The following is a 63,767-nucleotide window of genomic DNA, read 5'->3' on the forward strand; positions in this document are numbered from 1 at the left end:
TTGATTTCTATATGATCGGACTGCTTTCATTGTTTTGGTAATCTTTCGTAGGTTTTATTGAAAAAATCAAGATTTAAAAAAATGAGCCCTTTTGAATAATTAATTTTTAATCTTTCTTCTAACTTCTGAATGAATAATTTTTTGAGTGTATTTTTTTTGAAAAGACAGAATTATTATCTACAACTTTGTCGAAGACGTCACACCAATCAAACGAACCGAAGTGCTTTTTTTTATTTTATACTCATTTTTCACAATATTATGAACCACCCTATGCCGAATAAATGAACCACCCTAATGAAACATAACGTATTCGATGCGTGTATAGTGTATATCATTATACAAGCTATTTCGAGAGACTAGTGATCAATTTCAAAAGATAAATTCTAAACATTTTTAACTCCGCCTTCCACAATTGAAAAAACGACTAAGTCCCAGAGAGTAATTTTTTGCAAAAAATTTTTTTTTTCAGATGACACCAATTCTCGACGTTTTATGCGTTTTTAAGTCATTTGGCATCAAAAAAAAATTTCGAAAACCGAAATTTAGCCCGTACCCCGCCCCCCGCCCTTGGGTGATTTTTCGGTTTTCAAAAAAGCCAAACTTCAATCGCTTTGCGCCACCCCATTTTAAGTCCGATTGAGCTGAAATTTTGCACAGGGTGTTTTTTCGAGCAGGTTAACATTTTGTATAGGGTTTTTTTTTTAAATTCGAGATGACCATTTTGGCTGGCACCCTATTACGTATGTGCTTTTATATGTTTAGCTGTTAGTTCTTACACGTTTAATCCACTATGATTTTTTCAATGTGTGTACGTAACATTTGAATTATCTTTTTGACAACTTTGTTTTTGCAACTTGCAAGACTCGATGTATTTTGTCAAAGTGTATGTTGCTAGAATTTAGTTTTGCGGAGCTTACTGACGTAAGCAGAGTTGTCAACAGCATAGTTTGCGTAGTACAGAATTCTGCCAGTGAGTAATCCGTTGCGAGTGTTTTTTTATTATTAAAGCACATTCGTATGAATTTCAACAAGATGTTTTTTCCTTTCGATAATAATAGTATGCATATTTACACGACTGATACGAGTTAAGCGTACGCTCAGAAGTAAACTGCGGCCTATTGCATTTTAACTTATCTAACATGACATGCACTTATATATCAATCATAATAGATCTTTATTGTTAATTCATTTCACAAATTTATTGTTCTATAGCAGCTGATTGCACTCCACAGTAACCAAAGATGTGTTCCGAAACAGAGGTCGAATTCTATGTTCGGCGTTCAACCCGCATCATGTGTTGATTGGTTATTCCTAGCACAATGGACGCTTGGAATTTCAGATCATTCAATGCCAATGCCGTTGTAAATTTGTATTGCATAGTTAGTTTCGTTAGCACTATCTTCAGCGATATCCAGGCGTATCTCATTCCGATGCAGTTTCGAATCCCCGCACTAAATGGAATGTATGCGTAAGGGTGTCCTTGGGAGCACCGTTCCGGGAGGAAATTATCTGGATCAAATTCATCCGAACGCTCTCCCCAAATCGTTTTGTCTCGATGCAGTTTTATGATGGGTATAGCTATCTCCGCTCCAGCCGGTATGGTCCACTCGCCGATCTGCAGTTCCTGCTCACAATGCTTTCCAAGTATGGCTACTACCGGTATAAGTCGCAGTGATTCCTTGATGCCCATTTCTAGATACTCTAACGAGGCAAGGTCCTCGGTAGTAATGTAACCGTCTTGAGGAACCACTTCTATGACTTCCTGATAAACCCGATCTTGCACTTTGCATAGCCATCATGAGTAGGGTTGGCGCAATAGCAAAGGACGTTGTGTCATTACTGGCGAATAGGAAAGTATCGATATTGTCCATCAATATGTCTTCACCGATTTCATGTGTTCCAGTCGTCATCTTTTCCAACCGCTCGATTAGTATTTCTTTATGATTGGGAACGTCTTCTGACTGGTCTATCTTTTGTGTAGATTTTATTGATTGACGTTGGTCGTAAACCTGCAGAAAATGTTCATCGGTTTAACTCAGAAAGTTACTATCATTTTTACCTCATACGAAAGATCTTTTAGTTTCCGTATGTAGTTCTGTTCCTTTTTAGAGTTACTTGTAAACTGGTAGGTGAACTCCAGATACATCCAAGGTTTATATATTCTACTGCACATCAACAAAAACATTCTGTAAAAATAAGTACCACTGAATATTATATGATTTGAAGATCATCGAATGACTGTATCACTTTGCTGAGTTGTCCGCGAACTGCTCTTGATAGTCGCGATCATCAACACGCACGTTAGCTCCGAGCAAAGTTAGTAGCGTTGAGGATAATGTATAAGTACTCGCCTGCGGTAGCATATCAAACGCTCCCTGGTCTACGAATGTATCCAGGGTCTGCACTAATTTATCTGCTCGTTCGTTGAAAATGGGCACGAATTTATTAATAATCGTTGAAGAAAAACTAGTATTTAGCCGTTTGCGTAACAATCGCCATAGCTCTGGCCCAGAACTCAACAGGCCTTTTTCAAATCGGATGAATTTGTAATAGTATGATCGCTTAACACAGCTTGGAGAATTGCAAATCACTGCTATGTGTTCTGGTCGATCACAGAAGACAATTAGTGCAGGTCCTAGCCACGCTCGAGCCGGTGTTTCGATTGTGTGCAAATGCTGCAGCAAGAAGTCGAACAATTCGTGTGGCCTAAGGCGGATGCCCAGATGTACACTTCCAATTAGAGGCCAATCGAACGGCCCAGGTATTTTTGCAGCTAGTTCGTATAGGCGTTTTCGCGAACGACGAAATGTGAAATAATTAACGCTGGCGAAAAATATTAAACAAATAAGCAACAAATCGAACATGGCGCGTGCGAATGGCAATCGAATAGCAGAGTGAAAGCCGTACTGAAAGCTTCTATTATAAACTGACTCGCTTTTATAACTGAGCGTTTAAAAGATTCAGTTGTTCTTGAAACCTTTTCCTAGGGTTCCGGGTGTAGGTTTGAAAACTTTATTTTGTTTTTGTTATATGTATGTGATTAGAATGGGTTAGTTGAGAATAATTATGCGATTTTTTTTATTTTAAATTTACATGGAGTACATATTCACCACCGCAGCAGAACATCGAAACCCACCCTAGGTGCTACGATGAAATGATTCAGGAAAGTTGAAAGAGTTGTTTATTATATTCTTACGGGAACAAATAGAATGATTCGTATCAGTCATTTGACGTGCGTCGTGAGCGAGGACTTTCACCGAAAAGGGGTGTGTTGGAGAGTGATGTAAGTTTGCACTTCGGTAGATGATCAGATATATAGTTAGATTAGGATAAAAATCTGTTGTTATCTGGTTGTAAAACATCATCTGATTCGTCGCTCGATTCCAAGTACATTTCCGTCACTAATTTTCAATACCATGCACATTAGAGTGGCCATTTTTGTAACATCATGCGAATTCGATGAGCGCCGGGCGGAAAACGTTTCCTTTTTACTCCAAAAATAAGCCATGAAAATTTGAAGTTGATCCGAGTTCATTAAATGGACCCACAAAACGCTTATATTTAAAAAATAATAGATTCTCATAAGAACTGTTGTTTTTAACTCTTTTTGGAATTTTCGCCTTAGTTTCTTAAAATAGTTGTATATTTTGCGACGAAATACTCTTCAATTATAAAATCATGTCGTTAGGGACATTCACATATTTCGTAACGCTAAATTATAGCAATTCTGAACACCTCCCACCCATAAATAACGCAATTTTGCATGGGGGCCTCGCGCAATGGAACTCTTCGTTGAATATCCCCTTCTACTTAGTACGTAATGAATGAATGACCTCTCATATTCGTTAGAGGTTTTGAAACTGCCATTCAGTGATTATATCCTCAATCGTACTTCATTGCTGCAACTGCGTAAAGTGAACCGCCACAATCGGATTGGTGAAGCAAAATTATTAAAATTATTAAGAACTTTTTGTATGGATTTGATGTTATTTTGAATATTATTATTATTATTATTATTTTCTATGAAACAGTTCAGCACTAGTGATCTGAATGCACTACGATGGCGAATTTTATCAAATACGGTCGGTAGATCTCCTGTTGATCGAATAGCAATTCTCAGAGTTTTGATGAAAGTGCAAAGTTCTTGGGTGCGCTCAAAATAGATTCAAGCTACGGCAAAAATATCGCCTAAGAAGTTCATAATACGCTAGTGGATCGAAATATTTCGGAAAAGTTTCGAAAATTAAAAAATATTACTTGTCCTCTTCATTTCTATGAACTTTTATGCAAAATATATTACATGGCAAGAGCATCGGACTTCAAACACTTGTCTTTAACCGTTTTACAAGAGCATCAAACGAAATCAACTCATTCACAGCCAATCAAGTCACTCACAGCTTCAATGATCCAAAAGTTCTGATCATTGACCATAAATTGCATTCAAGACATGTCCCTGTTGGTAGTCAAACTTCACATTCAAGTGTTTTTCGGATGTACGACTGCTGGCTAATGTATTTATCAAGTTATGAATTTTCTACGTGATTCTTTCGCTTATGCCGAAATTGATAGTCGTCTCAGACGCTGTAACTGAAAAGATGAAGAATCGCTTGTGGTATTTAAGCTTGAATATAAACAAAAAATGATCAGGCAAATAAAAGCGAATGGTCCTTAAGGTGAAACGGTGTTGAAGCCAATAACAGCCAATTTTGAGCCACCACTTCGTATTTTTAGAAGCACAGGACTCGGAAATAAATAATGCACTCCCTGTGAAAACGCTATTTTATGTTTGCTTCACCACAGCAAACATAAAACAGCCTTTTCACAGATGACGCATTACTTGTTACCGAGTCTTGTGCCTTTGAAAATTCTAAGTGGTGGCCCGAAGGCGGCCATTTTTGGTTTGAATACCGTTTGGCCTTAAATAGCTGATGTCGAATGTATGTTATTAATCCCATCTCGTTTTATACAAAACCAATGCTTTCTTTTCGAATTTTGAACTTAATATTGATTTTTTCGACCGTGACCCAGCCGAATAGAAAAATAATGAGGAATAGCACACTTTATTCAAAAATCATTCGCTTTAAACGACGCCAGAGAACATGGTGTTAAATTCATGAAAAATTCTAACTGTGTTCCAACACATAATTAAGACGAACTTCAGTTTATATTGCATGTAGTTGGTTCATACCGTAAAAATACCCACCTCATTCAAAATCCGATCTTTTTAACAAACATCAAAAGTTTTAAATTTTTTTTAACATAAATTAGGACAATAATATAACGGTTTTATAAAAATACAAGTGTATTTGAATACGTTTATCAAGAGATATATGTTAAAAAAAGAAAAAACTCCGTACAATTTTCATGTAAATCGATTTCTAAAATATAAGCGCTTTGTGGGTCCATTAAATATACTCCAATCAACTTCAAATTTTCGTGGCTTATTGTAGAGGTCAAAAGGAAACTTTTTCAGCCCGGTGCTCATTAAGATCGATAGTTTAAAAAACGGCCATATAAAATATGGCCACTCTAATGCACATTTTTAACTGCAAATCAGCTAGTTTCAAATTTGTTGTGAAACGATAATCCCACAGCAAATGAACCAGCATTATTTTTATGAGTTGCCAGCTGTATCGCACTTCAACGCAGTTTCTTATCCCTGCCATGAACAGAATATGACAATAGGGATGTCTCTGGGCTACTTTTTCCGGTAGAAAATTTTCCGGATCAAATTGATCCGCTCGTGATCCCCAGTGATTCGAATCTCGGTGTATTTTAAATATTGGAATTGCAATGTTTGCTTCAGCTGGAATAGTAACGTTCTACAATCGAATGTCGCCCGTAACTCGTCGACCCACCAACGGTCCAACGGGAAAAAGTCGCATAGATTCTCGAATCACACATTCCATATAGGTCAGTCGAGAAAGCGTCCTTGGATTGAGAACGTTATTCTCACAAGGATTTGGGCACACTGATTTTATTTCCCGATAAACGCGATCCTGAACCTCTTGATGAATAGCAAGCATTAGAATGGCGACGGAGATTGTGGTGGCTGATGTTTCGCTTCCCGCAAAAATAATCGTTACAATGTGATCTTGGATGCAATTTTTGGCTCCGGTTACAGACGCTAGTCGGATAACTCGGTCGATGAATTTTGTCGATGTTGTATCTGGCGTTTTCTGATGCTGGCGGTAAAGTAGTTCAGAGTGTATTCGGTTCGGCAGTTGCTTTAATGTTCGAAACAGAGCGGTTTCCACCCGAAAACTGGATGTCAATTTGTATAGCATATCGGGGTGTTTGAGAGGGTTGAATATTCTGTCGTTAATTACTGAAGTAAGCCTGCGATTTAAGAAACAAAATGTGTTAGTGTTTTTCCATAATTTAATACATTCTTGTTACTTGTTTATACTGCCAATGTAAAAACGCATCCATTTCATCATTCAGATCTATTTCATATTCGAACATTGTCGCTGTAAATAAAAAATCACAAAACATGTTACTTTTACTTCGAAAGGTACTAATAAGGTTATTATTTAGTGTATACAACTTAACTTTACTGCTCTGCTTATGATTGTTATTTAATCTACATTTGTTTGAAATAGCGAGTTCGCAGAGGTCAAACTAATACAAAACGGTTGAACCTGCCCATGTCAAAGTATTTTTTCTTTTGAAATGTTTTTTCAACGTCACATTCAGATGGTGCAAAACTAGGTTGATTTACCGCTATCTCGGAAAGCTTCTTTGAGCTTTCTATAAGAACGATGAAAGGAATTTAATGATCCACAGTTTACAATTACAACTCTTTAGCTGTAGTGAAGACTAATTAATATAAATCTTCACAAGCAACAGGGATCTTTTAGGGATTCACCTAAAGGAAAACCTAAAGGAAAACTTTTCCACTAAGTACTGGATGTCCACTCTGCCTTTTCCCACGAACTTTTCCAATTCGTCACACAGCTGTTTGCACTTAACCGCAAATGTGGGTAAATATCCATCGATAACTTTAGGACCGAATGAAGGCATCAGTATCTTTCGTTTTTTTCCAAAGTTTTCCGGGATCAGCAAATAGAGCTTGATCTACGTGGAAAAAGCGGTACGGTTCCAGCTTACCTAAACAGTGCTCCGAGTTGAGTACAATTTTCAGATCCTCAGGTCGATCAATCGTGATTACCAGAAGCGGACCGAGCCAAAATTTGGCCGGAGACGGATATTTTTCTGCAATCGCCAGTAGTGCAGTTGCAAGTTCCGTTTCTGATTTACCAAAAAAATGCACAATTCCTCCGATTAGTGGTAGAAATCCGGGTGGGCCTGGTATGCGTGATGCTGCGCTTATAAGTTTACGATTCAACCAAAAAAACTGCAGAATGTAAGCGAAAAATGTGAAAGCAACGATTGTCACTAGGACAGCAAGCATCTCGTGACTTCTTTCCCGGTACTAGTCGTAGTGAAACGTTTGGATAATGTTGACATAATGTCTAACGAATGGTGATCGCTTTCGTTTATATTAGAAGAGGTAAATTGGTTGCTCGTGCTGTTCCATGACCTTTCCATTGAATGAATCAATAATGCTTGCATGTTATACGTGAAACAATTGCTTGACGTTCAATTGAAATAAGTGTTTGGTTTGTTTTACCCCAAGCATGCGATCAACCAATTCGATTAAAATTGTGAGTATTTGCGTAAATGGTATAAAACCTGTATTCGGAAAAACGCACCAAACAGAAGTGTTTGCCAACAATTTATTTTAAGTCGTATTTTTAACTTTTAGGGAATAAATTGATTCATATGGATTGTGTTTCGGCATAATTACTGTATTAAATTTTCTTTCCATCGCGGAAAGCCCACACTTTTCCCTTAAGACCCCTCATTACATATTGTGCAATAGTGGAGCCGACCTTTTTGGTTACTTTCATTCATTCTTTCTTCAACTCTAACTCGTTCTTGAACACCTTAGACGATTTTCAAACTTTGGCCTTCATTATGGCCCAAAATCTACCACCGGACGAATCTCTGGTGAATTTTGGGGGTTGGTGATTTTTGTACAATAATAAAACGTTATTGTCTTTTTATCAATCCGGCCAAAATAACGTCTTGTCTCCGTGGGACCGCAGAAAGGGCAACAGACGCTTCTGGAGGCACTCGGTGCCGTAAATTTCGCTGTTGATGGTACCCGTTTTGATGTAGGTACGGTTAATTCAATTTATCGCATTGGCATATGGCCTGCCAGAGCAGGTATTTTTTTATTACGCTTAAAATAATCCAACGCCTTCCGGGCCTTCACAGGGTCAGCTGTCTTCGATTTTCTACCACTTCCAGCCCGCCGCTCGGTCGTCTGGAAGTTCATAAACGATTTTACCACCCGAGACATTAGTTGTATGTACCAGTTGACTTCCGATCCATCTCATGGTGGCAGTCGGATTTTTCATGACGCGGCGCACAGTGCGTTGAGCAATAAACAAAAATCGTTTTCCTTTTTTTTATTTGGATGCAACAAGTACCCCGAAGTGTTTAAAGATACCTCCTAGGTTGTAAACAAGTATTGGTGAGCTTTGGGAAGCATCACAAATACTATTAGGGACCATTCATTAATGATGTCACGCGTTTAGGGGGGGGAGGGGGTTTCAATTATTGTGACATTTTGTGACATATGGGGGAGGTGGGTTAGCTTGAGTGTAACATCACATTTCAACCAAAAAAAAAAAAATAAATAAAAAAGTCATATACCTAACCACAGAGATCAACTCAGAACTATTTATAATATTTGCATCATTCATTTATAGTTCTACGATCCCCTTTTTTGCTTAAGATTTGCTTTAGATAAAATAAATGACAATTTTTTTCTCCCAAAAAAAGCACAATGTTCTTTAATTCCGTTTCACCGTGCATGTTCATTCATGAATGACAGCGCAATTTCATTAATTTTTAGTGTCTCTCAATCCAATCAATACAAAAATTGTGACAAAACGTAAATAAAAATGCTTGGTTATTGTAACATGTGGAGAATATTTGGATTGCGAATTGATTGAAGAAGAGGAACTAAATATTGATGGTTTTTCAAAAATCAGCAATGATGCTGCAGTTAATGTCTCGGCTTTCTATGTCGTCGATATGCGACTCCATCAGCAGCATCCTTGAACTGAGAACTAAACGCCTTTTCTAGTTATCTTCTATAATCTTCTTTTCCTTTTAGTTTCAGTTTTTCTTTCAGTAAAATCGTTCTTATTAAGAAAAAATACATTCCTAACAAATTTCTCGATTTCAATCAATTATCACCAAAGAAGGGGGAGGGGGATATAAAAACGTGACGTAATCAGGGGGGGGGGTCAAGGAAGTTGTGACAACTTGTGACAAGGGGGAGGGGGGGAGTTATTTTTTTCCAAATTTTGCGTGGCATCATTAATGGATCGTCCCTTACAAGCATAGCAAGCGTCAGTGTCCAAAGCAATCATTAGTTTCACATTTCGTGCTAAATTGTCGCTCATTTTCTAAACGTTGGAAAAACTTAAGTATGTAATTCTAAAAAAATGAAATAGAAAATAACAATCAAGGTTAGTGTAATATATTTCATTGATAGAGCAACTTAGTTTCGATTGCGATTTCGATTGTATGAGTAATTGGTTTGATGAGTTGGTAAAGGTATTAATTCTTAAAAAAAGGCGAACTCAAACTTTCGTTTTTTTTTCCTTAGTGCTATATTTCGATTCGGAACTCGACCTTCTGTTCATTATACACAGACTTCGCAGCCAACTGTTAAGTGTACAGGACAATTGCGGGGTTAGCGCTACGAGCCTACCTCCACTAACAGTCTCTCCCGAGCCGAGCCTCGAACTTACGACAACTGGCTCGTACCTCGAGACCAGCTGGGAGAGTCGTCGTCGACTTTCGTTAGCGTTTTAAAAATAGTTCCACCGAGTTCCTCTCTAAAACATACATTAGAAGTTTGCTTGAAGTGTCCTCTACAAAATATATAGGAATTAGGTGCAACTTCCTGCAACTTTGCGAGATTTTTTGTTTTTCGTAGGTCGATCGCTCGTGAACCGGCAGATTTTCGAGACGTGGGTTAACTGCGATGTAAGCAAAAGAATGTCATGTGTATTTCGATACTCGATATTGCCTCTACCAGAAGACACAGTTGAGCAGGTTTAAGGAAATTTGCACATATTTTCTGCTGTATATTGTTCGAAATTAAACTAGAAGTGGGAGAAATGTCAGAGAATAAAAAAACATTTCATGAGAAAACATGAAATTTGGTTGGAGTCGCCGTTTGCTCTTCTGAATACAACAAAATTTCTTCTCGTAGACGTCCTCAGAAACTTATTGAAAGCTGCTCAAACAGAACTTAGTTAGCCCTATTGCAGATCTTCTAAATATTTTAAATAACATGAGCTATTAAAAATAAATATGTGCAAACTTTGAATGTATGGCAAGTTATAGGTTTCCTAGCCGCGACATCAACTTTAGAGAGTTAGAATACAACTTTTCATCGTTGTGCTGGTGCGCATTATGTTTTGTTGTCTGTTCTGTGTCAATTTCAGCCTCACATATAGGCTACCCGACACGCACGGCTTCGATTTGCTGTCATTTGTTGCGACGTTGTATTGAAATTGTTTGCGAGAGGTGAGAGACCTGACGACATCATCTGGCGGTTGAAATCCCACGGATTGAAGCAGAATTTCATCTATACCACCATCCGTCGGTACCGGGCGACGGGCTCAGCCTAGGACGATCAAGGTGGTGAGGGAGCGGGTTCAAAGAAAAATAAACCCCTCGACCGGGAGACTAGGGCTGACCTGGATGTTCCGATCGGCACTGCCCACGCTATCATGACGAACAAACGCAAGGTTCACGGGGTAACGGAGACTACAACGAAGAAGAAGAGGTTGAACAGAGTCAAACTGATAACTGCAGATAGACATCCCAGCCGAGTTCCAAATTTGTGTAGTTTTTAGTACTTGCAATACTTAACCAGAGAGCGCTACGGCGTCGCTACCTCGTACATTTGCGAAAAAATATTTGTAGTATTAAGGTCACTATGCGGCGTTATTGTGATTTATACAACACATTTCTCTTTAAAAATATACGCGAAGTTTTCGATCAATGAGTTCTTGCTTGAACGTCTGTCTGTGCTGATACTTTCGCGGCACGCAGGTCGGGAATTTGTATTTTTTGATGGGAAACTCTTTGCCATGCAACAGCCGCACAATGTTCAAAATGATCGGCTGCAGCGTCGACCTTGGCTAGAATTCCTCATTACCACATAAACATCCTGCGGTTCCGGAGCGCCACGTCGCTGATGGTTCGGGCGAGGGAAGTGGTCTTAATCGTGAAAAACCGGGTACTATAAGACTGAGGTTTCGGAGAATGTTGCGGCCCCGGCACTTCGGGACCTCTACGGGAAGGATCACTAGGTCTATCAACAGTACGGTACACCGGCTAAGACGGCGAATATCGTCCGGAAGAATTTGACGGATTTTGTCAATAAGACATTGTGGCCTCCTAGCTCCCCGGACCTCAATCCCTGGACTTTTGTTTATGGTCGTACATTCTGGTCAAGCAGAGCGAACAAAAGGTGAGCACTATGGATCAACTTAAGAAGCTCTTTTCCAAGATCTAAGACGAGATGCCGATGGACCAGTACGTGCTACGTGCGATTTTATCTAGAAACGTCCCAAGCTCGTCATACAGCACAGAGGGGGATACGAAAAACGTGAAACAATAATGTCGAACCGCCTTAAAACGGCACTAGACATTGCCCTGGACTGGTGCGCTCAGGAGGGACTGAACATAAATCTCTCTAAAACTGTTATTGTACCCTTCACTAACCGGAGGATGCACACACTCTCTCCTCCTTCACTGAATGGCATTCTTTTTTTATTTCAGGTAGAGGGAGAAATTTCTGCCAAACATCTGAGGGACATGGGCATAGCCAGAATTTCGAAAAAGGGGGGGGGGGGGGCAATTTCTTCAGAATTTTAGAAGTAAAAATTTTTATTTTTTTTAACACTAAATTAAACTAAACTGTGATTTAATTAACACTAAATCTACCGTAGAAAGATAACAATAACAACGTCGTTAACAAAAAACCATCTTCTATTTATCCTCTGCAAATCGCTTCAGCGCTAATTCAGTAAATTTTCCACGATTGTTGTTAACCATCTGCCGATGAACACTCAGCAAGCAGAGAGCACTCAACCATTGTTGATCTCAGCTAGGTTTGCACCCGACGTAATGTGCTGAACGAGAGCTCAATGGTGTTGGTTTACATGGTGAAGCAAGTGCAATTTTAATTGCTTTCTCAGTCGCAGGGAAGAACGAACGGGCTTCAGCAAGCAAGTCTATAAGATCCCGGTCTTCCAAGTTCTTACCGTCTGCTCTCATGCTGTTGCAATGATGATACCAGACTTCCATCTCTCCACCAAATTTGTTAACTTTATAAAAAATTACGAATGTTCCAGTTTTGCACTTTAACTCTTCCAACGACATGCTTATTACGTTAGCAGGATGCAGCGAGGACAACGCGTAGGCAAGTGCACTATCTTCACTGAACCGTGTTTCCAGTGAGGTTATTAGAGAATCAAGGTAAGGAATTGTCACAGCTCGCTTCCAATACTCCAAGCTAGTTGGTGCAGGTGGATTTGCCTGGTACTTTTGACGCTGCAATGTCCTTAGTGGATCAACTGAAAAACCTGTGCAATTCCACGTAACATAGGCCAAGCATTTCAATCAATTATTTTTGAAAAATGTCGTTTTGTGCTAACGTATGCGTTGAAAAAATGGATTTTTTCGGATGGTGGTTAAAAAATTACTAAGACCGATAATTAGGTTTGATAAATTTCCTATTGAAGGTAATTATGCTAGCTTACGTGCAGAAAAAATCTACGATCTTGAATGCAGAATTTCGGCAGTTAACCGGATCGTTCGCCATGGCGGACAAAAACATGCGTGTAGGCATGTTTTTAAATTCGTTTTTCATTTTATTCATCAATTCCTCCTCAAATTTCGCGACTAAATTGTTGGAGTAGATCTTACGCTTCAGGCTTGCCAGAAATCCTCGACGAGACGCAACTTGGGGACGTTGGGCTGGTTCACCAACTTGGGTACCACATCGATTTAGCCGTTCCATCTCCTCAAACGATCGCCTCGAATAGTGAGCCGACTCCAGATCCGGCCAAAACACCGTGTCTTCGACTTTGTTTTTTTTTGGTGAACGACGCTACTTCCGGCAGGCATTTCGTACTATAAACTCCCCCGTTCTCGGCCAGTCCGGAGCGAAAGAAGAGCAGCTTTGACATCCCCTTAGTGATTACTTCTTTCGTGTGGGAAGTAAAATACAAAGTGCCCTACCAGTCGTTGCCATCCAGGATGAGACAGGTCTCGTCGTCCATCACCACCGCCACGTCGTGAATTGCCGGGAAAATCGGTTTGACGATCTTATTCTGGCGCTGCCGCTGCGTCATTGCTTGCAACTCCGAGACTAGTAAACGGGACTGCTTCCTAACATGTATGTCCATGTTCGCCAAGCACTGCCAGGTTGCACCGACCTCCAGGCCAAACGCAGCGATGTAGCCACTTTTCCCTAGGTCTTCCTCTTTAGCATTCTTTGGAGCTTCTTGTCGCTCAGGGTCGTCGGCCGTCCGGAACCAGGCTTTCTTTCAATGCCCTGATTGTTGTCCAATAGTGCCAAGATGTTGTAGATGCCGGAACGGGCGTATCCGGTGTCCACGAATTGCCGCACGATGTCTGTTTACGACGTTGCGTGGGTACCGTGATTTAAACGGGCAAATCAATTTTTTTCTGATAGCTCATCGGTTAATACGATTGATGCTGCGTGCGTAATTTCGTCAGTGTGTGTACAGGTAAACCCATGAAAAATTGGCAGTTTTTGTCCATTTTTTAGCGCAAACGTTATTAGAGTAATTGAAAAAAAAAAAACTGCACCAATGCTAGAAATTAGGGGGGGGGGGGCAAGCCCCCCCCTGCCCCCTGGCTACGCCTATGCTGAGAGACCAACCTCAGGTAGTGTGGGGTTTGACCCACTAAAAACCCTCCAGTCTCCAGCCCATAATACTCCCCGGGACGATCGCTAGGTATTGTTCCGCTGAGCGGCTTGTATGCTCTGTGCAACATCCTGGCTCTATCAAGTCTCCTAGCTAACTAACCTGGAGTCTGGCAGTTAGCTAACACTGGCGTGTCGGTGGTCAACCTGTCGTCTGCTTTGGAACTATAGGACTATTTGAGAGGCGGCTGTACGAACCGCTCTTCAGATGTTCGGGTCTTCACACATCCTCCGAAATTGGTTGTCCGGAGTAGTGCCTGGCCCGCTCCCTACCATCATGTCGCTTCGCGCACGCGCAAAACGAGGTCTTACGAAGAAGACATTCTCAGCAGTCTCTCCCGCACTCGGGACGCATGCCCGAACCTGTGTAGATACTGCCGGAAGCAGCCATGACCTGACAGGACCTGTGTCAGGTGAAAGTTAACTTTTCCATGGCGCCTTCTGACTCATTCGGATGCCATCGTAATAAGTTGGTGCGTTCATCTTCGAGGAATTGGGCCATTCCTGCTGGCATCTGATCATTAAGAATGATTTTCTGGTATCTCGTATACCCCTTGTGTCATGTTGGTCGAAGCATTCTACGTCCTCCCTTATGACAATGCTGATAGGCATCTTGCCGGACAGGACGCAAATTGCGTCGTATGACACTGTACGAAACGCAGTCGCAACTCTCAGGCACATGATCCTGTAAATACTTTCCAGTCTATCACGATAACTGTTAGTACCTAGCGCTTTGGACCAAACTGGACCCCCATGTGTTGCAATAGTCGTTGAAGCTCTCTTGCAGGCATAGTTGACGTGACTTTTAAATGTGAGCTTATCGTCAACTATAATCTTGCGTATACAGTGCACGGCCGTCAACTCGGTCGGCGCGCCGTAAATCTCTAGCGTTATGTCGTCTGCAAACCCGACGATCACAGGAAACTTGAGTTTCAACACCTCGTCATACATGACATTTCACCAAACTCCACCGGGCTCCTAAGCGCAAGCGCTGTGGAGCCTCAACTGGTGCTATTGAACGCATTTTCCACGTCAAGCGTGACGATTCCGCAATAGCGTATGCCCCATCTCTTGCGTTGGAGTGCTACCTCCGCCGTCTTGACGGAGAGGATAGCATTCAGCGTGAAAATGACCTTCTGTAAACAAGTTAAATACCTGGGTATTATTTTGGACAAAAAGCTAAATTGGACGACCCAAATTGACAACGCAGTCAAAAAAGCTACAACGGAAATTTAGGCTTGCAGCACACTATTTGCCAAAACCTGGGGATTGAAACTACAATTGGCCAAAGGTGAATGAAGTGACAGCCCAAGCAAAGCCCAATAGAGTTCAACCTGACTGACCTGTCTCTCCGTTACCAGTGCCATGCGCATCACACCAACGGCACCTTACGGGGCCATGCTCTGCCTACTGCGTCTACATCTTTATATAGAAAAGAGGTAGAGCTTGGTGCATAAAGGCTTTAACAAAATAAAACAATCTTCGAGAGCGATCAGATTGGTCTTCTTCGCATTCTAAGGAAGTTTTATTTCACACCCTTGGTCGCCACAGTTTCTGCATGGCGGTTCAGAACAATCTAGACGTTTCATATAGGGCGATTAAAAGCAATCGCTATATGTAAAGCAGGGAAGGTACTGCACTTCCGTCAGGCATCATCTACTTTTATACAGATGGTTCGAAAAAAGGATCCAACACTGGCTCCGGAGTTTACGAGCCCGGTGTTTAGGAAACTATTCCAAAGGGTATAATGGCACATCGTTTCTCAAGTAGAAATGTGCGCAATACTCATCTGCGCCAAAATATATCTTAAACGCAATTACAGGCATGCGAAAATCGGCATCTTTTCGGTCAGCCAAGTTGCATTATTGGCACTTAAGTCCTCTAAATGTGCGTCTAAATTAGTTTGAGAGTGCAACGTAGCACTACGGGAGTTATCCCGATAGAACCAAGTTCTATTGTACTGGGTACCTGGACTCGCAGACTACCTGGCAAGACAAGGATCAAGACAGCAAATTATTGGCCCTGAACTATTTCTGGGTAATTCATAATCTGCCGTCAAGCGCGAACTTAACACAGTTATTAAACAGTTTATCCCTCCAATACCTGCAATAACCAGGAGGCCTCTTGGTCTCAAGCGTGGCGAACTACGTCTCTACACGGGAGTTATTACCGGACACTACCTTGTTTTTTACCTCCTAATGAACATCTGTATTGTATCATACTATAACTGCCATTTCTACAACCTTGAAGTTGAAACGTCAGTGTGAAGCCCTTACGACTGCTAGGTATTTTTTCTTCGGACGTTACATTCTAACTCCACATGAGGTATGGAATTCCAATCCCAAAAAGGTCGTTTGTCTCTTTTACAATGCGATATCGAATTGGGGCACAGCATTACTACCAGCCAACGCTGCTCCATCAATGAGTACGGGTACTTCGTAATCTGATAGCAGAAAGCCAGAACCAAGTTTTTTTTGTTCTATTTTGGGCCCCAAACAATCCTAAATATATCGGAAGTCGATTGGTTTTGTCTTCGCTTGGCGCATTGCATTTCAAAATTATATGGAGATTTGTATGGAAAAACCAACTTTTTTGCATTTTCCATTCTAAAGAGCTCAAAATGGCTCAAACTATAGGTTTCATAACTTCAAATGGTAGGTTTTTTGATGCTCAACAACTTGACCGAAGACACTAAAGAGCTAGGGTGTCCCAAAAAAATACTAGAGCTGTTCAAAGTTGAGTATGTTGAAATTTATGTTGCAAATCATTTTTTCTGCCAACACTGCCAGTGTACCGGCATCAGCCAGATTTCCATCAGAAGTAACCTCTGAAACACGGTGTAGATCTTTTCTACGCCTAGAATATTGACCTAAATTTGTTTGCTTGATTCAGCTGAGTGTAAAAACTCGTAACGACAGGTTACTACTGATGGGAATCCTACTGACGCCGTTACATTGGTAATGTTGGCAGAACACAAGATTTTCTGCATTTAAATCGACATACTCAATTTTGAAGAGCTATAGTTCTTCTTAGCGAGTTCTTCAGTGTCCTCTGCAAAGTTGTTTGGCATCTTAAATATTATACTTTAACATAATGTAGTGCATTATTAGAGCATTATTGGATTAAATGCAAATAAGTAGGTTTTCCCATATAAATTTTCATACAAATTTGAAATGCAATGCGCCAAGCGGAGACAAAACCAATCGACTTCAGGATTGTTTAGGGCCCCAAATGGAATCAAGAAAACTTGGTTCTGAAAAATCGATCACTTTTCCCCACACTACTGTGTATAGCCATCGCGGCCAGTCGCAAAAGATAATAATCAACAAGACGATCGCAGTCGCTCTATTAGTCCCAATGCCGTTTAGTCATACGAAAAAAGGGGGTATGCTCCCAGCATACCTGTCGTAAAGGTTCTCAACGAACATTGTCAACCACAATGTGAAACAAATTTAAGTTGAACATAACGCTTTATTCATGTGCATATGATTACAAATATTTTAGAGCCAGAACAGTTTGTTTGATTGGTGTGACGTCTTCTGGAAAGTTGTAGGCAACTGTTGTCCTTCCTAAAAATATATACCGTTACATTTTTTCCCTTAAGCATAGCCTAAACAGTTGCACAAATTCGTAGTTGGTGCCAGCAACAATCCTCTTTTTATGAGGACAAGTAACCCCCGTTCCTTGATAGCGACATGAAACTTGGGATCCAATTACATGTTACTCCACAAGTATTGAATGTCTCCAGAAATTTGCCACCGTTCTGGCTACGTCCTTGCAACTGTTGGGATTGGAAAAGAAATGTGAGTCCAACATTTACCTGAGAGAACCACATAGAACTCTACGTGCCCTCTTAAATGTCACATAATATGGGAAGTGTTAGTGGGTAAAAAAAACTCAGGGAAACTTTTAAAAGATGTTTCAGGAAATTGCTCTTGACTGCAACTAATGTACATTGTGTAAGGGATTCTCGACTCATCAGTCTGCACGCATTGGAAAAACGTAGTCGCTACTGATTCTCCAACTTTTCGACAATTTATTCTGATTTGTATGAATTTTGGATGTATCGCATATTGACGATTTGTTAAATCAATGTTCAAAAGTTCGTTCGTTCAGTTCATTTACATTGCAGGTTCTCGGAAATAGAGAAAAAATAACCCCTCCATTCTCCCTAAACAACGCACTAAGATACAGCAATTCAATTCAGTCAATGTCACTGAAAAACATGCCTTGTTGCTGGAAAACCTCTTTTCAAATTTACATCGGATAGAAGTTTTCAAGTTTACAGACAACCAGTTCATTCCCAATGCTTGAAAGATAAAGCCTATAACCTTCCTGGGGAAAATAAGTAAGCATGCACAGTTTTGCATTATTCAATGGCGTAGCTTTGGCGTGATGCTCCTACATTGTACAGACATTCACCTTGGTCTGTCATCTGTGAGAAAATTTTCTGGCAACGGTATTTCTTACTTCAGTACAAAATTTTGCCTTTATTTCAAACCGTCACTTAGAAATAAAAATACTAGTAAATAGTGATCAATTAGTCTATGATGGCTTCAAAATGGAACTGTTGGGTACAAATCTGACAACTCATCTGCTTAAACCAATCCACCAATAGTAATAAGAAAGAAATGAATTTTCTTTGAATGATAATGATGTAATGATTGAGATCTAATTAACTTGAACGCCAATACTAATAGCCGGTGTGGTTTTCCGTGAACGACCTTACCGCGGTGGGCAATTTCAAAAATATTTTATTTCTCTTAAACCCTTGAAGGCAAATAAAAAACTAATCACGTTTCTCGATACTAATCAGGCAGCCATTGAGCATTTTTAAAAGAACTGAATATTTAATATTAATAGAATCCATAGTTAGCGAAGTTTTGAGCTGGTATCTACGGATTATGTGTACGATCATGATTTTCATGAATACCCACGCATATCGAATGCCTAAACAATTTCGGGGGCCGGCACTGAATGGAATATATGCGTAAGGATGGCGTTTCGCTGCCTTCTCCGGTAGAAAGTTATCAGGATCGAACAGATGTGCATTCGGACCCCAGATTGTCGGGTCTCTCTGGACCTGGTAGATTGCTCCTATAATCACAGAGTTTGCCGGGATAGTGTTACGATCTGTGATAGAAGATATGTTTTAAATCCATATCATGAGTAATACACTCAACTTACCATTTAGTTTTATATCGTGAGTTGAAACCCGGGCTACTATTGGAGCAACTGGGAACAATCGCATTGTTTCCTTACATACTAGTTCAGTGTACGTCAGTTTTGCAATGTCATCAAGTGACACAGATTGATCTTTATCCGGACAGGTCTCCATAACTTCTTGATAAACTTTTTCTTGTACTTCGGGATGCATAGCCAGCATCAACAATATGCTAGCCATCGTGGTTGCGGTGGTGTCACTTCCAGCGAATAAAATTGTGTCTAAATGCTGAGCAATATCTTCTTTCGTTAGTTGTTGACGTTCTCGACTCAGCTGCAAGAGAGAATCCAAAAAATTGAGCGGTTTTGTGTTGATTACTTCCGGTTCCTGAGGATTTTCTTGGACTTCGACTGATTTTAGTTTTTCTTCGACATTTCGCTCCTGCATTATTTTATACGTAAGCTGTCGAGCTGAACGCAAAATCTCTTGTTCTCTTTTGTACGATTTAGTCCACCGATAAATAAACTCTGGGTAAAGAGTTGGTGAAAACATTCTTCGTGTTATAATGTCGACAAATTCATCCTGAAGTCCTAAATAATAATCGCCGGTTTGAGTTCGTTGCATGTCGAAGTCTAATCCGAGCGCAGTATCTAGAATTTAGTTCTAAATGATTATTTGATACAGTTTTATTTTTTTTAACATGCGTACAGTAAATCACATCCAATGTGCATTTCGCGATGTCATGATAGTAGTCGCGTTCTTTACCATCAGCTAACAGTTCTAAGCGGTTAGCTAGAATAGCGCTTTTGTCGTTAAATACGTCCGCTGAGGCATTGGCGATTGCTGGTCCCAACGAAACTCTTAAAGATTTTCTCTGTCCTCTCCAAATATGAGCTGTAACAAATAAGCGTCATACTAAAAGCGATAACGCAATAAAAAACAAAACCACTCACCTGGAGATGCAAAGATACCTCGGTCAACACGAAGGAAGCGGTAATGTCTTGACTTGCTAAGACAGTATGGCGAATTTAGCATGACTTGTAGCTCTTCGGGACTGTACAGGAATATGTGCAGAGCCGGTCCAATGTGGATGCACACTGGAGAACGATAATAGTTGCCAAAATTTTTAAGATGATGATAGATGGCCTCTAAAAAAACAATTGAATTTACGTGTTGAACGCTTTAAAAAGTTATTGATTTCTTTGAGTTATAAAATGACAGTGCTCGCATTGCATAAACTTGATTACTTTCGTTCGTTACTTGCTTTGAACAGATTTAGTTATGTTTATGAAGAACCATGCACTAGTTTATTAAAAAAAAAATATATATTTAAAAATAATGAAATAGTTACTGATAGTCACAATATCATCACACCCATAACGATGATTGTGATGATTATGTACGAAGACATCTGGTGTATGGAGGATGTTACAACCGGTATTTCTAGTTAGAATTATTATCATACGAGCAGATTATCTCGCTCGGTAGAGAAATACTTTTGTATTGATAAATATGACGCATTATCTTCTAACCTAACTAGTTAGATACCGGTTTAGTTAGGGTGTTCATATTATTGTCTACAATGAGCAAATTCAATCAATTCAAGGAGAAAGTTCTGGGATTGGATATTTTTTTAATTTGAACTGCGATTTGTCATGAGTAACAAAGTTGAAAAGTTCTTTCAAAATTTTTGACTTCAAACTGTAATATTTTATGAAACATAATAAAAGGTAATAATCCAAATAGTACAAGTACTAAACACGAATTATTTTAAAAAGCTCAACGAAAAAAAGGTTATCTATTATTCCTATCTAAAAAAAGGAAAAATAATAAAAAACACTATTTGTGAGTAGACTTTGAGTGTGTTATTTCAAACATTTCTCTCTATTTTGTTACCACCTGTATGCTTGATTGAGGTTACCTAAATATTAACACTTTTTTGTTTAATTAGGCAACTCTGCATATACACATTTTGTTTGGAAAGACGAAATTATTATCTACAACTTTACTTTACGAACTAATTCATTTTTGTCATATGACTTACATTTTAAGTTTTAGTAAAGCGGGCAATGTATGCAGTTTGCGAGGATGCGAAAATGAACGGGAATAGAAGGTGTGACTTTTAGGCTTAGAAAAAATTTTCCCTCGTCCAGACGGGACACGAACCCGCAATCTCCGTTGTCTCCGGCAAGGTGTTTTGGCCAATTAAACTACTGGGAAAGGTATAAATAGTTCTAAACCAAAGTCGAATCACCCTCTACTATTGTGTTCCCGTATCTCAGCACGCCAACGATGAACTGCACACACTGCTCGGTGGGAGTTTATTTTTTATAACTGAGAGAGTGATCTCTTCACGCACACAGTGTATAATGACTTATTCTGGACGAGGGAAATTTTTTTCTAAGCCTAAAAGTCACACCTTCTATTCCCGTTCATTTTCGCATCCTCGCAAACTGCATACATTGCCCGCTTTACTGAAATCTACAACTTTGCCGAAGACGTCACACTGATCAAACTAACCGTTTGGCTCTAAAAATATTTGTTATCATCAATATCTTCCCAAAATAGCATTTTTCAATAGCTTCTCAAAAATGAGTTGTGTTCCAAAAAATCAAACCAATAGCACAAAATGGCATCTTTTTCAGTCGAATAAAAAATGGTCGATCAGATTGGTTGCCAGTTTTTTGTGGAATTGCTCTTCTAGTGGTATTTTTCGCGTCTTGACAGAACTTGACCTGGTAAAATATTGTCCTTAATTTATGACAAAAGTTCACATCGTTGGACATCGTAATTCTATTCTTCTAACGAAAAATTGTTCTCAATTCGAAGTGTCAATATTTTGACGTAGAATTACGTCTTACGGCAGTATATAGGGGTTCAAATTTAAAAACCGAAAACATGAAGAGGGTCACGAAAATTGTCCAACTTTCGAGTAATGCTTGCTTTTCCTTACACGGTAGACAGAATATTATACCTAGTTAGTCGACAATGCACTTTTTGGGCTATATAGTCAGTTTTTTTACGTGGGAATGCGGACCAAATTTGTATGGAACAGCGTAAAAAAAGACTAAATTGAGTTGAAAAAATGACGTACAAAACAGTCCCAAAACGTTTGAAATTTGACTGAATATAGTAGTGGTTAGTTTAAAGGCCAAAAAGCAGTATTATGAATTTTCACACCAAAAACTGCTTTTGAGGTCGATATCTTGTAGCGTTTTTGAGTTATTGAAGAAAGCAACTCGCGTAAAAACACGACTGTATTCAAACCAACCAGTTTACTGGTGGATGACCACTAACACGGTCCTAACTAAGTAGCAGCGAATAGCAGCAGTTGCAGCGGATACCTGTGTTTGTGCGGTGGAGCGGCAGCGGCAGTACTTCCTCTTGTAAAAGCTATTTTTGTGGGGTAGGGGCAGCATCAGCGGTAGCTACAATGGCCGGTAATTTCTTCAGTACAAAGCAGCCGTATTTTGGTTACACACAAAATCTGTCGGCCGTCAAATTTTTGACGTAGAATTCCGTCTTACGGCAGCAGACTTAGGGGTACAAATTTAAAAATCGAAACAATCACGAAAATTCTTCACTTTCAAATGTTTTAAACTCAGTTAGTTTCTAATCGATTTTCTTTATTTTTACAGCAACTGATTGGAAAGTCATATATGCCACCTCCCAAATGCAGAAAATTATAATTTCATTATTCTAACTATTGTACTCTTGGGCTATACAAAAGTTTGTTTCTACTCAAACCAATAATTTTACAAATTGATGATGAGAAGAACAATCCCAACTTAGTAGCAGCCGGTCACTGTTGCAAGAGGATGATTTATTGCGAACTAGACCGCCCCGCAGAGCTGCAGTAGATGGCGATTTCAAAGATATCGCTGTTTCAATAGCGGGCGGACCGACAGAGTAAACAACACCTTCCACAGAACTAGATTTTGGATCTTATCTTCCTTCTGTGTGGAAAGTACCGTCAACATGCAGGAATGTTTTTCAGTTTTGTGGAAATTAAAACCAACCGCCCTTTTAAGGACGATCACATATTTTCAATTTAGGTAGTAAAAATGAACTTTCACCACATGAATACTACAGTAATCGTATGTTTGCTATCAAGAACCGGAGTGCTTTTTATTCCTAGGAGCAGTAAACTTCTTAGTAAGAAATTACAGCACCCTAGATTGGGTCGCAGTGACTTAACAAAACCAATAACGAACAAACTGTCCCAAAATGAGTTAAAATTAAATTAAATTTATTAGAGTCGTTTCTGTTAAAAATTAAAGTTGTGTGCAACTCGTAATTCATAGTTTCGAGAATAACGGGATTGAAAATATAAAACTTCCTATTCTCATGAAGGGGTTATATGCCTTTTTTCAAAAAATCGATTTTTTTTTATTGAATTATCTTTGTGTACAACTTCTTGAGAAAAAATATGAAAGATCTAACAATAGGGAGAAAGTTAGAGCGATTTAAAGCTTGCCTCGTCACGGCCGCATAAGCTAAACTTGAAACTTTATACGCGTTTTTCTCGGAATGGTGTTTCTCAAAAAATGACTTTGCCGTGTTTACGATTGTGGTAAAACTACTGAACCGATTTTCTTTATCTTTTTTTTAAATGTTCGTTATTGAATTCCCCGGTCGCTGAACGATCGTTTTTTGATATACGAAATTTACTTTGTCGAACAAAATTTTAACTCAACTTTTAGCGCTCAAAACATGTTTTTTCGAGAAAAACGTTCCCGTTTGCACTAAAAACAGAATACTTATGAAAATGCTCGTTCAGATACCGGCACACATGGAAGCTAATGATATAATATGAGTTCTTTTATTTCAGTTGATCTGCTGGTTCTCAAACGTAAACACACAGTAAAAAAAGTTCGCGTAAATTTACATTTCTTAATACGCACATAAATGGAGCATTGAAAGCCATGCAATATTCCGTGTGACATTCAATTCCCATGCATTGTAAATTAATATATTGTAAATTTGAATGCATATTTATATTTACAGCTTTAATTTTATATCACTCAACGTACAAATTTACACGGTTTGAAACGATTCTGTAATGTGCATCATTCACGGTGTGAAATTGTGTGTGTTTTTTACCTTTTGTGCTAGAAACCGTTACGTGTTTTCATTTGTATTAGTTGTAAATTCCATTTTTTGGTACTGTGAACCGCAAACCTCTACAAAAAAAACAGCGTTTCGGGGAAACGGCCATTTCTCCACAAATAATTGGTATTTCTTATGAACAAACGTGTTTTTTTGTTGTTCATTAACAGAGCTCTCAGAAAGTTACTACCATTAAGCCATAAAAAAGGTGCTATAGGCTTACGCGTTTTTTTACGTGGATTCTCTAATAAATACGGTTTTTTTACGCGGTTTTTCGAATTGCCGCGGCTTTTAAAGCGTCACCGCGTTGCGTCTAGAAGGCTTGGTAAAAAAAAAATTCTCCGCCCTCCGAAAGCTCCGGAATTCGACGATCATTATGTCTGACTGGACTATTCTGTATAATGGTCGTAGAGCGTCTCGGTGGTTCGCGGATTTTTAAATTAACGCGGATTTTCGAATTAACGCCGATTCTCGAATTACCGCGGTTTTTTACGCAGGTTTTTTAGTTAACGCGGTTTTTTATGAGGTATATGAATAACGGATTTTTGCAGTTTTTGTTTTATTTTTAAACACATCAGGTGTAGCACACACTGATTTTACGTTGAAGCAGCATGTTTTTCGTGAAAACTTTAGTTATCACATAACATTTGGTAGAAATTCCAAATTGGAGAAATGTGAAGAATTTTTCTGAAGATTCAATTTTGAAACAATTAAAAGCTGTTATGCCCTGAAGCATTAGATTACAAAAAAATCTAACGATTCCCCAACCTGATTTATTACCAAAAATTTGAAATTTTTTTAGTTCTAAATTTAGTTACTTTTCGTTGCACCTAAGGATAACAGGCTAGCATTTTAAATTAAATAAATAACATTTTCGTAAAGCTTTTCAACAGTATTTTCGATCTTCAGAAGAGTCTTCCCACAAAAATATCTTGTTTCGAAATTATTTTATATTATGTTAAAAGTAAAAATTCGAAAAATTATTTTTCTGCTATTTCTTGAAGTAACACAAGCTATGAGAGAATGCAATCCAAAATAATGAAAGTTAAAAGCACTGTTTGTAAAAAGTGCGAGAATTTCAACATAACTCTTCAATAAAAATGAAAAGTAGTATGTGTAAAAAAACTTCATTTATCGAACTAAATACTAGCGAAATTAACTGTAAAATAGTGCCATTCATTCACATTGCTTGCAGAGTTTGACCGAGATACATTAATAGCTACCCATAACGTCCTTGACACTCAGCGAATAGTGGTTTTTAGAATGCAGCATGAAACATTAGTCGCTTTGTCCCTCTCCCTATCTGCTGAAAACTGCCCGGTTACCTACCAGTGGTGGTGAACTTCAAAAGAATGTAGGAGTTTCCGATCAATGGCAGTAGCGGAGGTCCGTTCATGTTGGCCACGGCTGCAAGAATCTTCCGGCGAGACCATCTCGAATAGATGACGAGTGCGATAACCGTTGAAATTAAATACACTATCACTGTGTTCCACATACTTGCTGTTCAACTGCCAGCACAGGTGGTCGTGGTTCGTTCTTTTAACCGACCGGTTGCAATCGAGCGCGCGCACTAGTAGCTAATTTGAACTCAGCAACTGTTTACACTACTGTGGTAAAGACTTTTCAGCACGAAACTGATCCGAATGTTCTTTAGCAGGTGAGCACAGCGTCACTGCTCGAAGGTAAATGACTTCATAGACTTTTCCTACGAGGTACTGATTCAATTCGAATAACGTTATGTTTGAGACTGTACTAGTGGGCGGTGGGGGTTTTATTAATGGATCTCGTTGTATTTTGACAGTTGATTTTGTTTTGTTTTTCGTTCTAATGTATTGCCCTACAGTGCAATTTAATTGCCGATTGGCAGTGTGTCTTGACCTCTGTTGAGAAGGGTAAGCTATCATGTTACAGTAGGTCGTGGTCCAGATGTTTTCGGTGTTATTTTTACATCAAGTGGGGCAACTGGTGTTTTTGAAGTATTTGCCTTCACTGATTTAACACGCTTTATTCATCAATATAGTAGGGTACTTTGAATAATGTTTATATAAAATCATCTCAAAAACATAAGCTACTATTTAGAGGCTGCTGTTTCACTGATGGTTTACATTTACAATTTTTTCGATAATTTCAAATAATGTTCAATAAATACATTTTATCTGGCAGGGAATTCACTATTTTAAATAAAATAAAAGTTTACGATTTACATTAAATCCTTTTTTTCCATTAATCATCTTTTGTCAAATTTCGCATAATGATTGGCAGTTCCTAATTTATCAAAAACAATATCACGAGGTGTTGGCAAATCAAAGCATATTTAAGAAAAAGAGAAAAAAGAAAACAGAAAAAAGAAACAGAAAAAAGAAAACAGAAAAAAGAGAAGTGAAAAGAGAGAAAAGAAAAGAGAAAAAAGAAAAGAGCAAAGAGAAAAAGAAATGAGAAAAAAAAGAAAAGATATAATCAAAAAGAGAAAAGATATAATCAAAAAGAGAAAAGAGAAAAGAGAAAGAGAAAAGAGAAAAGAGGAAAAAGAGAAAGAGAAAAGAGAAAAGAGAAAAGAGAAAAGAGAAAAGAGAAAAGAGAAAGAGAAAAGAGAAAAGAGAAAAGAGAAAAGAGAAAAGAGAAAGAGAAAAGAGAAAAGAGAAAGAGAAGAGAAAAGTGAAAAGAGAAAAGAGAAAAGAGAAAAGAGAGGAAAGAGAAAGAGAAAAGAGAAAAGAGAAGAGAAAAGAGAAAAGAGAAAAGAGAAAAGAGGAAAGAGAAAAGAGATAAGAGAAAAGAGAAAAGAAAAGAGAAAAGAGAAAAGAGAAAGAGAAAAGAGAAAAGAGAAAAGAGAAAAGAGAAAAGAGAAAAGAGAAAAGAGAAAGAGAAAAGAGAAAAGAGAAAAGAGAAAAGAAAAGAGAAAAGAGAAAAGAGAAAAGAGAAAAGAGCAAAAAGAGAAAAGACAAAAGACAAAAGACAAAAAGACAAAAGACAAAAGACAAAAGACAAAAGACAAAAGACAAAAGACAAAAGACAAAAGACAAAAGACAAAAGAGAGAAAGAGAAAAGAGAAAAGAGAAAAGAGAAAAGAGGAAAAGAGAAAAGAGAAAAGAGAAAAGAGGAAAGAGAAAAGAGAAAAGAGAAAAGAGAAAAGAGAAGAAAAGAGAAAAGAGAAAAGAGAAAAGAGAAAAGAGAAAAGAGAAAAGAGAAAAGAGAAAAGAGAAAAGAGAAAAGAGAAAAGAGAGAGAAAAGAGAGAAGAGAGAAGAGAGAAGAGAGAAGAAGAGAGAAGAGAGAAGAGAGAAGAGAGAAGAGAGAAGAGAGAAGAGAGAAGAGAGAAGAGAGAAGAGAGAAGAGAGAAGAGAGAAGAGAGAAGAGAGAAGAGAGAAGAGAGAAGAGAGAAGAGAGAAGAGAGAAGAGAGAAGAGAGAGAGAGAAGAAGAGAGAAGAGAGAAGAGAGAAGAGAGAAGAGAGAAGAGAGAAGAGAGAAGAGAGAAGAGAGAAGAGAGAAGACAGAAGAGAGAAGAGAGAAGAGAGAAGAGAGAAGAGAAAAGAGAGAAGAGAGAAGAGAGAAGAGAGAAGAGAGAAGAGAGGAGAGAGAAGAGAGAAGAGAGAAGAGAGAAAAGAGAAAAGAGAAAAGAGAAAAGAGAAAAGAGAAAAGAGAAAAGAGAAAAGAGAAAAGAGAAAAGGAAAAGAAAGAGAAAGTGGAAAGGTCAACAGAAGAGAGCTAGAGAAGTTTAGTATTCAAATAATATTAATAGAAACACTGGAAGAAAGGAGAAAAACAATTATCAGAAAATTTATAGTGGTATACCCACCAAGAAGATCAAGGGAAACAGTAATAACGAAATTGATACAGAATAAATTTGTGTTTAATAGATTTGTTGCTGAATGAGAAAACAGAAAACTCACCTGTGGGAAATTAAAGAAGACCATGCAAATAAAAACAAGACATCAATTTCACATAGAACTACTGTTGTATGAATAAAAAAATCCAAACATGATATAGAAAAAGATTTGGAAACAGTGCGTGGTTTTTATTAAGAAAATTCCATAAGTTTCATATCATACCGAACATATTTTAGTTGGATTTGTACTGTAAAAAATACAAAAAATATGTTGAAAAGCAAGTTACTAAACATGTCATACATTTTTCTGATCTCATAAAATTCACTGATTTTATTAAAGGAAGGTTGAAATAAACATTGAATCGCTATAACTAAGTTCATTTGTATATTATTTTTTTTAGAATAAAAAAACTGTGATTAATAGAAAATGATGTTGAAAGTCACTCTACTGAACATCGGATACGTTTTTCTGATACAACTTTTTTCTCATCAAAATTAAATTTTGCTTGCAATGAAAAACCGAGATAATTTACTTGCAGCTTTAAAATAAATTGAGTGGCAGAGGTCGACTATTATTGGTTTCAAAATAAAGTTTCAACATAAAATCCTATCTCATTTCACAAGATATTCTATCATAAAATTCTCAGAAAATAGAGAAAAAATGAAAACATAAAACGTAAAAAAGCTTCAACTAAGCTGCTCCTAAAATTTTACCAGTAAGAGGACAGTAGGAGGAATGCATCAATGAAAGATAATCTCATATGACGGTCTTGAACAAGTTGTAACCGGATGGAATCGAAAGAGCGAAAAAATAGCACTTTTTCTCTCCATCTCCGGGATTCTCATGTATTGTTAGTGATATACACACTAACAATTATATAGAAATTAGCTCACGTGCTATGTTAAACCAAAGATTGTGAATAACATTCAGAATCACTTGTAAAACAGATCAATCAAAGGAATAGTTATCGGTTTCCGTTATACTCTACTAAATTTTTTGGAAATAAATATTGAAATTCAGTCCGCAAATATATATTTCGACTGTGACGTACAGTCTTCCTCAGTGCTTATGTGGACTGGTAAAGAGCAAAGCGTAAATCCTGTTTTTTTATTTGTAGTAGGTAAAAATGAAAATTTAGCACCCTTAATTGGAGTTAGGTAGGGAATTATGCGGTCGATTGTTTACCGTACCATGTCTGGGGTTTTTGGGAAGCAGATTGAATAGCCATGAGGGGTGATTACCTGCGTCTTTATTGAGAAGCGTGCATGAGTGTTGTTTATAAATTTCTAAACTTTCAGCTACGTCTAATTTCCATAAATTATTAACGGGGCGGAGGAGATGAATGTTATCCGAAGTTAGTGGATGTTCCTCGTTAAAAATATGTTCAGCCACCTTTGATCTGAAATGGTGTGGTGGGGCATTTGTTGAAACTTTACTTGCTTTGGTCACTTCTGCGAAATGTTCTTTGAAACGTATCCCTAGGTTACGTTTAGTTTGTCCAATGTAAACCATGTCACAGTGACTGCATGCAATTTTATAAATTCCAGCTTTGTTCAGGGTATCAATAGGGTCTTTGGTAGACCCTAATTTTGTTTTGAGTTGGGTATTTCTACTAGTGTAGACAATATCCATCCCAAATTTTCTAAATTTTGAACGAAGTGGGCGTGTCAAGTTAACGTCATATTCAACGGCTACCCTTTTCAGATCTTCTGTTATTGGGGTGAGTGTTGTAAAAGATTTCCGAATTTGGGCACGCTTCTTTTTATCAACAATGGCTTGAATGATACTTTCATTGTAGCCATTAAGTTTAGCAATTTCGAAAATATATTCCAGTTCCTTTTGCTTGGCTACTTCACTTAGAGGTAAAGTTTCCATGCGGTGGATCATATGATGGAAGGATGCCATTTTATGCTGGAAGGGATGGTTTGAAGTGTTAGGTATTACCCGTTTTGTATTCGTGGGTTTCCGATAAATTTCAAATTCCAAGTCCGTAGACTTTCTGACTACAACGACGTCCAAGAAAGGGAGTCTGTTGTTAAGTTCTTTTTCAATTGTGAAGTTTATATTTTTATGGGTATTATTAAGGGATATGAAAAAAGTTTCAAGATCCGCCCTTTTCAAAATACAAAAATATCATCCACATACCTCCACCATCGAATCGGTAAGATGTTCCTCTTCTCTAATGTACTTTCTATATTTGCCATGAAGAGCTCACATAGAAAGGGAGAAAGAGGATTCCCCATTGGTGCCCCTTTAGTCTGTTTGTAAAATTTACCACGAAATGTGAAGTAGTTTTCTTTCATGCAAAGGCGTGAAAGTTTCAACAAACTGTCAACTTTCTTTTTCCAAGTATTATCAAAATATTGGGAAAGAAGCCAGTCCTCTAAAAGGTTTAAGGTTTCATTCACTGGAACGCTAGGAAATAAGGCCGTAACGTCATATGAAACCATTATCTCATCAGATTGGATGTTACCCGAGGATCTTAAATTTTCAACGAAATCTCCGGTGCTCTTTACTGATCGACTTGGAAATTTATGGGGCATGGCCTGAAATTCTTTTACCAGCCATTTAGCCAATTTTTCTGTGGGAGCCCCTACCGCTGAGATAATTTCTCTCATTTCATTTCCAGGTTTGTGAATTTTGGGGAGACCCTTTATTGTTGGAAGAACTGGATTTGAAACACGAAGATTTTGTAACGCATTACCCAAAACGGGTTTGCATTCTTTTATTGTATTTTCTACACGTTTTACCATATCAGCAAGAGGATTGAGTCGCAGTTGCCAATATGGACCTTTATCAATTTTTTGGGTTATTTGTTCATCATAGTCAGACTTGTCCATGATGACGGTTTTGTTCCCCTTATCTGCTTTTAAATAGAAAACAGGTTTTTTACGTAATTCCTCAACTGTCTTTAAATCAGACGAATTTTCATGACGTGGCAGTGTCTTAGTAATTTTTGAAAAAATTTGGCGTACTTCCCCAGTTTGTTCTGTGGAAAGTTTACAACTGTCCATCCCAGCTTCTATATCGATGATCGATTGTTCAATATTGGGTCGTGAAGGAATTGCGAAATTTAGGCCCATATTCAGAAGATTTTGCTGGGGTTGTGAAAACTCGTACGAAGACCTATTGACCACAAAGTCGTCAATGAGGTGTACTTTGGCTGTCTTTCTACTACTGTTATTTCGTAGAAGCAGTTGATTTAACTTTTTCAATCCCAATTTTCGTTTTCTTTCCCCTTCACACTTTTCGGCTACTTTAACTTTAGTTAGAAAATTTTGGAATTCAAAAGGAAATTCTTTGGCAAGTTTTAAATGAAGTGAATAACATTCCAGAGTTGTGGAGCTAAGTTTACTATAAAGAAACTTGATGCTACTTTTCAAACACTCCCGTTCCATATGTTTCATAATGGAGGGGGCTATAGGACTCTTAACTTTTACTCTATGACTCGTGGGAGTGACATGATATTTCAAACAATTTTTAAGAAAGGAAATAGATTTGTGGATACCCGCAATGCTCTTTTTTAACTTTAAAAACCTATTTGGCTCATTTGGCTTGGATGCCATTGTCAAATCTAGAAAATCTATAACGAGCGTCTTAGCAGAGTGATTGAGATCAATCAAAGAAATAGTTATCGGTTTCCGTTATACTCTACTAAATTTTTTGGAAATAAATATTGAAATTCAGTCCGCAAATATATATTTCGACTGTGACGTACAGTCTTCCTCAGTGCTTATGTGGACTGGTCTAAAGTAAAAGTAGCCGAAAAGTGTGAAGGGGAAAGAAAACGAAAATTGGGATTGAAAAAGTTAAATCAACTGCTTCTACGAAATAACAGTAGTAGAAAGACAGCCAAAGTACACCTCATTGACGACTTTGTGGTCAATAGGTCTTCGTACGAGTTTTCACAACCCCAGCAAAATCTTCTGAATATGGGCCTAAATTTCGCAATTCCTTCACGACCCAATATTGAACAATCGATCATCGATATAGAAGCTGGGATGGACAGTTGTAAACTTTCCACAGAATAAACTGGTGAAGTACGCCAATTTTTTTCAAAAATTACTAAGACACTGCCACGTCATGAAAATTCGTCTGATTTAAAGACAGTTGAGGAATTACGTAAAAAACCTGTTTACTATTTAAAAGCAGATATGGGGAACAAAACCGTCATCATGGACAAGTCTGACTATGATGAACAAATAACCCAAAAAATTGATAAAGGTCCATATTGGCAACTGCGACTCAATCCTCTTGCTGATATGGTAAAACGTGTAGAAAATACAATAAAAGAATGCAAACCCGTTTTGGGTAATGCGTTACAAAATCTTCGTGTTTCAAATCCAGTTCTTCCAAGAATAAAGGGTCTCCCCAAAATTCACGAACCTGGAAATGAAATGAGAGAAATTATCTCAGCGGTAGGGGCTCCCACAGAAAAATTGGCTAAATGGCTGGTAAAAGAATTTCAAGCCATGCCCCATAAATTTCCAAGTCGATCAGTAAAGAGCACCGGAGATTTCGTTGAAAATTTAAGATCCTCGGGTAACATCCAATCTGATGAGATAATGGTTTCATTTGACGTTACGGCCTTATTTCCTAGCGTTCCAGTGAATGAAACCTTAAACCTTTTAGAGGACTGGCTTCTTTCCCAATATTTTGATAATACTTGGAAAAAGAAAGTTGACAGTTTGTTGAAACTTTCACGCCTTTGCATGAAAGAAAACTACTTCACATTTCGTGGTAAATTTTACAAACAGACTAAAGGGGCACCATCTATGTGAGCTCTTCATGGCAAATATAGAAAGTACATTAGAGAAGAGGAACATCTTACCGATTCGATGGTGGAGGTATGTGGATGATATTTTTTGTATTTTGAAAAGGGCGGATCTTGAAACTTTTTTCATATCCTTTAATAATACCCATAAAAATATAAACTTCACAATTGAAAAAGAACTTAACAACAGACTCCCTTTCTTGGACGTCGTTGTAGTCAGAAAGTCTACGGACTTGGAATTTGAAATTTATCGGAAACCCACGAATACAAAACGGGTAATACCTAACACTTCAAACCATCCCTTCCAGCAAAAAATGGCATCCTTCCATCATATGATCCACCGCATGGAAACTTTACCTCTAAGTGAAGTAGCCAAGCAAAAGGAACTGGAATATATTTTCGAAATTGCTAAACTTAATGGCTACAAGGAAAGTATCATTCAAGCCATTGTTGATAAAAAGAAGCGTGCCCAAATTCGGAAATCTTTTACAACACTCACCCCAATAACAGAAGATCTGAAAAGGGTAGCCGTTGAATATGACGTTAACTTGACACGCCCACTTCGTTCAAAATTTAGAAAATTTGGGATGGATATTGTCTACACTAGTAGAAATACCCAACTCAAAACAAAATTAGGGTCTACCAAAGACCCTCTTGATACCCTGAACAAAGCTGGAATTTATAAAATTGCATGCAGTCACTGTGACATGGTTTACATTGGACAAACTAAACGTAACCTAGGGATACGTTTCAAAGAACATTTCGCAGAAGTGACCAAAGCAAGTAAAGTTTCAACAAATGCCCCACCACACCATTTCAGATCAAAGGTGGCTGAACATATTTTTAACGAGGAACATCCACTAACTTCGGATAACATTCATCTCCTCCGCCCCGTTAATAATTTATGGAAATTAGACGTAGCTGAAAGTTTAGAAATTTATAAACAACACTCATGCACGCTTCTCAATAAAGACGCAGGTAATCACCCCTCATGGCTATTCAATCTGCTTCCCAAAAACCCCAGACATGGTACGGTAAACAATCGACCGCATAATTCCCTACCTAACTCCAATTAAGGGTGCTAAATTTTCATTTTTACCTACTACAAATAAAAAAACAGGATTTACGCTTTGCTCTTTACCAGTCCACATAAGCACTGAGGAAGACTGTACGTCACAGTCGAAATATATATTTGCGGACTGAATTTCAATATTTATTTCCAAAAAATTTAGTAGAGTATAACGGAAACCGATAACTATTTCTTTGATTGATCTCAATCACTCTGCTAAGACGCTCGTTATAGATTTTCTAGACTTGTAAAACAATTTATCTCCCTGCGCCTGGGAAAACATTAGACCTACAATGTGGTTAGAAATTGAAAACAAAATTCTAACGGTTTCAGTAAAGTAATTTTGTTAACACCTGTTTGATCATTTAAGGAAAGTGTAGCACGTGAGCTTATTTTAATAGGCTCAGCATGCCACAAAAGCATGACCAGCATGACAAAACAGCATGCGAAACTACTCACGGTGCTATGCTGGGAATAAATCTATCAAGTTTTATTAAGTAACAAGAATTTATTATTATTTTTTTCATTTTTGCAGTCTTTTGATTAACACACAAGTGTGACATGTTATAGAAATACAACGGTTGCAATCAAACATAAATATGATAACGGCGGTTGCACAATTTATTGAATAAAAAAACAATGTTTCTACGCTTTACTAAATAAGAAGTCAATTTTTTCGTGGGCCCGCCAACAAAACCTATTTTGGGGCCCACCTCTACATTTTGAACTTTGTTGTGGAACTATGTCGAACTAATCATATTCTAGGTAAGCATCGTTTCGTTATTTTAGGCGTTTGAAAATGTGTATCGAGTTTATGGTGGTTTTGAATGCATTAAAAACTGTCAAATTATCAAAGCTTAGTTAGATGGTACGGCCAAAATAGGTTAGCTGTTTTTCACTTGTAGAAGTATACAAATTTTTCTTGTAGTATCTTATTGATGTTATTACAGTTACAGTTGAATTGTTTCAAAAGAATACATATGTGTACAATAGATTTTAAAGGTTGAAATATGTTATAGTTTTCTAATTTTCGTCCAATTTACCTAAAAGACGTTTAAATATTCCCAGATGGGACAAAACACCCTTGTTACCCTACTATTTACCTAAATAGTTTCTATGAGTTTAAGCTAAGCATTTAATAAGATTACTAATTGATCTCGTGCATCCTGTAGTCTTAATCGTTGCTAATGACAATAATTAGACTCACTCTTTCATAAGCTGCGCATTAGGGTGCCTATGAAAATAGTATAGTTGATTTATGAAGCATATCATTAATCAACATTTTTTGAATAACGTTAAAAACGTTAAACTCTTTATGATTTCCTTAGCAGTTTGATAGAGTGAAGATATAAAGTATTCAGTTTGATGTTTGATTGAAATAACATTTTGCATGCAGTTTTTTTTCACTGCAAAATATTTTTTTCCGTATAGTAAAGTTTGAAATGTCGGAGTTCAGTTTTTTCTCGGACCATATCAAAGGCACCCATTGCCACTGTAACAACTAACAGTAACTCCTAATGGTCTAAGGTATACAACGTCTAAATCGCTAATTGAGGTTATATGGAGCCAACCTTGAAACTGTGCTTAATTAGTTATATTTATTGCATTCCTATCAATTTCCAGGGTAATACGCTACTATATATATTGCATCATTGTACATATCTATATTTCCGGCAATGAGAAAACGGCATACAATGGTGCGCAAAATTAGAGGGAAATAATAAGGGGATTTAATAGATCTAACTCGACGGTTGCTAAATTCCCATAGATGTTTTCAGCATGAAACGGATGGAAAGGTGGAGTTTGCCATTGAATGCAGAAATATATCTCATCTTAGTTGCACTTTGTAATTGTAAATTACTCGGTGAAGCAACTAAAAATCGCGTATTGTGATTCTCAATGAATTGATAAGTTTTAGGTACTAGCAAGCAATTGCAAAGACGATGTATGGGAAGAGTGGGATAACTCGAACTTCACGAAGAAGAAAATTAAGATCTTTTTTATAGTTTTATCTAAATACATAAAATTGCGATACTTACGAAAAACCTCAATTGCCAAGTATTCAAACCGCAAAAATTTAGTAAAACCAATTAAAAATTGTCAAAAATAAATTTATCATGTATGAATATAACAAATGATGAATATGAATTAAAAATTTTCATGCCAAACTGCTAATTTTCAAACATATAAAATATAGGTACTGTCATACTCTTCACTAAACATTCTTAAAAATTTCTTAAAAAAGCCCCTGGTGGTATATCTTTTACCCCTAAATGCGTAATGTTGTTTTAGAACAACAACGAAAACTATTATACTATATTATATTAATTATACTAACAAAAGGTCAATTTCAAAGTTACTGTTAACAAAAGTCATTGTTTCGACTTTACTCTGCGATAAAGTCGCAGTGTTGTTTTAAAACAATGAAAAGTAAATCTTCTAATTTTTTTATGCATATTGGTTAGTTTCAGGGCAGTAAACCTGTTAAACAAAGATTTCATGTGTTTAGATGATTTTTTCATGTCGTGCGCATTTAAAGGTTAAGTCACTAACAAAATCAAAAAGAAAATTTGCTGTGCGAAAACTATTCAAAGGTTCTTACAACAACAGTACAAGCTGTACTGTTATTTGTTTCAGTGTGGACCATCAGCGAAAAACTTCTCCCTTAACTTTGGATATTTTTGATAATTCAATAGTATTGTGATTGCATTTTTCAGTAGTATTCACATACCATCAAATTATTGGTACATATTACAATATTCAAATTTTATATTACTAAGACAGTCACTGTTGACTTTACTGCTTCGTACAGGTCAATTCATGAACAGTAACAAGCAGTATAAATTGTAACGGAGAGTCTGGGTTCGCCACAGAAGGCAGAAGCACGAAAGGCGGGATCATGAAAGGCAGAACTCTATGACCGTACACACAAGGTAGAATATTTCAAAAGGCAGAATTTCGAAGGACACGAAAGGCAGAATTACTGGTAGCAGAACCTGACTCACGATAGCCAAGTGCGTGATGGCAAATTGGTGAGAATCTTGGTCACGGTATCAAAGCTGCTACTCGACATTTATTATTCAATATTATTCGGTAACCAGACATAATAACTGGTCACACAGAAATGACCAGTTTTGATCAGGCTTCTTCCGTTCTCTTGATTTTTGCCCAAATTTCTTTTTCTACCTGCCAAACCCCTTGGAGAACTAGACTTTCTCTCACACAGAGTGAGTAATTATCCACATTTAGGCGTAAAGCGGGTATTACACGAAGCAAATATTTGCTATTTTTAATACGGATTTTATTTTGCGCAAAAAAAAATCGTACCAAAAATAGCAAATGTTTGCTTCGTCTAATACCTGCTTTGGGGATAAACAATTATTTGCTCTCTCAGTTTAAGAGGAAGTAGTTTTCGTTAGCTTCTCCTTTACTAGAAGAGAAGTTGGCCAAATATCAAAACATTTGAGTTCACATTGAAGCTACATCCTAACCGTTTTTGAATTTAATATTAGTTATAGGAAGATTCACAACTCACCATGGGTGCGTATTCTGCAGAAAGTTCGATTTTATACCGTTTTTGCCGCACCCCAGTGCGATGAGAACGGTAACGCAATGCTCAGTTGGTCGCCGAGCAATTTATTTCATTTTTCTTGCGTGCGCGGATGAGCAATTTACAAGAGTTTCACTGGATTTTTGCTCTGTCAAATTAGGAGCGTTTTTTCGTCAGAGAAACTATTACTACTTTGCGCTCTCTCTACAGCAGATGGTGTGATGCACATTGAATGTAAGCTCGCAGTTGTTAAGAGGGAAGAAAACTCTTTCTCAAGATGAAGATGAGCAAAACAAAGCCTGGTTTTGATGGAAGGTGCGAATCAAGCCTAATTATTAGATCCGAAACGCGCAAAGTGGTTTGGCTCAGGTCCTTAAGACTCTCATGGCATCGCGGAGAGTAATTTTTTGATGTTAAGTATAACTTACACTAGTCTCAACGGCTTGTTGGTTATAATTAACATAAAACGGCGAAGACGCATAATCGAGAGCAAGGAACCGAGGCGGCACAAAGCCGGAGTGGTTCCCGCGGTCCGAGCCGACGCCGACCCGCCGTCGGAAGCGGCGGCCTCTCGCATACAAACAACTGATCTACTTTCTAAGATTATTCAATCAGGTTTTCTTTCCCTCAGTTAATTCCGAACTAGCGGTAGCGAGTAAGGACAGCATACACTTGGACAATAGAGTCGGCCAAAGGCCGCGAGTGTGTGTTGTTAAAAAGAAAATAGACCATTTTTTGATTCTGCCATTCGTGCTCTTTGTGATTCTGCCATTCGTTATTCTGCCTTATGAAATATTCTGCCTTAAGTAATTCTGGTTTTCGTGATTCTGCCTTTCGATTTTTGCCTTTCGTAGGAGACCCGGAGAATCTATATCTATAAATGCTAATGTTTGTCTGTCTGTTTCTTATATATTCGAAAACTACTGAGCCGATTACTGTGAAAATTTGTAAATAAGGGTTTTCTTGTTCGGGTAGTAACACTAAAAGATTAGTTTTGTGAATTTGCAGTTTATGAACGTACCAACTTCCTGTTCGATAGTCGAAAATACATAGGTTTTGTAGTATCAGACGTATTTTTTGGTGTTTCTATGCCATTTGAGATTTTTCTGTATCTCATTGGCGTAACGAGGATGTAAAAGGAATGAGTGATATCACTCTCCAACCATTTTCAAAACCGCGAAATCGATTATCATTAAATTCGGTATGTGGAAGTTCCAACCTCTTTGATTTATATGTATTTCATGTGGCAAGAGGGGAGGAATATTTTTTTTATTTAACGGGTGTTAAATAAAAAATGAGAACTTTTTCAATCACATATAAAAAAAATTTTTTTTTCATCGATTTCAGTATTTTTTATTAATAACATAATGTATTTTCTTCAAAAAAATATCAGTGAATGATTGAGTAAGGGCCGTGGTCTGCTGTTCGACGCAACTTTGTTGCGATGCTCTCACAAGAACGTTGTACGGCACTTACGTCCATTTTCCGGATACAATTCCGGATTCTTGTAGTCAGTTGCTTCGTATCCTTGGCCCTTCAATTGTTTTTATATACTAGGGCACTGAGTGAGCCAAAGAAATCCTCTATTGGGCGGCACTGGGGCAAGTTTGTTGGGTTACGATCTTTCGGCACGAACGGTTTCTTTTTCTCCTCAAGAAACGCCAGCGTCTTCTTGGCGTAATGGAAAGACGCCTTGGCTGGCCAGAAGACGTACTTCCCATCCGCGTGATGCTCATTCAGGAACGGCAGCAGGATTTTATCGAGGCACTCTTCTTGATAGATTTGTTGGTTGATTGCCAGACCGCTCGGCTTAAACCAAGGCTTTGAAATGCCCCGGTCGGAAAGGGCGATGTACAACATGACCTTTTTTTCAAACTTGTGCTTGAACTTGTATTTCACTTCAGGCGGTGTGGATGACTTGTCGCTGGAGTAGTAATTATCATTTCCTGGAATATGCGTTTTGGACAGCGGAAAATAGCTTTCGTCGTCCAGAACGAAAGACGTCCCGCGGTATTTTTTGGTCATCCACCGACACTGTGTTTTAACCGTCTCAATCTGCTCCTCCGTGTACTCTGGCGACCTCGTCTTCTTCCTGCAGACGATTCCTTCCATCTTGAGGGTCCGATGGATCAATACGTGGGAGCAGCCATATTTCCAACCGGCGTCACGCAGGCTGGTTGCGTCCTTGTTGTCAAACAGCTTTTTTAACGATGTCTTCCTCTGCTTCGTCATTATCGTCACCGGACGACCACTTCCGACCTTCCGCTCTACGTTCAGGGAACCCAGGATACGATATACCGTACCGACAGGTACATTTTCTTCCTTAAAATGTGTCACCGTGAACTTTTTTCCTTGTTGGAAATGCGTTTCGTAGAACCGTACAATGCGTTCGCGGATCACGTGCTGTTTCGACGCCATCTTTGCTTTGACTAAATTCAAACTAGCAAAACCAAACACGCCTACTGTCTCTAGGGAGCCCAAAGAGCAATTTTCTTGTAGAAAGAAAATTTTACGCTCTGTATTTGAGTTACTGAAAGGTATTAAAAAAATTCTCATTTTTTATTTAACACCCGTTATTAACTCCCTAACACCTAATTTGATTACCGTGTTAATTTGTATACATGGGTTCTCGAGTTTGTTCCGTTGACATACATTTTACTGTATCTCAGTGGGGTAGTCAAAGGGGTAGAGGTATACAAAACTTCATTATATGTGAATTATTGAAAAATTCATCATGACAATTTTCACACAGCGGGGGCCTAGTGTGGTTGGTAACGTCTCCGCCAACCACGCTCGACGCCTGGGTTCGAATCCCACCGCCGACATAGGTGTCGATGGTTGTGAGGTGGCGTGATCCACTCACAACCAACCCAACTGGTCTAGATTCAATCCTAGCCGACACCGGGAGATTTTCTGAGGCGAAAAATCTCTGGGATCACGCCTTCCATCGCATGAGGAAGTAAAGCCGTTGGCGCCGGTCCGTTAATAAACGGGTCGTGAGTTAGGGTCCTGGGTGTGGAGTCGCCTTCCTGGGCGTCGGTGATTGGCCACAACAGTGGCGGAACTAGACCGACGGAAAATAAGCGAGAATAAAAAAAAAAAAATTTTACACAGGCGTTTCCGAGTTCATACTTCCGAGTTTTACTTTACTGTGTCATAAAAGACTTTTCTATATTCCAGTGGCGTATTTAGGAGGAGAAAAAGGAAGTGGTTGCATGTTGTGAACTTTTATTTATTTTAATCATATTTAATCATATATTTCGGTGCAAAAAGGTCCTATAGCAGCGTATTAATTTCAAAAAGCAAAGCCTTGGTGCTACATTCCGTATCGGAATTCGACCTTCTGTTTTACGGTTCTGAAAATGATCATATACTACCCAATATGGGTATTTCCGTAATTGGGATGATGCACAGACACAGCCTAATATCGCCGCCAGAAAAAAATGGTCATTTTAGAATCGAAATGATGCCGAGAGACCGAAAATCAATCTCATTTTGAAATCTAAGATGGTAGCTTTCGGTTGCTGGGATAAAGCCATAACTGGCAAAATACCAACCAATATGGATATTACCGGAATCAAAATGATGTTTAAATGCCAGAAATCGGTTCATTTTCTGAGGACCTGGCAGAAATGGTATACACCTAAGATATGTTTTTTTTTGAAAACCGGAAAGATATCCAAAGGCCGGAAACCGATCCTAGATGCCATATTGAATCATTTCAGGGGCACCACAATATTTCTAGAGAGTTTTTTTTTTGTTCACACAACATTTATTTGACACGGCACAATACAAATTAATGTTTTACGGAGCCAATTAAATCTAATGCCTTATGGTCTAGAATATCTTATAATCTAAAGGCAAATTCTTTACCCTCGCTGCCGACTACGAGCTGAAACTAAATCTAATACTAAAACTAACATGTTTTTTTTTGTTTCGCTGTTAAATTGGCACCTTGATGCTCTTCAAGTAGCTATAAACATGTAGCATGTATGGCAAGTTTCGCTGAGCGAGAATATCACGAACTGGCACATAGGGCTGTATTCCTCGGCCCCTGAGGGTATCCAAAAGTAGAGATCTGGCGCCGCAGAATTCAGCACACACCCAAACCGTGTTCAATGTCTTGATACTCCAATCCACAAACGCGATGATTACTGCTCGCCAGCCCAATACGCAAGAGATGTGCATCTAGCCCGTAGTGGTTGGACATAATCCGAGACATCATGCGAATGAAATCTCGTCCTACATCCAACCCCCGAAACCAAGGTTTGGTGGAAACCTTGGGGATGATGCTGTGTAGCCACCTCCCCAGTTCTCCCTTATCCCACGAGGCCTGCCAGTTGACAAGTGTACTCTGACGTGAAAGTTTTAAAAATTCATTGTAGGCAATCGGTCTGTTATAAATATCACCGTTTGTTGCGCCCACCTTAGCCAAAGTGTCCGCTTTCTCATTGCCCGGAGTGGACGATGAGAAGGGACCCACACTAAAGTAATCTGAGAAGATTTTTCGGATAAAGCACTCAGATGTTCCCGTATTTTCCCCAGGAAATACGGAGAGTGCCTTACATCCTTCATCGATCGGAGAGCCTCAATAGAACTGAGACTGTCCGTAAAGATGAAGTAATGGTCCGTGGGCATTTCTTCAATAATCCCTAAGGTATACTGAACTGCAGCCAATTCTGCGACGTAAACAGAAGCAGGATTATCGAGCTTGTAGGAGGCGGTAAAATTATTGTTGAAGATACCGAAGCCAGTGGACCCGTTGAGAAGTGATCCATCAGTATAAAACGCATTGTCGCAGTTGATGTTTTTATATTTGTTATAAAATATTTTAGGGATCTGCTGCACGCGTAAATGATCCGAGATTCCACGAGTTTCTTCCATCATGGATGTATCGAAAAACACAGTAGAAACAGAAGTATCTAATAAGTTGACACGATTGGAGATGTATGAGGAAGGATTTATACTTCGAGACATGTGATTGAAATACACAGTCATGAAACGGGTTTGAGAATTAAGTTCAACTAGCCTATCGAAATTTTCAATTACCAAGGGGTTCAAAACCTCACATTTGATGAGAATACGAGTAGTCAGATCCCAAAAGCGGTCTTTTAATGGGAGAACGCCCGCCAAAACTTCCAAACTCATCGTATGTTAGGTTGCATGTATCGGTCGAATGCATGCAACCTAAGGCAATACGCAAACAACGATACTGCAATCGTTCCAGCTTAATTAAATGGGTGTTTGCAGCGGAGCGGAAGCAGAAACACCCGTACTCAAGCACCGACAATATCGTTGTTTGGTAAAGCCTTATAAGGTCTCTGGGTGGGCGCCCCACCATGATCCAGTAATTGTCCGGAGAAAATTCACTCTTTGTTGACATTTTTTCATCAAATACCGAACGTGACATCCCCAGGTGCCTTTCGAATCGAACCAGACACCAAGATATTTAGATACCAAAACCTGAGAAATCGTTTCACCCATTAACTGTAAGTGGAGCTGAGCAGGCTCGCGCTTCCTAGAAAAAACTACTATCTCAGTCTTCTCCGGAGAGAATTCGATACCTAGCTGTAAAGCCCAAGCAGACAAATTGTCCAAGGTGTCTTGCCATGGTCCTTGCAAATCGGCAGCTTCGGCTCCTGAACAGAGACCACGCTGTCGTCTGCAAGTTGTCTTATCGTGCATAAATTTGCCAGACATGCGTCAATGTCATTCACATAAAAATTGTAAAGAAGGGGCTTAAGCATGAGCCCTGGAGAAGACCCATGTAGCTAATACGAAAATTTGCCAAATCGCCATGCGTAAAATGCATATGCTTTTCGGACAACAAATTATGCAAAAAATTGTTCAAAATTGGTGAAAATCCTTGTCGGTGAAGTTTGCCCGAAAGAATGTCAATAGAAACGGAATCAGGAGCCCCCTTAATGTCCAAGAACACAGATGCCATTTGTTCTTTGCGAGCATAGGCTAGCTGAATATCTGTAGAAAGCAACGCAAGACAGTCATTCGTTCCTTTGGCACGGCGGAAGCCAAATTGAGTATCTGATAGTAGACCGTTTGATTCGACCCAATGGTCTAAACGACGGAGTATCATTTTCTCCATCAATTTCCGGATACAGGATAGCATTGCAATCGGCCTATAAGAGTTGTGATCAGAAGCTGGTTTTCTCGGTTTTTGGATGGCGATCTCCTTCACTTGCCTCCAATCCTGCGGTACAATGTTTTGCTCCAGGAACTTATTGAACAAGTTCAACAAGCGCCTCTTGGCATTGCCGGGTAGATTCTTCAACAAGTTGAAATTGATTCTATCTAACCCAGGCGCGTTATTGTTACAGGACAGGAGGGCAACTGAAAATTCTGCCATCGTAAAAGGTGATTCTATCGCATCGTGGCCCGGAGACGTATCGCGAACAAAGTTTTGCGCAGGAACAGAGTCCGGACATACTTTCCTGGCAAAATCAAATATCCAACGACTTGAAGACTCCTCGCTTTCGTTGACCGTTATACGATTTCGCATTCTTCGGGCTGTGTTCCAAAGAGTGCTCATCGATGTCTCCCTCGACGTTTCGTTTACGAACCGGCGCCAATATCCACGTTTCTTTGCTCGGATCAAGCTTTTGAACTTGGTCTCAAGCTCCAAATACCGCTTAAAGTCGTCGGGTTGACCTTTCACCCAAAAGAAGGCCTTAAACGCGTCGGATTTTTCCGTGTAGACATCGGAGCACTCTTTGTCCCACCACGGAGTGGGAGGCCGTTCTTTGATCGTCACGCCGGGATATTTCTTCGTTTGGGCTTGCAACGCGGCGTCGAGAATCAAGCCCGCGAGGAGGTTGTATTCTTCAAGTGGTGGGTGATGTTGAATCGACTCGACAGCTTCTGATATCATTTCCTCGTATAATTTCCAATCGATATTCCGTGTGAGGTCATACGGAATATCAACTGATCGCGTGCGAGTTGAACCATTATCAATTGAAATTTGAATAGGCAAATGATCGCTACCGTGGGGATCAAGGACTACCTTCCATATGCAATCCAACCGTAGCGATGTTGAACATAAAGATAAATCTAAAGCACTGGGGCGCGCTGGAGGTTTCGGAACGCGTGTCATGTCCCCGTTGTTTAATTTTGTTATATCGAAGTCGTCGCAAAGGTTATAGATCAAATAGGAGCGGTTATCATTAGAAGGGGAACCCCAAGCCACGCCGTGAGAGTTAAAATCTCCCAAAATCAAACGTGGCGAGGGAAGAAGTTCTATTAAATCAAAGAGCAGCCGTTGCCCAACCTGTGCTCTGGGAGGAATATATATATTGAGGCAATACAAAGCTCTTTACCTTGTATTGTCATTTGACATGCGACAGCTTCGACGCCTGGGACCGTGGGGAGGTTAATACGATAGAAGGAATAGCACTTCCTAATCCCTAGAAGTACTCCTCCGTAAGGGGTGTCTCGGTCGAGGCGAATTATATTAAAATCATGGAAGCTAAGATCTATATTTGAAGTGAGCCAAGTTTCACAGAGGGAAAATGCATCGCTTTTATGCTTATTAATCAAAACTTTAAATGAATCAATTTTGGGGATGATACTTCTACAATTCCACTGTAAAATAGAGATAGAATCCTTCATCTCAGCCGATGAATTAGCCATCGAAGAATACGATCGCTGCAAGGAGGGGCCATTTAGCAGTCAACTGCTTCAAAAACGTTTTAACTGTTGGTAGAAATGCCAGCAGAAGACTTTTAAGAGGATCAGTTATGTTGAAATTTTCAAAAATCCAGTCCACAATATCTGAAAGCTTCAGCAGTCCAGATTCTGGCTGAATCTTGGACGAAAAAGAAGGAACAGTTGGGTTTTTTGATGTTCCTGGAAGTGCCGGAAGCTCCTTACTTGAATTCAATTTTGCCAATCCCGGAGGAGTTTGCTTCGGATTTTCTACAGCACTTTTTTGTTTCTTAGTATCAGTCACTTCAGATGGAGACCTTCTCTGTCCTTTCCTAGGAAGCCTGAGAGAAGAAAGGTTTTTCCTCTTCCTAGATTTCCCGGGTTCAACAAAAGAAGATTCCCCAACTGAATCGTCAGAATCAGACTCTTCGGATGGCAAGACCTCGAAGAGATTCGGGGAAACCAGTTTGGTGGCAGCGGCCTCTTTGAGCATTTCTGCGAAAGTGCGCTTAGAGCGCTCTTTCAGAGACCGCTTGATCTTGTCTTGGCGCTTTTTGTACGCGGGACATGCAGACAGCTCATGCGGAGTCTGCCCACAATAAAGGCACTTTTCAGCACCCTTATTACAGGCGTCATCCGCATGTTGCTCTCCGCACTTGCCACAACGTGCTTTATTGCCACAGTGGGAGGCCGTATGGCCCAACTGTTTGCACTTGAGGCAATTCATTACCCGCGGTACAAACAAGCGCACGGGCAGACGCACCTTGTCCACGAGCACATAGCTCGGCAGAGCAGACCCGGCGAAAGTCACGCGAAAAGAGTCTGAAGGGGTGTAAGTTTTTACACCCTTGTCGAGCGATACTGAATGTAATTGCTTACATCCAAGTATCTTGGCAGGTTCAAGGCTAGAATCCTTGAAAAGACCTTTTCCAGCCTTCAACAGGTCCTCGACAGTCAGACTCGATTCGCTGACCACACCGTCAATCTCAACTACGCGAGCTGGAATGTACACGTGGTACTCCCGCGTGAAGAGCTCACAAGCAGCAATCTCGTTTGCTTGCTTGAGGTCGGACACAGATCTTTACATATTTGCATTGTGTTCAATGCTTTCACTTTCGGCCGGAAAAATACAGCCCCAATACCAGCTTTGCCCTCCGGATACTGCTTAAGCCGATGGGTAGCTTCCTGCGGTGTTCCATTCTTAACCCTTGGAACTTTGTATCCGGGAGGGCTAGGCGGTAGAACGAGCGGGTTTTCATCTCCGCGTTCGTCGTCCATGTTGAACGCGTAAGCCACACACGCAAAATGCCAATCAACAAATAATATTGTAGAAAAAAACCAAGAAAAAAAAACTACTTATCTTCTGCAGCCGCTCTCCACCGCAATCAGCGCACGGGCGATGCCAATCTCCAGTCCTTCACACAAGAGTCCGGTAGCAAAAGCTGCAGCCGCTCCAGCCACACAGCAGCACCAGTACAGCCAAACAGCAGTACGCCGGGTACTGGATCTCTCGCAGTAGCGACACAACGTACAGTCTGTGGCGTACGGTAGCAATAGGCGATGATGCGTTCTTTTGTCTTCAATAGACGACGGCAACGAGCAGCAGTGCACACGCAATACAATGCACGGTGACCTTGAAGGCGATTTACTGGTCGGCACTATCGAGATCGAAATGAAATTGCGACCGAACACGACGAGAGCGCAACTCGGAATGATTTCTAAAGAGTTATTTTATTAGTAGGGGAACTGCTTCATTATGCATCTCAGCCCATATATTCATCTCATACAACATGAAAACATAATTGAAAACAGGAGAAAAACACATATTTTCTTACTAAACCGATCTGCTAATCCATGAAATGGATTCTTCTCAGTTCACTTTAGATTTCTCATAATGTAGAATTCTCAAAAACTAACTTAAAAGCTCTAAATTTGATATTATATTCGGGCATCTACACTTAAAAACTTATTCAATTCAATCACCTCAGAAAACAAAATCCGCGCGGGACACGTTCAGCAGCCAACCAAAGTTTTTTTCATCACTGGCGGACCACTTTTTATTTAAATCACTAAACAAAATCACTCACTACCCCAAAAAACTTAAATCTTTGAAATGTTCAACTCAAATTTATAAAAACCAGCTTGAATTAGCAGAAATATATGAGATGAATTTCTACAATTCCTAAATTTCAACTGTATGTATTTTCATCTGTTTTCACTGCGTTGAAGAAAATCAAAAGTTGTCAAATCAGTTTCTGTTAATAAGAAAAAATCATACTGAAAATGTTAAATTATTCCGACATAATTGACATAAATCGACAGCACTGCAGTGATTACCTAGGTTACCAATTTTTCACGTAAACAACTACAGCGGATATCTAGGTAACCTACTACGACGGGTTGCGGCTACGTTCATTCATGATAATGTGATTCATCCATGATTAACAGTGTGATGAATATGGGGGCGTCGTGAGATGGATAATTGAGCAGTGATTCAAGTTTTGAGGTGGATATGGAAGCGTTGTAGAAAATGGTTTGTTTTACAAAATTCAGAATAAATCCAGCTAAGTTTACTGAACATACAATGCTGAACGATTCCATAAGAGCATGTAAGCGTATTTTGTTTATTTGTTTAATAATTTCGGGAAAATTTTATGTTTAATCCATGCATTTTTCGTGAATATCGGCTTAATGAGATGAATAATGGAGCAGTTCCCATCAAGCATGGAAAAGTTCACTCACTAACAATATTTCATGCAAATGTGTTCTTTGATTTATCAGTTATCGTTCAACTATTTCCACTCGCGTACAAGTTTTTCATAGAAACGCTGCTGATTGTTTTTCGCTTCTAAGAGTTCCGAATACCATAGAAGGTGACTGAATGATTCAAACACGATAGTATTTATTGTATCCAAGTTCACTTGCATTCAACATTATCGCGAGAAGCTTTGAGATATTATCGCCAGTGATACAAAATTATGAATCCAAATGAACGTTAGATTGCGTTCAATTGTTTGCTTGCCGGAGCAAATAGGTGCTTACGGAAATAGTAGCATGGTGGATTAGCATCTGATACTTGAAATCACCATAAATCATCGTGGTATATCACGGTGAAAGCACGACGTGGAGTAGCCGAATTACGCCTACAAGCAACCAACATTTGAAAGAATCATTGCGATCGCTTGAGTGCAATCGCTTACGATTCTTTCGTGAAACACTCGCTATATGTTGCTCGCTCCGCCTAAAGCAGGCAATACTGAAACAAAATCATCAAAGAAAGCTACTATATATTTCTTTGCTCTAAGTTGTCTCTTGCAAGCTTGAGAATGTGTAACTTTTAATAGCGATGGTTTGCTAGGATCGAAAGCTTATAAATAGCACGTTCAGAAATGATACCCGAATGATTGCTATGCGATACGAGTTTTTCCATCCTTGGTTCCCATATCTGGACTGTATATCATTTAGAGAACTATTGAAGAGAAAAAGTTCGCTTCGAACTTATTCTTTGCGATCATTCTTTAATACAATATTGCAAGCAATGTCACGAACAGCATTATGTAGTTCTACGTCAACATTGCGGTCATGGCTTTGCAAACAAACCTTCTGGTTTTACATTACGAGATAAATATCTCATTAAAATTAATTTAAATTGGGCTTATACTGATTTTGCTAACTCTGAAACAACTTGTTTGATACTAAACCTTTTGAAGTTTATTTTTGAAACAATTGTTTTCAACCCAACACTAACAGTCCATCGGACAATTCTCTGTACTGGCGACTGGGATCTCTATACGATAGTGCCAATCCGAATAGCTGGATATTATTTTTATATATTAAACAGAACACAAACACTTATGGTTCTTAGAATGTAAAAAATACCTGTTTAACTGACCAGTTTCGGGTAAGCTGTTACCAATAAGGTATATTACAAAGGAGTGGCAGATAAATTCTCGATATGCGATCAGAGGTGGCGAGTTAAAAGTTGTGACGTCACAACAATAGTTTCCGTTCGGCGTTCAGTGCGGATTTTCGACAAATTATACTTTTTTCGAGTTTTTAACATTTTACGGTTACCAAAGAACGCGAATGCAATCGTGTGGAGGTAAATCATGTTGTGTTTCAGTTTATCAAGCCTAAAAGTTAGGCATAAACATACATGCTTCTCCCAAAAATCCCGATGTTGAGAAACGATGGCGTTTGTTCTGGCGGGTACCAAATCTTCCCGCAATGTTTTATATTTGTTCACAATATTTTCGCGCGGAGGATTTCGAGCATAGGTTCCAGGCCGATTCCTGGCGCATTTTACATCGGAAGGTAATTTATAAATTTATCATTCGTAGCTGTCCAAAAGTAATTGTTTACGTTTTAGCCGTTCCAACAATTTCTACACTTTAATCGGTGAATCCATCATCACGGACGGAGCAGAGCTTTTAAGGCAACACGAGACAGATGCACCAGCTGAAAAATACGCTCCTTCGGCCAAATATCAAAATACATATTTCACACCATTCGAAGAGAAGTTCATTATGAGTTGCCTGTTTGAAAATAAAAAAGAGCTCTCCAACAAACTTGGAATCGCGGAAGAACGATCCTTAAGTGATGAAGAGGACGGCATGTGGACCTACAAGTCAGCGAACTCTTGAGAAATCAGATGGAGTCTCTACTCCATCTACGCCATGAATTATATTGCTCGATCAGTTTTGGAAAGTAACCCCGAAATGGACATTTACACCAATGAAACTATTAAATATTTTAAATATTTTGAAGATCTCTTTAACGGTGGGCTAATTTAGTTAACCTATGACAATACCTGGGAGACACATGTTGTTCCTGATATTATCATAGTACAACAATATAATGCATTCGTTACGATTTCAAACAAAATCTATATATTTTCCTATGTTCAATTGGTTGTTGTGACGTCACGATCTCAGTACGTGAAAAATGTTGCTGTCCAACACTTGCAACCACGCTCATCTGCCGCTCCTTCGTATATACCTTATTGAGCTGTTACCCATCTATAGGGCGATGAACAACTAGGTAATAGGAGAGAGTTACAGTTCCAATTTGGTGAGGTGGAAGAAAGGCGATAATATGGGAGCATCCTCGTTTATAAGCGGCTGTTCCGATGTTGTGATATGCATCGACTCCCATGCATTAAGTTGCGAAGATTTTCTGTAACATTTTTTAAAATGTTCGCGTTGTCCCAATCAGCATTGTGTTGGAGGAAAATAGCATGACTTGCCACACTTAAGTCGTTGGTTCGTCTGTTGGCTACAGCTTTTTCCCCGTGTGTGGAAGCGGTACGTCAATGATGTTTTCGCCATCGTAGAAGAACATCATTTAGAACAAACACTAGAGCTGCTAAGTACTCGACATCCGACGATCAATTTCACTGTAGAACAAGAAGTGGATAAAAAACTCCCCTTCCTAGATTTGATCATATCTAGGAACACTAGCAATTCGCTAAAATTTGGTATCCACCGAAACATCCACGGACCGGTACAGTACCGGTAGGTTTTTGGGCAGAATAAATACAGCCTTATAGATATAGCATGGTAATGCTATCATTTGTTTGAAATGATGTACATTTAAGAGGTATGCGGTTGTCATCGTAAACTTAATGGCGCATCAACGCGGGCCGGGTATCAGCTAGTAGTAAGTGCATTTGTAATCTTGACATTTTGATAACCATTTTAGTTCAAAACAGCATACTCCTGAAAATATATATTTTAGAGTATGACGGGGGTCTAGCGTAGCTGGTAAAATCTCCGCAAACCACGCTGGTGGCCTGAGTTCGAATCCCAACGCCGAAATAGGTGCCGATGGTTGTAGGGTGGCGTGATCCACTCACAATCAACTCAACTGGTCTAAGCCGTTGGTGCCGGTCTGTTAATTGCCGGGTCGTAAGTTAGGGTCCTGAGTGGAGTTTCGCCACCCCGGGCCTCTGTGACTAGCACAACAACAATGGCGGAGCTAGACCGACGGAAAATAAGCTAGACTAAAAAAAAGGTATGACAGTAATAAAATATTAAAAACAGTTCAAAGATTTATTCACCTTTTAGTATTATTGCAAATAGATAACAGTTCCTAACAGAACTAAGAACACGTCCTCATGGTACCACAGCTGAAGTGTGACTCGCTCTAGAGTTGCAAATTAACCAATAATATACATATCTGGCTTCTACGTTGAAATTATACTTGACAAAACCATTACATAAAAAATGAGAATAGTGTTACCAGTTAGCGCAAGCGGGAGGCAATTTAATCATACATACATGAGTGCACCTAGCAAACGCTGCAGCACGCAAGTGGAGTATTGGCTCTGAAAGGTTTAGCGCTTATCGAGAGTTCTTTATTACCACAATCCACTGTATCGGAAAACTTCCCGCTTAATAGTGCTTCAGCATCGAATTTTTCGCTATCTTCCATTGCGATACGTACATTAATTTTCGTCTCATCCTGATTTTCTAGCATCAGAATAACAGCATCGATTGCTCGTGAGTCTGCGTACTTCGTCATTAGAGGCGCAAGTGTAAAATCGGCTGTAAAATCACTGCTAGCAAACCACTGCTGTTTACTGACTTTCGTACTTAAGGTATCGATTACGTTTGACAGTATAACGTGTGCCACTTGAACCGGGTAGTCGTGATCGGATACCAAACCAGCACCTAAGCCGTTCGTTCTCACATACACGTGACATATGAACTCGTCCTGCTTTACTGGTTGACTTGTATTCGTTTGTGTTCGCTCGATTAGTATTTTGCTTGGCAGACTGAAAGAGAAGCCAACAATTTATTGTCCCGCTTTCAAAAATCACTTTGTACAACTTTTTACCTGATATATTCTAGTATCGAATCATAGTGGAAACCTGAGAACTTTATTCGGTCGTAATCAAATTTTAGTAAACGTGTCTCGTTTGTGGTTTTGTAAAACAAACTTACAGCGTACAGTTTGACCATTCTTACGAACTCCTTTTGTATGCGTAATTTTCTTTTATGTCAATATGACAAGTCACCAAGATGGCTAGCCGGTAATAATATCGTTGATCGCACAGTGGGGCCTCTAGGTAGAAATTTTAAGTAATTTCAAGTAACCAAAACTGCAAAACTTTCTAGATTGGAATGATAATAAAAATCTAGCTGGTACGAATATGAATTATATGTTAATCAACCCGACCAGTGGTTCATAATAGAATAGAGGTTATCACAGTTAGTATTCTTTGATGTTTTTGTCAGTACTTTTTTGAAGTTTGTTCACGGTGTCTTCGTTCATGATTAGTACATCGTACGTGGGAAATTTACCATTTGTGGTTCACTGCTCGGGAAAAGAAGAAATATCCAGCACAATAAAATAGTTCAACATTTTGGAAAATATAACTCCTTTTTTGACAGTTGTTTACTCCAGTCAACGACTCATCTAGTTGATTGTTAAAAGCATAACATAACTGAAATAAAGTTCAAGCCTCTATGTCTTTTGCTCAACGTTTGACTACCCAATAGATTTGTCTTGCGAACTTAATGTGTACTAACGCTACCATACCCCTTGATTCATGAGCAAAAAGTGCGACAAATACTTTGTTCTTCACAACTGTCACGATTATTTAATTAATACTCAATGATATAGCTACGGCAATCCATCATTGCATTGTCACTAGTTGCGTGAAGTATCTGTAATGACCGTTCAAAGCGAGATGAATTGCCTTTCATCTTAATACAGATCAGGTATGAGTAATTAGCTGTTTTTATTCTTTGATAGATTAGTGCGACTGTGGTGCGGTGATCCGCCGTTACACATACCTAATCGTGATCGTGATCTCAGTTGTAATGTTAATAGAAGTGAGTGCCTTATTAAAGTTTAGGGGAAGCGAAAAATACACAGTACAACTTGCGCATAATTAAATTTGAGGGGAAAGAAAAATTTCACAGGTAGTATTTTTGGAAAATATTTTGAACTGTCTTCTAATTGTATGTTCTAAGTTTGTTTTAGTGATAAACTGGCCAGAATAGACTGGAAATATTTTTTCGGCGATAGATTGGGTTATATGTTGGTAATGTTCTTCGTCAAGAATAACTTTCCTAAAAATTACAGATGAGTTGAGTGCAAGACACGACCGCAAGGTTGACGTAGATCTAATTGAGACTATTTGTTGTACAGTACACGCAAAAGTTGAAGTCTTGTACAATCATTGTGTCTTCCCGATTCGCACAAATATTGCACAGAAATCGCACAATAAATGTGTGAAACGCATAACGCAACAGTTGTACTGCGAATTCATTGACATAGAATGGAATATAATATGTATCATATACCGACACTTTATTTCTCACGTCGAGTGTATTAGTGACTGCTACTCATAGAGCGAGACACCCGTGCTGCTGTACATACTTGATACCAGAGTGTTGTTGGTCTCACTCATACTGTCGGTGCGTGCTTGCTGCTATTCAGAGGAATGCATGAATAAGAAAAAGTATCTCGAAAGCGTGTGTGCAAAAGACTTGAAAAGCGTAGCATATGTCTCGTCCTCAAGCAGAAAGGAGGAGAATGGTTTTGCTTCTCGCTCGCTTTGCAATGCTGCTTGATACCAGTTGAAACTGTTTAGGTGTAGTAGTTTGGAGCTGCCAAATACATTGGAGAAACGCTAGATCATTAATTGCGTTATGCCCAACACGCAATCATTGTACTGGTTCCGAATACATCAACAATTGTGCTAAAAACGCACAATTTTGTACTGGTTTCGCACCATCCAACTTTTGCGTGTAAGGTCTTTTTTTACTCGGTTTTTTTACGCGGGTTGCTATTCTTAATTACTCAAAAACGGTACAAGATATCGACCTCATTTCAATCACGTTTTCCGTTTCAGGCCAAAGGTTATCATATATCCGTTTTCAAAAAATTCACAATTTTTGGTGTAAATACTCAATATTTAAAATGTTGAATTTTGGTCTCTAGATTGACCACTATCATATTCAAACAAGGTTCAAACATTTTCAAGACGGTTTTCTTCGTTATATTTACAACTCAAAAAAGTCTTTTTTTACACGATCCTATACAAATTTAAAACGCATTCCTCGTGTAAAAAAAGATTTTACTGTATTACCTTATGGTTTCAAAATTACTTCTTAGTAGCATCTGTGACCAAACTCTTTGACGGTCACAATAAAATCCATTGGTCGCTGAGCCAGCTTGATCTTTACTCGTATTTATATTGTATTTTTTTTTTTAGTGTCAGCAGACCGCAGTGCCAGGTCCACAATTTGTGTTTGACGATGCCTGTTGTTTGTTTACACGTATGAATAATTGTCAGTAAATGTCTAAGCAAAAATTATGCATTTACATACTCCAATGTTATGTTTGAGTTTTGTTTAATTTTTGTTTAATAGCCTCGGTTTGGTGCCATTTTGCTTAGTTTTTGTATATAAATTATTTCTATTGTTTGTTTATATGAATTATTTATTTAAACTATTTTGTTGTATTTTGCATGTATATAAAATTTAAATTTAAGAGAAAACAAGTCGTAAATTAGGTAAAATCAATAAATTGTTCTAAAAAATCAAATAATGATAAATAAAACCCTGGCACCAAACTAAACGATAAGTTTATAAAAGCTTCGAGTCGTCGGGTACAAACAACGGGGCGGTGCGCTACGCGGCAGGGAGGGTCTACGATGGAAAGCGGACAGGTTGTAAATAAAAAGGTCGGATAGCAAATATGCGGGAGAATTTTTGATTATAACCCGGAGGAGTGTAGTCGCGCGTTAAAGAACCAGTGTCGAAGTTTTGGCGGAATAAAGCCCTTAGTGAGACCTTTTGTGGCCAAATTGGAAGGCCATTTTGTACGCTTAGTTTTGGCGCGTCGTTGAAAACCGCGGCCGTGGTGAAAGGCAAGTTAAAGCCAGTTGGAGCCATCCAGAGTGCAACAGTGACACCCTCCGGGTTACCCGCCAGCCGATTATCCAGCGATCGACAAGCCGGTGCTACGCTTGTGACGCCCCACTGGTGACCACCGACGCCGCTGCGTCCGATACTACAACGCCCAGCTGGCCAGAAGACCGGATCCGACCGAAGAATCCACCGCATCTCTAAGGCAACGAATCAGCCACCCGATCAGCATCTACACCCCCAGCGAGCGGAGTGCCCGACGGACGTTTCATCGCGAAAAAAAAGATATGCGCAAGTAATATTATCCCTACTAACCTTTCCTTCCCGTGAAAAGTAATTATAATAAAACTATTGTATGGTCTCGTAATTTTCAAGCTGTTCTTTGTTAAATTAATTGTGAGTCCTTTTGACTTGTTTCCGCTCAGTATTAGTGTGTAATCCGTGAATTTCGCTCAGTGACCAACGGTATAGGTGGGTTGAAAGTCCGCCCAATTGAATTTTCTACAGGAGACCAAAGTAACGACCCGAAGCTGGGAAGTAAAAAGCAACTAGAAGCGAATGAATAGTAACAATTGGCGCCCAACGCAAAATTCAAGAAAAAGTGATTTGCTTCCTAGACCAGAAGCAAATCCCTTTTTCAGACGGACTCCTGGAGAAAATTCATTTCACAATCGTTCATTCATTGTCATTAGATCGATTTAATACTTTAAAGATTTTCCGAAAAAAAAAATCATTATGTGTGAAAAAACGAATCGTTGCGAGTGATGAGAAATCATACTATGGAAGTTCCGTCAGTTCCGTGCCAGTTCGAGTAGAAATGTCATACACCGTTTGATCGTTTTCATCGCTTGCGTTTGGCAGTAGCAATCAATCAGCCTTGTTTATATTGCTTCATTTTCGGTTGTGTGATTTGGTGCGATAAGTGCATTTGGGTTTTATTATTTAAATTGTGGGTGAAAAATTTATAATTCCGTTTATAATTTAGTAGTGAATGAAAAAAAAATTGAGATGGCTGTAGCGCGTCTCACATTTGATCAAGCTAGTGAGCTGTTGTTCGAATGGTACTATGGAATAAGAGTGGAATATTTGACTGATGAGGAATTAGATCACGAATTGGTTTCTCGTGCAGTTAATCTCTCAGCAGGTCTCGAGAGATCGCACAAACGCAAATGGTTGAGAAATCAGCTAAAAGCGGAAAAAGAAGGGAATGGTGATATATCTTTGCGAACTTTCGGGGGAGATCCAAATCAAGAGCTGCAACAATGCATGCTTAAGTTTTCCGAGTTGAAAAATGAGTTCGAGTTGGAAGTGAGTGAAGATGCACGGAAAGTCATTCATACAAGAATGTTGTGCCTCAGTATTCGCATGATAACGGCTTTGACTGACTCACGGGGATCACCAAATTTGCACGGTCAGGTGCAAAACGCTCTTGTCGAGTTTGCTGAGGGTATTGAGGCTTTGTTTGTTTCACCGACTGATGAGGAAACCCCTGCTCCCCCTGATATTAACTCAACTGTACCACGACCTGTTCCACCAATAGAACCCCCTGGGGACGAAAATAGTTCTGACGGTGTTGCAAACGGCAGATTAGTTACTCGAGTAACTACATTGAGTCAGGAAGACTTGGACTGGATGCACTCTTTACAAGCTAGAATTTTCGAATTAGAGACTGAGCTGTTAAAAGTGAAATCCAAGCAAGATGCTGGCACGCAAACCGTTAGAGACGATATTCCAACTGGTCAAGCTTTCCAGGATTTTTCCAACTATAATAACCTTCCGTTTTATTCCAGTGCTATCCCGAATCATCACTCCATTCCGAATAATACCCATTTTCAAAATCAGAGCCCCAACCATCATTTTCAAACTCCTAATCCTAGCCTTAGTCCTTTTAAGAATCCTAATCCTTTCACTACATCCCATTTTCCGAACAACAACCAACAGTCAACTCAGCGCAACATTTCAAATTTTGCCCAACCATCATATCCAATTTCAAACCTACCTATTCCTCACCAACCTGCTTTACCTATCCCAAATCGGCACACTCTACCTGTGTCCAAGTGGAATATAACGAAATATGGGGGCGAGGATCAGGGATGGAAATTGAATGAATTCCTGGAACTTGTTCAGGCTTTAGCTCAAGCTGAACGTGTTTCGGAAAACGAACTTTTTGAATCTGCGATTCATTTGTTCACTGGATCAGCCCTTAAGTGGTACATGACCCAGCGGGCAACTGGCAGATTGCTTAATTGGCAACACCTGGTTTTCGAGTTGAAACGTACCTTTATGCATCCAGAGCTTGATGCTTGGATAAAGAAACAAATTTACCAACGACATCAACAAAGGAATGAATCGTTCCATGATTTCTATTTTGAAATAGAAAAATTATTCCGTACAATGAACGTACAAATTCCTGAGTATGAAAAATTACAAATTCTGTTGCAGAATATACGACAGGATTACAAACGGGCCCTGACGTTTATTCCGATACTAGATTTAGTCACGCTGGTGTCTGCGGGACAGAAACTAGACTCGATAAACTCATCAGCTTACAACAGAGTTTTCGGCAACGAAAAAACTGTCCATACAGTCGATGAAACCAGTACGAAGTCGAGAAAGAAAGCTAAAACCCAACCATCCTCTCAGCAAACTGCTGCCCCAGTCAGCACTGTTTCGCATCCCAACAAAAGCCTCAATACCACCTCTGCCAACACACAAGATAACTCTCGCCATAACCAATCTTCTTCTAGACATGTTCAGCCGACCGCCATCTCACAACAGAACCAGAAAGTACCGACTAATTCGGCCCAACCTGAGCCAGTAGCAGGACCTTCTGGATACCAGAACCGTCCGCAGTTAAGCTTGGAAGACGTGGTCAACTCACACGTGCCACCATCCATTCATACGTGCTACAATTGTGGCCGAGCCGGACATCACATGGCTATGTGTCGGCATCCACGGGGTATTTTCTGTAGCTTTTGTGGTCTTCGCGGTTTTCCAACCCAACTATTGTCCATATTGTTTAAAAAACGGTTCTCGTGCGACCCAAAATCGCGGTTCGCAGAGCACCGATGCGTAGGAGATGTTTTTTCCGAAGCGAAAAGTCCACCCGCGTACTGGACAGCCGCGCACGATGATTTGTACGAACGTGCCAAAGAAGTTTTACACATTACATACCCAGTAGCGAATGATAACCGACCGTATGTCGATGTCCACATCTACGGATATTCGCTGCATGCGCTTCTTGATAGTGGTAGCAATTACACACTTATCAACGAAACCGTTTTTTTGAAGCTTAAAAATAAAAAAATGCAACGTCTTCGTAAAGACGTGATTTTGCGGTCCGCCAGCGGAGATGAGCTTAATGTTTTAGGCGAAGCTCAACTTCCATTCGTTTTTCAAGGATCAGTAAAAATAGTTCCTACTTTAGTTGTTAAAAACCTTTCCATAAATTGCATTTGTGGAATGAATTTTTGGAGGAAATTCAGAATTCAGCCTACAATACGGGATGCTAGGGAAGAGTTTGTTGCCACATTAGCCGATAGTGCCCAGCCTACTTCTGATACAAGTTTGACCGAAGAAGAGAGCGCGGCCATCGACGATGTAAAAAAATTATTTTTGCCTGCCCGTGAGGGAGAATTAACGTTGGCTAACGGTGCTGAACATAGGATAGTTATAAGCGAAGAGTGGAAAAGTAAACCCCCAGTAAGACAGTTTCCTTATGTAATGTCCCCTAAGACGCAGGAACTTGTTGCGATTGAGCTCAACCGGCTGCTAGGCTTGGGAATACTGGAACGAAGCTCGTCAGACTGGTCGTTGAATTGTGTGCCAGTAATCAAACCAAATAAGGTTCGGTTGTGTCTGGATGCGCGCAAGATTAACGAGAGGACGGTGCGAGACGCGTATCCGTTGCCTCATCCAGGTCGTATCTTGGGACAGCTTCCAAAGGCGCGATACTTATCCACCATCGACCTTTCGGAAGCTTTTCTTCAAGTGCCCCTGGAAAAAGATTCGCTAAAGTTTACAGCTTTTAGTGTGCAAGGGAAAGGGTTATTCCAATACACACGGATGCCTTTTGGTTTGATCAACAGTCCCGCCACCCTGGCAAGACTCATGGATAAAGTTCTTGGCCACGGTATACTAGAGCCGTACGTTTTCGTCTACCTAGACGATATTGTCGTGGTGACAGAAACGTTCGAGCAACATCTGCAACTTCTTAAAGAAATCGCGCGTCGCTTAAAAGAGGCCAATCTAAGCATAAACCTCGAAAAGTCTAAATTCGGTGTATCAGAAATTCAATTCCTCGGATATCTTCTGAGTACTAACGGTCTGCGTGTCAATCCCGACAAGATTCGCCCAATCGTTGAATACGAACGGCCAAATACAATAACGAAGCTCAGAAGATTCCTTGGAATGGCGAATTATTATCGCCGATTCATTCCGGACTTTAGTGGGGTGACTGCTGCATTAACTGACCTGTTGCAAAGCAAAACGAAAACCATTCAGTGGAATGATAATGCTGAAGTAGCCTTTTGCGCTATTAAAGAGCGATTAATCTCGTCGCCCGTTCTAGGTAGTCCCGATTTTGAAAGGGAATTCACTATCCAGACGGACGCCAGTGATGTCGCTGTTGCGGGGATACTCACGCAGGAGCATGAAGGTGCTGAGTGTGTCATATCTTACTTTTCCCATAAATTGACCACCCCGCAGCAAAACTATCATGCTGCTGAAAAAGAGGCATTGGCTGCAGTTCTTTCGATTGATGCTTTCAGAGGGTACGTTGAGGGTTACCACTTCACCCTGATAACGGACTCTTCAGCTTTGACGCACATTTTAAGCACAAAGTGGAAAGTGGGTTCGAGGTGCAGTCGATGGGCGTTGAATCTGCAACAGTTTGATATGACCGTACGACACCGCAAGGGAAAAGAGAACGTAGTACCCGATGCCCTCTCGAGAAGCATTGCGGCTGTTGCAGACTCAACGTGGTACTCGGAAATGCTCCACAAAGTTACTGAGCAACCGGATAATTTTGTGGATTTTAAAGTTGAAAACGGCAGACTGTTTAAATTTGTGAATGATCCCAACGGCATACCTGATTCACGCTTCGAATGGAAGCGAATACCGCTTCATTCAGAAAAAACAGAAATTCTGAAACAGTGCCACGATGAAATATTTCATCCCGGTTACGACAAAACACTTGCGAGAATCAGAATGCGGTATTATTGGCCTAGAATGGCAACTGAAATTAAAACCTACGTCAAAAAGTGTGGAATGTGCAAAGAAGTGAAAGCTGCATCTGTTCCAGTGGTACCTGAAATGGGAAAAATGAAAATAGCCACTCGCCCGTGGCAAATAATTTCGGTTGATTTCATTGGCCCTCTTCCCCGTAGCCGTCGTGGTAATCAGTACATGTTAGTGGTGTGTGATTACTTCTCAAAGTGGGTGATGATCCACCCCACTAGAAATGTGAACAGTTTACCGATGTGCACGGTCTTAAAAGATCAATGGTTCCACCGGAATTCAGTCCCAGAGGTTATTATAACGGATAACGGTAGCAGCTTCACTTCGAAGGACTTTAAAGAGCTACTAGACCGCTTCAAAATAACACACTGGCTAAATTCACGGTATCACTCTCAGGCTAATCCTGTAGAAAGGGTGAACCGAACAATTAATGCCGCAATCCGCACGTACGTTAAGGAAGACCAGCGACTGTGGGATACGCGAACGGCTGAAATCGAGATGGCTCTAAACACCAGTGTCCATTCTTCGACAGGCTTTACACCATTTTTCGTAACCCACGGCCAGGAGTTATACGAGGTCGGAACGGATCATAAAATCGAGCGCGATAACAAAAACGTCACTCCCGAACAGCTGCAAGACCGACGTAAACAAATGTTTGCCCGCATTTTCGAAGTCGTCCGTAAAAACCTGGAAAAAGCACACGAATCTTCACAACACAGGTACAACTTGCGTAGTCGTCGCTTTGCAAAACCGTTCGTGGAGGGGCAGCTAGTTTATCGCAGAAACATGAAGCCCTCTAGCGCAGCGAACCACTACAATGCCAAATATGGGCCACAGTTCGTGCCTTGCCGAGTCAAAGCTAAAATCGGTTCTTCCTCCTACGAACTGCAAGATTTAGCCGGAAAAAGTATCGGTATTTGGCCTGCCGCTCATCTGAAGCCCGATTAAATCACGCGTTACCACAACTGTACCAAAAAAAAAAAAAAAAAAAACCAACCAAGCAAACATCACTGTATTTAATTTCCGCTTTCAATGTTTATAACCACCATATCAATTGCTGCCTTCTCGTGCCATCGTAACTCCATCCAATTCGAACTCCTGTGGAATCGATCCTAGATCCTACAAAAGAGAAAAAAAAATTAAACAATTATACTTACCAAGTGTTTCTGCTTCTGCTAGTTGGTGTGATCCTGCACGTTATTATGTTGAGATGATTTTGACAGTTCCAAACCGCATAAGCATAAGTCGACATCGACCGGGTTGTGTTGTGTCAGGCTACATCGGTAGTCTTCGCGCACGTACGCAGCCATGTCGACATAACACTCTTATTCGTGAATTATATAATTCTGCGTACTTCTTACTCATTTTTCTCTCGCAAGTCGAGAGAGTCTTTGGAAGCGCGTAAAGAGTGAGATAGTCCACAATGTGCATCACAATTAGATGCAAAATTATAAGTTTTAGGGGCCCCTAGCATAAATGATCAATATGTGTTAGTTTTAAGAGTTGCGATTGCGAAGTAGGAATGAGTGTTTGACTGAATGAGATGAATGTTTGAGTGACCCGAGTGAGATGATAGCAAGAATTGTTTATCCGTCCAAAATATGATTGTGACGAAAAGGATAAAGTAAAAAGTAAGGTTGATAGGTTTAATCGGTTCGGTTCTTGGTTCTGTAAGACATTTCTACACAACATGTACGGCGATGACGAACAAAAAGGTTTTTATCTGACGCAACACCTGCCACTTCGATAAGAAGCATGTAAGATCTCTAGTATGGAAAATCAGGAGATTATAGTCGATTCTAATTTTGACAGATTCCGGATGGAGTGTAGGGCAGGATGGCCAGGCTCACTCCTTCAGTGCCTCATACAATTCGTTGAAAAGAGTTCCTCTGAATACCATGACAAATCATTCAACGAAGAGTACTGGTACTGGAGTAGAAGTAGTCGCATCCTACTGTCCCAGATGGTGGGCAGGCTCACTGTTTCAGTGTCATACAATCCTTGAGAAAGAGTTCCTCTGGTTTCCATGACAAATCATCTCACGGATTTAACTGATACTGAAAGAGAAGTAGTCGCATCTGACGGTAGGTGGACAGGCTCACTGCCTTGGTGTCACACAATTCATGAGAAAGAGCTCCTCTGGTTTCTATGAAAAATCATCTCATGAATTGAACTGATACTGAGGGAGCAGTAGTCGCATCGGACAGTGACGGATGGTGGACAGGCTCACTGTCTTAGCGTCATACAATTTGTGGGAAAGAGATCCTCTGATTGTCATGAAAAATCATTCCACAAATTGCCCTGACTCTAAGAGAGCAGTCGCACCTGAAGTTAACACTCAAAATAAGAAAAAAAAACCTTCAGTTTTTTTTTATCCGACTCCGGGAAAATTGTGACCAAACTCTTTGACGGTCACAATAAAATCCATTGGTCGCTGAGCCAGCTTGATCTTTACTCGTATTTATATTGTATTTTTTTTAGTGTCAGCAGACCGCAGTTCCAGGTCCACAATTTGTGTTTGACGATGCCTGTTGTTTGTTTACACGTATGAATAATTGTCAGTAAATGTCTAAGCAAAAATTATGCATTTACATACTTCAATGTTATGTTTGAGTTTTGTTTAATTTTTGTTTAATAGCCTCGGTTTGGTGCCATTTTGCTTAGTTTTTGTATATAAATTATTTCTATTGTTTGTTTATATGAATTATTTATTTAAACTATTTTGTTGTATTTTGCATGTATATAAAATTTAAATTTAAGAGAAAACAAGTCGTAAATTAGGTAAAATCAATAAATTGTTCTAAAAAATCAAATAATGCTAAATAAAACCCTGGCACCAAACTAAACGATAAGTTTATAAAAGCTTCGAGTCGTCGGGTACAAACAACGGGGCGGTGCGCTACGCGGCAGGGAGGGTCTACGATGGAAAGCGGACAGGTTGTAAATAAAAAGGTCGGATAGCAAATATGCGGGAGAATTTTTGATTATAACCCGGAGGAGTGTAGTCGCGCGTTAAAGAACCAGTGTCGAAGGTTTGGCGGAATAAAGCCCTTAGTGAGACCTTTTGTGGCCAAATTGGAAGGCCATTTTGTACGCTTAGTTTTGGCGCGTCGTTGAAAACCGCGGCCGTGGTGAAAGGCAAGTTAAAGCCAGTTGGAGCCATCCAGAGTGCAACAGTGACACCCTCCGGGTTACCCGCCAGCCGATTATCCAGCGATCGACAAGCCGGTGCTACGCTTGTGACGCCCCACTGGTGACCACCGACGCCGCTGCGTCCGATACTACAACGCCCAGCTGGCCAGAAGACCGGATCCGACCGAAGAATCCACCGCATCTTTAAGGCAACGAATCAGCCACCCGATCAGCATCTACACCCCCAGCGAGCGGACGGGCACGGACGTTTCATCGCGAAAAAAAAGATATGCGCAAGTAATATTATCCCTAC

The 63,767-nt window shown here is 39.5% G+C and overlaps 1 protein-coding gene, 1 long non-coding RNA gene and 2 pseudogenes across 3 annotated transcripts; all 4 read right to left on the bottom strand.

The window, feature by feature from the left end:
• Positions 1-1,267: 1,267 nt before the first annotated feature.
• LOC129728959 (probable cytochrome P450 313a4) lies at positions 1,268-2,864 on the bottom strand (annotated as a pseudogene).
• Positions 2,865-5,822: 2,958 nt separating this feature from the next.
• LOC129728960 (cytochrome P450 4g1-like) lies at positions 5,823-7,414 on the bottom strand (annotated as a pseudogene).
• Positions 7,415-18,518: 11,104 nt separating this feature from the next.
• LOC129727790 (cytochrome P450 4C1-like) lies at positions 18,519-26,004 on the bottom strand. 2 transcript variants are annotated; one of them, XM_055685970.1, is made up of 5 exons: positions 25,659-26,004; positions 20,174-20,368; positions 19,929-20,114; positions 19,244-19,870; positions 18,519-19,189 (listed from the first exon to the last, which is right to left on the bottom strand). In XM_055685970.1, exons 1-5 carry the CDS (start codon positions 25,822-25,824, stop codon positions 18,846-18,848), a joined length of 1,518 nt encoding a protein of 505 aa, XP_055541945.1. In that variant the 5' UTR covers positions 25,825-26,004; the 3' UTR covers positions 18,519-18,845. The 2 variants fall into 2 exon arrangements, with proteins under 2 accessions (XP_055541945.1, XP_055541946.1); XM_055685971.1 differs by lacking the exon at positions 25,659-26,004 and adding an exon at positions 20,468-20,570.
• Positions 26,005-50,752: 24,748 nt separating this feature from the next.
• On the bottom strand, positions 50,753-52,200 carry LOC129729693 (uncharacterized). The gene is made up of 4 exons (XR_008728727.1): positions 52,041-52,200; positions 51,482-51,978; positions 51,262-51,403; positions 50,753-51,204 (listed from the first exon to the last, which is right to left on the bottom strand). It is a non-coding gene; the product is annotated as an uncharacterized LOC129729693 (long non-coding RNA).
• Between the last annotated feature and the right edge of the window lie 11,567 nt (positions 52,201-63,767).

This window comes from Wyeomyia smithii, chromosome 3 (genome assembly GCF_029784165.1).
Source record: "Wyeomyia smithii strain HCP4-BCI-WySm-NY-G18 chromosome 3, ASM2978416v1, whole genome shotgun sequence".
NCBI classification, from domain to species: Eukaryota; Metazoa; Arthropoda; class Insecta; order Diptera; family Culicidae; genus Wyeomyia; species Wyeomyia smithii.

Excerpts from the sequence above, each read along its gene's own strand:
- LOC129727790 (XM_055685970.1), bottom strand. The coding sequence starts at position 25,824 with ATGTGGAACACAGTGATAGTGTATTTAATTTCAACGGTTATCGCACTC. Across the intron at positions 19,871-19,928 it reads CACATTGGATGTGATTTACT|ATACTGCGCTCGGATTAGAC; the intron begins GTACGCATGTTA and ends ACTAAATTCTAG. Across the intron at positions 19,190-19,243 it reads TCACGATATAAAACTAAATG|ATCGTAACACTATCCCGGCA; the intron begins GTAAGTTGAGTG and ends CTTCTATCACAG.